At 40.8% G+C, this 72089-nt stretch overlaps 1 protein-coding gene across 2 annotated transcripts; it reads left to right on the plus strand.

Moving 5' to 3' along the window:
* Positions 1 to 18368: 18368 nt before the first annotated feature.
* Positions 18369 to 45932, plus strand: DIRAS2 (DIRAS family GTPase 2). Of its 2 annotated transcripts, none has more exons than XM_054986155.1 (2): positions 18369 to 18604; positions 40904 to 45932. In XM_054986155.1, the coding sequence occupies exon 2, from the start codon at positions 40944 to 40946 to the stop codon at positions 41541 to 41543; it is 600 nt and encodes a 199-aa protein (XP_054842130.1). In that variant the 5' UTR covers positions 18369 to 18604; positions 40904 to 40943; the 3' UTR covers positions 41544 to 45932. The 2 variants fall into 2 exon arrangements, with proteins under 2 accessions (XP_054842130.1, XP_054842131.1); XM_054986156.1 differs by lacking the exon at positions 18369 to 18604 and adding an exon at positions 22238 to 22373.
* Positions 45933 to 72089: the final 26157 nt, after the last annotated feature.

The following is a 72089-nucleotide window of genomic DNA, read 5'->3' on the forward strand; positions in this document are numbered from 1 at the left end:
GTACACACACCAGTGGAAGAGAGTGCGTGAGTCAATCACAAGCCATTGCTGCCAATTACCCGTGCTGTTCTAGCCGCCTTGTTGTTTCAAGCCAGCTGTTCCAAACTCTTTGGTGGGGAAAATATAATCAAAAATAAAACTGAAATCAAACTGTAAAGAAAAGCTGCAGTAGGACCTATTCATACTGACTGGGCATGATAAGATTCAGTGTTGCTAGTGGCACCCATTGTCAGGAGAGAGCATGTTAACTTATATTGACAGTACTTATAGAAAGTTCTTGTAGTCTCATGGGCTTTACCTGAAGCCCTACTTCTGTGCTGATTGTGTATATAGATTATTTGTTATTCACAAGAAAAACTTGCAAAGCCTGCACTTCCTTGGCTGCTTTAGCCAAGGAATCAGCCCTCATTCTGAAGGCATTTGTTCTTAAGGAGGTTCTACTGAAAGGCACACTGGGATGTGTCTTGGTTTCCTCTCTCTCTTTGCCCCTCATTTTACCTATATGTAATGCCCTTGCAAAATTAGTAATTCAGACTAAGATAGTGGGAGATGGAGATGTTCCGGAGTGCCATGATTTGGAACAGGAGATGGCCTCAAGAATGTTTGAATGCTGTGGCTTTGATTCCCCTGTACTCCTCTTATTGGCTCTTGAATGTACTTCTTGGTATGCAAAAAGATAACAAGAATTGCCATAAGGGTGTTAAGTATAAGCAGATCTTAGTGCCTGTCAAACTTTTACTGAATGGATGGGTTTGCATTCTTGTAGAAGGAACTTGATATTCTAAATATTCTTCTTGATGGCTTTTTTGTAAGAGGCTATATGTTAGTGGGCATGCCCTACATGGCATGCATGGTCAGAGATATCTGCTGTGCATCAGTTTATTTGGGTCTTTTTACTCTAATAAACTCTTTTGACTTTGCCTGCATTTCTGCCTTGGTTAATGGGATGCTGAATCCCGTTTTGGGGCCACCTTACATTAGGATACTGGTGATTCCCCTCACACTTGAATAAGGAGACAGAAAGGCCATGAAGGGACATTATGCTATTCTACGAAGTAGGCCTGGCTCTATACGTTGCTTATTTGGGAAACACTCTGGAAACCATCTATAAGCTTCTCTGAGGTCAGTGGTATGAAGTGTGTGTTCTTGAAAAGGAAAAAATAAACACAATAGAGCCAAAATGTTTGTGTAACTTCTTCAGAAATAAAGCTACCAAGTGGGTTCCATGGTTTGTATAGCTTATGCAAACTGAAACTTCCTAGCCTGATAACATCTGGCTGTCTGGGCAATGCCTTGATTCTCTCTTCATTTACTGCTAGTAAAGTGGCAAGTGACTTCCTTATTTTTGTACTGCTGGCAAACTTCCCCTCTCTGGCAGAGATTATATGAACATACATCTATATTGCTATGTTTAGCACCGTCTTTTAAGCCAGAGGAGAGTTTGTATAGTTACTGCTTATTTCAGTTTTTTGTTTGTTTTCATTATTTCCTTCCCTTCTCCTCTTACCCCTCCCCCACTTACTGTGGTAGCTGTTGCCTGGCATTGGATTGTGGCTCCCACTGCAGCTACCCTGGCTATAACAGATAGGGCAAGCTGGACAGGCTTTCAGATACTCTCTCTGTGTCCACCAGCATTGCAGATGTTCCTTCTGATGAATCTGAGGCATCATGTCACAGAAATATAGATATTATGGGAAATATAGATATTATTAATGTCAGGTGTCATTATTAATGTTAAGTGTGGCACTTTAGATATATCAGAAAGAGTGCCTAAGTTGTCGTGGACAGCAATGGTAAGAGAAAATGGTGGTAGTAGCCCCTGGAACTCTAGATAAGTAGAGAGGAGGAGGAAAGTTTTAACATGTATTAACTATTTTCCTCATGTATTGTCAAAGGCTTTCATGGCCGGAGAATGATGGTTGTTGTGGGTTTTCCGGGCTGTATTGCCGTGGTCTTGGCATTGTAGTTCCTGACGTTTCGCCAGCAGCTGTGGCTGGCATCTTCAGAGGTGTAGCACCAAAAGACAGAGATCTCTCAGTGTCACAGTGTGACACTCCTCAGGGGAGATCTCTGTCTTTTGGTGCTACACCTCTGAAGATGCCAGCCACAGCTGCTGGCGAAACATCAGGAACTACAATGCCAAGACCACAGCAATACAGCCTGGAAAACCCACAACAACCATACTTTCCTCATCTCCTATCTCTTTCCTCCCACTGATCTTTCTGAACTCTAAACCAGACAAAAAGGCACCAGAATGATAAAGAGATACAAATAATAAGAAACATTGGTTGTTGTGGGTTTTCCGGGCTGTATTGCCGTGGTCTTGGCATTGTAGTTCCTGACATTTCGCCAGCAGCTTTGGCTGGCATCTTCAGAGGTGTAGCACCAAAAGACAGAGATCTCTCAGTGTCACTGAGAGACAGTAACCTTACAAAGTGTCACTGAGAGATCTCTGTCTTTTGGTGCTACACCTCTGAAGATGCCAGCCACAGCTGCTGGCGAAACGTCAGGAACTACAATGCCAAGACCACGGCAATACAGCCCGGAAAACCCACAACAACCATCGTTCTCCGGCCGTGAAAGCCTTCGACAATACAATAAGAAACATTATTTTAAAAATTTGTTTTTGGTGTAGTTGATTAGTTAATATTCCTATTAGGCAGTATGAAACAAACCATTGGGTAAAATGGATACATTTGAGATCAGTCTTTCTTTGAACATGAAGAAATCAGATTTTCTTGCTTGGGCTTTCTAACCATTCACTGAAAACATCGTCCTTCAGAAATGCTCTGGTTCATTATACAGGAGTAATCATAGATAGCAGAGTTGTGTGGAGGTAGAAAACAACTGGATTAACCTTACAAAGTATACAGAGGTATTCAAGTAGAAATTTCACAAATATTAGGAAAGGAGGAATTTCCAGACTTTGGGTTGGATCTAGACTAGATTTTCCATCAGTGGAAGACACCATTTCCTGCTCTCTCTCTCCCGCTGCAGTCCATTAATCACCACAAAATGCTGCTCCTCGAGGATAGAGGCTCTGAAGCCACAACATGAGAGGGGTCTGCAACAGGAAGGGGCAATCAGTGGAAACTGCTAATTTAGTCCTGATTCAACCCAGAGCCTATTGTAAAACTTAGTTTCAAGTATGTTTTAGTTTTATTGTGTTTAATGATGGTCTGCACTAACATATAAATGGCATTTATTATTATAATTGCTTCAGTTAATGATTTCCCACTGCCAAAGTATAATGTACATGTAGATCTTGATCAAAAATAGCTGTCCTGCTTAGAGATGGGCACTAACCAAAATACGAACCAAAATTAAGCACGAACCAGGCTAGTTCATGGTTCGCGAACCGCGGTTTGTCAGATCCCATTTCTGATGAACCACCACAAACTTTAGGCTGGTTTTCTTGGTTCGTTTTTTGGTTCATGCCTGCAGACAGCCTGGTCCCAAACGGTTTCCTAGGCAACAGGGGATGGACTTCCTGCAGATTTTCTGCTGGCCTGGAAGTGACCTTCTGCTGACCTGGAAGTGACAATTTTCTGACCCGGATGTGACGTTTCCATGAACCAAACAAGCCAGTTCGCGAACCAGGGGCAGGTTTGTGAAAGTTTGTGGTTCATGGTTTGTGAAATTTGACGAACCACGAACCGCATGGTTCGTTTTTTTTCAGGTTTGTGCCCATCTCTAGTCCTGCTACCTGTGCATTCAAGTGATAACTGCAAGTTACAGAAATAGCATTTATAAAGAGAAACAGCTAACATACTGGCATGAGTTCAAGTATACAATTAAGTACAAAGAAAGCAAGTGAAGTATATCCATGCGAACTAGGCTGTGGAATCAAGAGGACTGATTCCTACATAGTATATTCATAGCCTGTGGGTACTTCTGGACTCCCCAACTGTATTTAGACTAACAGGTGGAAATTGCCAGCACTGCCTTTTACCAGCTATGGACCTTTCCTGTAGAAAAATGATCTTTCTGCAATCACACAAGCATCATTAATATCCAGGTTATATTATTGTAAATGGGGCTGTCCTTAAAGACAGTTTGGACATCAATAGGTACAAAAAGCTGTAGCAAAAGTCCTTGCAGGAAAATGCCATCACTGGCTCAATATAATGTTTTGAGCTCAATATAAGGTACTACTCTTGAACTTTAAAACCCTGCATGGATTAGGTCTGAAATAAGGACCACCCTGCTGGTATCAGCTTGCCTGGGCTCTGAAATCCATATTTGATGTCTTCTTGTAGAAGGCTTAGCAGAGGTGGGGGACACATGGGAGAATTTTTCAGCTACCACTTCTCAGTTGTGGAATTCCCTCCCCTGGAAGTGAGGTTAATGCCATGCCTATGAGCATTCTAAGTTCAGGTAAAGACCTTTCCCCTAAATTGGATGGATATTAGGTCAACACTTGTTGAGTTGTATTTCCCTGTGTTTTCAGATGGTTTAATGTTATTTTACATTGATTTGCATAATGCAGTTGTTTGTGTTTTAACTTTCTGTGAACTGCCTTGATGTAACACTAAGCAACAAAATAAATAAGTAACCAGTAAAGGTTAGGACAAGGATATTACTCATGGATGTTCCGCAGCATTTGCTTTTGTTTACAGTCCATGGACTCCACATACCTATCACAAAATTGCAAATATTAATAGCTTAGATTGGATCATACCCAAAAAATCCCCAAGGAAAGGAAAAGAATACTAACTGCCTGCCTGTGACATGTGCAGTAGAAGATAAATTTGATCTTATGAGAGCCAATTTGGTGTAGTAGTTAAGAGCACGGGACTCTAATCTGGAGAACCTGGTTTGATTCCCCACTCCTCCGCTTGAAGCCAGCTGGGTGACCTTGGGTCAGTCACAGCTTCTAGGAGCTCTCTCAGTCCCACCCTCCTCACAGGGTGTTTGTTGTTGTGGGGATAACATACTTTGTAAACTGCTCTGAGTGGGTGTTAAGTCATCCTGAAGGGTGGTATATAAATCGAATGTTATTCATTGTAGGCTTGTCAGCTTTTCAACTATCCTCTGTAGTTGTACCCTTAACAACAGCTTGATATTCAAACAGTGAAAACTTCATGTGCTTATTTGTATAGAGTAGGCTGCTATTACAAGCACAAGAGCAGGACAGGTTGTTTTTATATGCAATTAGAAACCCTACTTTCTTAGTACTGGGTGGCTTAGTCTTCAGTGGCACCTATTATGCCACTCTTGGAGCAAAGGTACATGGATGTAAGTCCTGCCACCTCCTCAATGGAGAATCAAGTCTAATTTTTTTTTTAAAAAATCACAATAGTTCAAACAACCTGCTTCCCGTTAATAATGAGATTACTATTATTAGTCTGGTGGTAGTATATTCCTAGCTTGCCCCTGACATATTGTGTAGGAGACAGAAAGGAGGAAAAAACTATTCATTAGGAGTCCCAGTGTTCCCCCATTCAATCTGAAGCCATGGTTAGCTTATTCATACACAGATATCACTAAATATGGAACCCAGCAATGTGTTTCTTTAAATGTGAGTTTTGCACAAACAAAGTAATTTATTTTGGAGGCCAATGTATAGATAACTATTATTTTTTAGATAACTGTTCTCATGTGTTCCCTTGATGTCTGTGGTACTTGCTTTTGTATTCGGTTACTTCCTATTTCCAGCAGATGGCGTGATGCATTAAAGGAACTCAGATTAGCAGCCTGATCCAAAATTTTATTTTATTTTTTGTGCTGCAGCATTAAGGTAGAATCTTTCTCTGCATTAAGGTACAAGCTGAAACAAATCTGGCAATACCTGCCTCCAGTAGTAAGATCCTACTCTATGCATACTTGCAAGTTACTCTTCTTCAACCTGTTTCTGTTGTCCTTGCATTTTCCCCTTTTCTTCTTTCATTTTTAGACTGATTTCCTGGTTGAGGCAATAATGAACAAAAAGGTTAATTATCAGCTCTTGGGGAGGGCAATACTGGTTTTCTACTCTATAGCAAGTCAACATCACCCATCATAACTATTGTAATAACATGACTGTGAAGAAATAATGATTAAAAAATGTAAAAAGATAATTGGTTTGCTCCAGTTCTTAAACCTTTCCCAGAGACTGACCTTTTGTTCATGAGCACTGAAGCAGAAAGGAGAAAACCCGCCTGCTGCCCATCAGAAGACCAGAAGTAACTTAGGCTGGGAAACATTTTGGCTGTCCACATGGTACATCCTAACACTGTAGTTGCAGTTTAATAAAAAAAACCTCATGATGACTACTCAGTTCTTTAAAAAACATGAGGAAACAATACCAAAAATATTTAAATGAAATGGGCTGACCGCAATGTTGTCTGGACTGGTAAATGAGTGAATAAACTGAGCATAGTTCTCCAAAGGTGCCATCCTGGAAATAGGTAAGATCAGCAACTGCCCGTCCACACTCATTCTTTGTGGTGGCTCCCATCTTATGGAACAGCCTGCCTGAGGAGGTTAGGTTAGGAGTCCCTGCTCCTGTTTAAACCCCCTGGCTGCTGGCCTAACCTTGCTCTGTGAATAAAAGCACACAGAAAGGGAGGGCTCGATGCTGGCTTTTTCCTTCATGGGAAGGGAAGTAGAGGGAGCATGGCCTACTTTTTTTATTTTTTACTGGTAAAAATGGAATACTGGACAGGGTGCTAGCTGCCAGTCTCCCTTTCTGATTAAAACCGTTAACCCAGAGTTAATTGAAGAAGATGACAAAATAATGGGAAAAGCTGAATGAAAGGGCTCATTGCTGTGCCAAAAAGTAAAAAAAAATCTGACAAGACCAGTCCTGATCTGCAAAGACTTGGGTATACATATGTTTGCGAGTGCATTTAATGCTGAGTTGTTTTAATCTGAAAAGCCCCCAAAGCCCCCATGGCCACTAAGCAAAGGACAGCAGCAGCAGAAGGCCACTGAATGGGCATCTACCAGCTCCACATGCCTGGGAGGTATCTCCTCAGTGCAGCTTTCCCTTAATAATTGCATTTTCTTTCCGATTTTCACCCTAATCTGCATAATGTGAGCCTTTACTGCAGTTAGGGGCTCAGAGGCTGCAGGAGACCTCTCACTCCTCAGCTTGGATGTTGCTGACCTTTCCTTGCATTATGCTTAAAAACGCACAGAAAGGGGAGGTGATGTAGTCAGAGTAGTAATTTGCTTTCCAAGTGCACCTCTTCTATTTTCTTCCTCTGTATCACAATAATCAGACACTGACATAAATAGTGGGTCACATGCTGAAAGAAAGTTTAAGCATCCTATATGGAAATACTTCAAGTTTCTGTCCATAGCATCTGTAATGGGAAGCTGAACGCTGCAGAAAAGTTGAAATTGTGCTGGCAGTTTGCCATTAGGAAGCCTATGCTTTAACATTTGGTTACCAGAATTTGCATTTCATTTCTCAAATCTGATACCTCTGTAATTTTCAGGAGCCTTGCTACTACTAAAAGTGTGTGTGTGTAGGAGGGGAGGCGAGGAATCGTAGGATTGCAGGGAGTTGAAGTTCATTAAGTCTAATCCTCTGCTACATTCTATACCTGAGTAATAGTCCAAGTATTTCCACCATTAATTAACTTTTTGAATGGCCTTCACATGGGAAGTGCAAGCCATCAAACATCCCGTTTACTTCACAGAGTAATGTGATGTAAATGGGATTTTTTTCCCCCAGAGTGTTTTGGATACAAATATATAAATAATGGTAAAACCACACGTAACGATTCACATAAACACAGTGACACTTTCAGTTATTTGTAATTTAGAAGCTGTCCATCAGTCAGTTTCTATTTAGGATGCCTTCCCTTTTAGTTTTCCTGCTTGTCAAACAACACTAGGGGTGGGACTGTGCAATCACTTCTAAATTGCAAGCCTCCTTTCTGCCATTTCCAAGCATGCACTTAATCATCATGCCGACCAGCTTTTTCCTCACGCTTCGAAGCTGATGACAATTGACCTTACTGTGAAAATAGCACAAAAAGTGTTTTGTTAATGAAAGACTGTGATACAAATGGCTATTAATATGGTTGAATATGAAACCTCGGCAACTTTCTGTCTTTTATATGTGTGTATACAAAAAGAGCTTTTTATAGAAGAGTTAATGTATCCTGTCCCAATTTTAGTTTTGTCATTCAGTTCAAGGATCTCTTCCTGTGCATTAGATTGAGTCTTACAGATACAGTCTAACAAAGGGCAAAAATCATTAAACTAAAGCATTTTTTTTTATAAATTGGGGAGGGGGGATCCATTTGGCTTTATGTGGTACAAAACTAGAAAGCCAATTAGCTGTTAAACCCATAACATGGAATTCATTTGTGAGCCTTTCTGTCCTTGTGCCACAAAACTGGCTATGACAAATTGATCTAACCAGCATGGAAAGATTGATTTAAAAGAAGATGGGAGGAGAGTCTGCCTATTTATCCTAGCTGAATAGTTTCTAATTATAGTCTATTTATAATAGATTCCCAAGTTTCTTTATAATTAATTTTAAAGTCTAATTCATGACTCATGCTGGAAACACTGATGCCATAAAATAGAGAGGTGTGAAGCATTTGATTTTATGCTAAAGAGAACAAGGTCTTGGCACCAAAACATCCTCTTATATCTCACTGATAGTGATGGGAGAAGAATAGTTGTCAGGGAACAAAATGTTGTTCCCTTAGCTTAGTACTGTCTACTTGGACTGGCAATGGTTCTACAGGATGTCTATCAGGAAAGGATCTTTCCCAGCCCTTGTTGCTTGAAAATCTTTTCACTGGGAATACCAGGAATGGGACCTAATCCGTTTGTTCACAAAGCAGATTTTCTGCCATTGAATTGCAGGAATGTCTCCTTTCCTAAAATTAGCCTTTTTGCTGTGTGGAGGCAGAAAATGGCCAGTTTTGATCTGACAGGCTTTGTGTAATCCATGAGAACCATTTCACAGGCAAGCAAGCCAGAAGTACAATTCTGACTGGACTTTTTCCTTGTCATTCAATGCAATAAAAATTGACTGCTTTCACTTCTTTGCAGACCAGCACCATTCTTACTGGCATCCATATTACAAGAAACCTGTTTTCTGAAAGGAAACATTTTAGCAGCTTACCAAAATGCATGGCTGCCATCAGATTTAGCTTTGAAACTCCAGCAAATTTGAAGAGGAAGAACATTTGCTATGGTTTGTAATATCATATTACTCACAAGGAGAGGAAGTGGCAGCAGTTAAAGAAAGTTCAATCTCTCTGTCTCTGCCAACACAATTGATTCAGGTAGCATATACCAACAGTTGTCCTTGTTACAGAATTTCAACAGTGTGACAGGATGGAAAATCTAATACTGAACCATTAATGTTGCACATACATGCCCAGAGTGTCTGCAGCACAGCTGATGACAGACAGAGAAGCCCACAAGAAAAGTGTTTGTTTGCATATTATCACCATAATAGGGACTGAGTGAAACATAAAGAAATGAATTAGGAAGATCGTCTGTTTGGAAGGTGTCAGTCATGGAGCCAGTGGTTGCTAGGGCAACCTCAGAGTATGATAATAACAGAGAAGAGGAAGAGGAACACAGGCTGCATCCATGGAGAGCCATTGCAAGGCAGGTTTCAGTATGGATGAAAAGGACATTGTTTCCAAATAATGAAACAATGGGAATTTTCAGGTTATTCTTCTAACAAGGACATGACTTCGAGTTATAATTTCATTCCAATGGATACACTGGATTTTATGGGTAACGTGCACATGAGTATGAAGATTTTTCCAAGCACTGCTTCCCTATGTATGTGAGTGCGTGCACACATACACAAACATCGCTTTTACTGTGAAACAGTGATCCATCTTTCTGTCTTGCCAAAGCACTTGATCAAAATGGGAGAGGATCATGCCATTGACTGCCTCATGTAAGGCACAACTTTAAACTTAAAGGATTCGCCACCACTTTAAACTTAAAGGATTTAACACTTAGCACAATATGAAGCAAGATCCTTCTCCTGTTTTTTGCAAACTACTTGCAAAGATAGAAGGAAGGCTCATGCTGTGCTTTGCACTATGGAGCCTCTCTTAAAGTGGCTGCAACAATCACTTTAATGGGGGCACTCAAAGCGCAACCCTCCCTTGGCAAAATACTGTAAGAACTATGCTGCAGATAGTCTCCTTTAAATTGGCCTTTTAAAAATGGCAACAAAGTTGTGTCAGTATTCTGGTGCCTCCCTAAAGATTGCTGAAATGGAGGGCACTTTTAAGGCTGTGAAATGTTTGTAAAATGGAAGATTCCATTTTGGCATACCCATAATAGCTGCAACCTACATGGCAAAAAGCAGGTCCCTGTCTCTGCATCTTGTTCTGCCATTTACATTTTCTTGGCAACAACAGGGTTTTTAACAAGTTTTTCCTCACAGGGAAGAAAAAAAGTGTTAATCCTTGACTATGCATATTAGTGCTTAAAATAGGCCCTGAGTGTTAAGAACATATAGCTGTAAAAATGCTAATAAAGAAGTAAGAAGAAAAGAAGTTGACTGTGAGGGTTGTGACATACATGCAGCTAAAAAACCATATCTTACTTCTTTAATCAGAAAAGACTTTAAATTATAAAAACTATAAAATTTATAAAGTCTTAAAATTATAAAAGACTTAGTCATTGTTATTTAAACAGTGAAAATCTACAACCAATTTCAGGAAGGGTAAGCAACTGGAAAATTTCCCTTTGACAAAATCTTCCCCTTGGGAACTTGAACAAGACAATTTCTCCATCTCCCTCCCTCCATGTAAGAGATTAAACTAGGTGTTTTCTGCACAGTCAGTTTATAGCGATTCAGATTCCATTCTGCTTCTCCAGAGTTCCACATGAGAAAAGGAGGCATGAGATGGAGAATCAAACTTTTTCCAGCTTTCCCCTGACTTTTTCCCTCTGCATATACAGCGTCTTTTATGAAGCCACTGTTAAGTTGCCCTTGATGGGTCTTATATGTGTATAGAATTCTTAGTCCTATACTCCTTCTCCCCCCACTCTTTCCTTTCCATAGGTGTGGATTTGTTGCCACCCAGTGGAAACCACTCCTTCCCCTCCTCAGCTCTCCACACCCTCACTCTTAATTATTTTTTTAAATGTGGGAAGGATCCGTGACATCATTTCTTCTATAGCTGTATTGCGAAATACTGTACATTCATAACCTTACAAACTGTGCCTACAAATTACATTTTTCTCATCTGACCAACTCTTTGCCTGACAACAAACCCCAAGCATCCAGGATTCATTCCCACCCACCCCCTTTTGAATTAAGGGAGAGTCACAATGCTGTGATAATTCTGCACTCTACTCCTTTAAGCAATATCTGTCCCATTCCCCAATTCCCATGTTTCCCACTGATTGTTTCTTGGATTTACTTTTTTTATTTCCCACACTTGCACTGTTCTTTTCAAGAGGGGATTGAGGGGGGGAAAGGCTCTGGGGCAGCTGTTTTTGTACTTAACGGCATGTACCATAGGCCTCCCTTTAAACCATCTATCCACCAAGTTTTTCCTCAAGTACACTACACACAACAACAACAACAAAACCTGAAGAAGGCAAGTGTCGGTGAGTGCGCACTATGGTGGGAAACAGGCAAAATGGAAGTGGGTTGGCTGCACCCGAGTAGGAGAGTGCTCTAACCAGTGCAGCGACATTTTAAAAAATCCTGATTTATATTCCGTTTTTTCTTTTTCTAAGTGAGTATAGTGCCAATAAATTATTACTTTTGCATCCTACTGTTGCCTGTTACTGCCGTGTTTCCTTGTGCTTTGCAATTTCATTCCCATGTGCCAGTTTGGTGTAGTGGTTGAAGCCAGCTGGGTGACCTTGAAGTCAGCTGGGTGACCTTGGGTCAGTCACAGCATCTAGGAGCTCTCTCAGCCCCACCCACTTCACAGGGTGTTTTGTTGGGGAAATAATAATGACATACTTTGTAAACCGCTCTGAGTGGGTGTTAAGTCGTCCTGAAGGGTGGTATATAAATTGAATGTTGTTGTTGTTGTTGTTATTATTAGGGAAGTCCTTCTTTTTGATGCTCAGCATTCTGCTACAAAATGGGGTCTATGTGTTCTTGCATTAATCACCACCAATCACCATCACCCAAGTGCAGGAAGGCAGGCAGGTAGGCAGGCAGAACTTTAATGTGGAAATTATCAAACAAGGAGAAGGATTCTTGGCCAGCCTTAACCTTGACAACTGGTTTCTATATGTGAGGAACTTTTTTTAAAAAACCGAGAAATATTCTGTAATGTGAGCTCCTATCTGCCATCTGATGTTGTATAGTCAAGACACATTTTTGCCACTTTATCTGCTGTTTGTGAGAACTTGGCCTTAGTGAGAAAACATATTGGAGCAACAGAAGCTTTGAGAAAGGAGAACTCCTACCCAACTCATATTTTATGCCATTGCCACATTGTCTACACAGCCTCCCAATCTTACCGGAGGAAATGACTCGTTCATGTTTGCTGGTCCCAGACAAAGGTTTTCAAAAGCCATAGGAAGGATCTGTGTGCTAGGATCATACGTGGTAAAAATATATTGGAAGTGACCTAGAGGCTGAAACACTCAACCAGTTTTAGTCTTAAGGCTGCTTTCACACATGTTGAATAATGCACTTTCAATGCACTTTAGCAATCATTTGCAAGTGGATTTTCCTGCTTCACATAGGAAAATCCACTTGCAAACAATTGCTAAAGTGCTTTGAAAGAGCATTATCCAATGTGTGTGAAAGTAGCGTCATCTCAGCAACCTGGTAAAAAGTAAAATAGAGACATTAAATAGATTTTACTTCATGAGCAGAAGACATCCCTATAAAATAGTAAATAAATGTTAGGAAATAGTATTATGAACTTTCAGGAAATTGTAAAGCAAAATTGTAGCCCTCTAGTGGCAGAAAATACTACCTGCAGAACAGACTGCACTGTGACTTACAGAACAGAGAGTTACTTAGTGAAAACCCACTGAAATCCGACAAAGTCTAGTAACGGTGGTAGGATTGAACCAACAATGATGAGTGGCTTTTACAATAAATACTCTTGGTCTGCAGTTCTTTGCACATTGAATAGGACTTTGTGTAAATATGTATTAGATTGTGCAGATAACACATGATGGACAGTTCTGTAATTGTTTCTCCTAATATTTTCTTCAGTGAAAAGCAGTGTGTGGAAATGAAATTAAAAATACAGCGCCGGTGAGATGGAGTGACTACTGTTTCTTTCTTACCCATGGAAGGAACTAGAAAGAAGGGGAAAATCCCAGGTTTGTGGAAAAATCTGAAATATAAAAAACAGGGGGTTGACCCCACCAAATGATAATAGGAGCATGTTTAACTTTCAGGGCCTTGGTTTCTGTCAATAAACGGCAGGGGGAGGAGGCAAAGCCCTATTTTGGCCTTTGACAGAAGGCATACTGAGACCATGCCTGCCAACAATCCCTGGGTGATTTGCTAACTTGACTTGTATGACTCGCCCAGGCTCAGCTGCTTGCAACTGTTCAAGAGCAGCTACTCCACAAAAGCCAGCATGGTGCAGTGGTTAGAATTTTAGAGTAGGATTTGGGAGTCCCAGGTCAGAATCACCAGTCTGCCATGGAAGCTTACTGGGTGTTCTTGGGTTGAGATTGTTATTCTCCAGGTGGGGCCTGGAAATCTCCCAGAATTACAACTGATCTCCAGACCATAGAGATCAGTTCCCTTGGAGAAAATGGATGATTTGGAGAGTAGACTTTATGGCATTAAGGTGAAGAGAAGGAAGCAAGAAAAGGGGAGAGGCTAGTGGGGCTTTCAGAAAAGGGGTCTTCTACTTACACATCTTGGGATCAGCATACCTTTGAGACCACTATAGCCCCACTCTCATAATCAGTGTCCATGGCTTAACCCCATGGTGGGGTTAAGGCTCCCCCTCCAGCCTTCTACTAGGGGTTGGCGCTTGTACCTTCTTCTCCCTCTTTTTCTCCCCTTTCTTTCCTCCCTTGGCACCTCCATTTTTATCCACAGGGTTTCTTCACCCATGCTGGCTGCTCAGCTCAGCCCCTCCGTTCTCTGCATCATGTTCCTCTCTTCATTAAGGAATTCCCTCCCCAGGAAGATTTGTCTGTCTGCACTGTATCATTGTCTTTTGCTAGTGAGTGAAAACTTTTCCGTTTTGTTTGATGTTCCCAAGCAATACTGATGCTTCTTTCAGTTTGTCTTTTGTTTAATTGTTAATAACTATAAGATCTATTATATAAAAGGCAAACTGTATTGCAGACAACTCACCTCTTATCTTGGTGCACCTCCAGAGAGTGCTGCCATGAAGGGAAGCCCAGGCAAGGCAGCCTGTCCCTCCACAGAGCAAGTTGTGGCGAGAAGCCCGGGTTGGAATCAGGAGGGAAGCAGGTGGCAATGCTAGCCTCCCTTCACCCAGCCGGGATCAGGAGCAGAGCAGGTGGCAATCCCTGCCCCCCTTCACTCAGTTGGGATTAGGCATGGAGTAGGCAGCAATTGCCTTCCCCCTTCACCAGGCTGGGATCAGGCATGGAACAGGTGTCAATGCCCGCCTCCTCTTCACTCTGCCAGGATCAAGTGTGGAGCATTTGGAAATACCCACCCCTCATTACTTGGCCAAGATTGGTCATTGAGCAGGCAGCAATCCCTGCCCCCTTTACCTGGCCAGGATCAGGGATCAGGAGCACAGCAGGTGGCAATTCCTACCCCTGCCTTAACCTGGCCAGCATCAGGAAACGAGCAGGTGGCAATGCCCCCCCCCCTTCACCATGCTGGGATCAAGCATGGAGGAGGTGGCAATGCCTGTCTCCTCTTCACTCAGCTGGGATCAGGAGCAGAGCAAGCGGCAATGTCTGTCCCCACCTTCACCCGGCCAGGATCAGGAGTGGAGCAGGAGGCAATGGCCGCCCCCTTCCTGCCTTCACCCGGCTGGGATCAAGTGCAGAGCAGGCAGCATGCCCACCTACCCACCCTCCCCTTTCTACAGCCCATTGTATTTTTCCTCACAACGGGCTTTGTTGCTAGTTGTTTATAAAGCAACTGTATAATATATATAGTTGTTTTCTATTGTTTTGATTGATCATTGCCTTGGGGTTGAAAGAAAGAAAGAAAGAAAGAAAGAAAGAAAGAAAGAAAGAAAGAAAGGAGCATCCCCTCTCCCTGTAAGTAAGTACTTTTTGAACTCAGCCTCTGACCATTACTTTTTATTTTTAAAAAATGAATAGGAAAAAGCCAGACATGATGTACTGGTTAGAATGTCATATTAGGTTCTGGGAAACCCCAGTTCAAACCCTTGTGTGAATTCAGGCTGCTCACATTCTCATTCTAACTTGCCTCATAGGGTTATTGTTAGAGATGTAAATTGTTGAAAATCCTAGGACTGGCATCATCTAGGGTACCTTTCACTCTGGTACTTTACATCGTATCCATACCTGTTTCGTGGCCCATGTTTGGAAAGGTTTTATACTTGCAAGCTAGTCATGAGAGACAGTGCTGTTCTGAGTCCACGGTATCCCTGATTTTTCCCCCTGCAGACATACCACAATTTTAATTTTGAAGCCGCTGCCAACTCACCGCGGACCCGATTAATGCCAGTGTGAACACTTTTGTACCCTTTTTGCTTCTCTCCCCCTTCTCCTTTTCCTAGGGAGCTGATTGGGCAGTGCAAATCTGACTACAAACACTCTCCTCAGCTCCCTGACCGCTTTGTCCATCCCCTTTTAAAATGTTTCAGCATTTGGTGGCAATGCGGCAAAGCATCCCCAGCACACCTGGCTGGCAGCAGGGAGCCGGGCAGCTGCCTGGCCTGGGGTCACAGGGTGCAAGTGTGCACACTCGCCCTCTATGCCCTGGTGCCTCCGTCCGAGCGACACTCCTGAAGAACTCAGGCTTGGCTTGGCGGGCTTGGCTTTGCAGGGGGGGAGGGCTTTGACTGTGCGGCACGTGAGGCGCTCAGTGCAAAGTCTGTGCCTGAGCCAACTTTAATCTTTGCTCAGCTGCCTCTTGCCCTTGCCAAATCCTAGTGAGTTTGTGTACCGGGGATTGTCTGCAGCCCGGAGCGAAGGAGAGTGGAAGGCTGGGAATGAGCAAGGGGTACGGGGGACTCTCCCTCTGGCAAGGTCTCTGAACAATCTCTCCTCTCTTCTGGCTCCCATCCTTGCATCCCCCTCTACTCCTGCATCCTGCTTCCTCTTAAGCTTCTTCATCACATTTGAGCTGTTTGCTTCTCTACGCCGCCCTCTCCTTTTCCTTGAGCTGATTAGTCTGTGTGGATCTAATCAAACCCACCCTCCTCAGCACCCCGTCAGCTTTTTCTGTAATTTTTTTGGTATTTCTAAAGGACAGTAACGTTTCAGCGTTGTGCATTTTTTAAAAATCAGTGGATAGGAAGCAATGCTCTTACATTACTGCTGTTTGGGAAAAAGATGCCATGGGAAATCACTACCAGTAGATATTCTTTCTGGCTCTGCAAATAACCACTTCTGTTCATTTGAATGTTGGACACATTTCCCTTTTGATTTTTAATGCTGAATATAAATGATAATGATGGCCTTAAAAATGGCATTTGAACAAACATGGGGAGTCTCCATTTTCTCCAAAAAGATCACCGCACCCCACCCATTCAGAGTTCGTGTGATCGTGTGAGACCAATGGTGGTCAGAAAATTTGCTGGGCAGGAACAATCAGTTCTCAATACCCCTTGGTACTATTTTCAAATGTGAAAAGTTAGGGTGCAAAAATGGCCACACAGAGGTGCAGTATTGATGTGCATAAGGAGGGGTGGGGGTGGGGTTTCATCACAACATTACAACACATGCACAAACTTTTTTTTTTTTTAAAGGGTGATGTGAATTCCAAAGCCCATAAAGCCCGCAACAAAACCAGGGCTTTGAAGCAAGTGTGAAACAAATGCAGGATGCCAATTCGAAACTTCTTGGACAGTGTGAAATGCATGCGTGTCGAGCCGAATCTGTTGCGATTGTGGCAACTCCTCAAAAATGACATGTTGACTCATGAGTGTGAAAGGTACCCAAAATTATTAGGCACATAGAGGAACAAAGCTTGCTAAGAGAAAATCAGAATAGCAAAGAGAATTTGTGCCTCTCTAACATTTAGAAGCTCTTTGAAGAAAGCAAATAAGCAGTAGATAATAGCAATCTGGTTGAATCTTGTTGGTCTTCCATGAGGGCACTACAATTAGAAGGGCATCTTCTTGCATCTAAAAGAAGAGGTAAAAGTGTCTTTCTAGGGAATGCAGCTCTCCAAAATGGAGAGCTGCATTCCCTGGAGCTCTCTGGAGGGATGAGCTGTCTTTTTTGGGCTTCCCTCTATGGTAGCACCCTCTGGAGGTGCACCAGGGTAGGAAGTGAGTTGTCAGGAATACAGTTAGCCTTTTATATAGTAGGATGGTAGGGTAAAAATAACCATAATAACATTTTTGGTTTTGATTTTGAACCTGAGTTCAGTTGTCAATCTGAGAGGCGTCACTATGAATGCATTTTGAATGCATTTTGGTGTGTGCAAAGTCATGGAAAAGAATGCAACATGCCTGAGTATCTTTTCCTCACAACTGAGCATGCAAAGATTATCACCACCAAAGGCAGCTCAAGGCATTCTGCCATTCTGAGCACCCTCCCCTCTGCCAGGTCAGATGAGCTCCAGAGAAATTGCTTCTCTAATAGGGCTCCAGCAGCTTCTTCCATGCTGCCTCACCAGGAGCAAGGTGGGGTGCAGCAGCACAGAAGCAGAGAGGATCAGCCTTCTGTGCTTTGCTTGCCACTGTGTTGCCTCAAGCTGCCACTTAGGTTGTGTAGGCATCAAAATGGCCGTGGTTTCCACACATCTGGGATTAAGCACCTGTCCCCTCCATTTTCAGATAGTAAGCACTTATCCTTTCAAATTTATTCTTTCTTTTGATCAGCTCCTTTAGCCAATCTTTGGAAGGAACATGTGAGGCAACAAGTAGCTTTCTGCAATAAAATTTCTTCAGCACCACGTTCATCACAATCACTTTTTCCATAATCCAGAGCCATAAAAGTGGTCCATTGATGAACTGTATGGACTCAAGGAGATCGTAGAATCAGAATTGTTGTATACTTAGAAATATGGATAGGATATATCTGATCAAAACAGAAATGTTGCTTTAAACTAGGCAGGGCTAACTGCATGGCAGAAATGGCTACCTTTGCTAAAGCAGCAGGGGATAAAAAAAAAATAGAAAACCTTGGATGTGCATTCCACATTTATTCAGTAGGTGGCAGTTACAAGCTTATATCAGATTTGTAGTCGCCATTTAGGTCTTAATAGCAGCAGAAGCAGCCTCAAGAACTACAGCCGGTCCACCACACACACACATGCACATAGATTGTGTTATTGAGGGCAGCTTACCACTCACTCAAGACTTAACCACAGCTCAGGCACCCTGAGAGGGAGAGAGCAGGCTTGCATCAACGTAACTGAAGCACAAACAGCACAAGAGGCATCAAAGATCAGTCTCAGACCGGACACAAAGGAGAAACAAGGAGCTGAGCTTGAGATCAGTATACAGTAAATCCAGTCAGCTACCGGCTACACTTGAAAGGCGCTTCCTTGGTGACTATGGCAGGCAAAAACTGAAGAATATTTATCAGATTTATTTATTCTCAGGTAACCCTCTTCAGTATTTTTTATACTCTGTCTATATCTGCATGTATCAGAATGAACAAAACACTGATTGGAGAATATAATTTCCATCTCAGTGAAGTGAATGATTGGTCCCATTGACATACTTGAAAAGGGATGTAAATAATAAACCATTTGATAAGAAGTGGGCAGTGTGTGTGGGGAAATTGGACAAGGGTGATATTTTGGAATGCATAAGGACGCTAGTGAGGGAGAACTTTATACCTTGGCATATCTCAAAATGGGTGAGATTCTGCCCCATATGACTTTCTGTATTTACAAAAAAAAAAAAAACATGCCAAATGTATTTGTACATATTCAAAGCAAAAGGTAACAATTTAGAGACGGGGGAGGGGGGGAACATGTCCGTTCTAAAATGTTTGGAGCTGTAAAACTTAGACATAGGCTGCTGTTTGTAGATCACTTTTTATATTTTAATGGTATACGTAATTTCTTGCCTTGAAATAAATTAAGTGTCTGATTGAAAAATCCAAAATGGTTTCCCAGGTTTCTGATTATTTAAAAAATTACCAGTGAGTAGACTATGCTGAGGATTTAAGCTTCATAAAGTTTTTTTCCCCATATCTTTGCATCTTTATACAGCACTTCTTATAATTTAAGTGCATGCCATCACTTGCACTCATGCCTGTTTCCCATATTTCACACGGCTTTCAAAGCCGTATTTCCCAGGATCTCCTGAGCCTCTGTTTTTCATTGCCTATGCTCTCAATAAGTGATGCTGTAGCTTATCTTACTCTATAGTGTACAGCGAATTACAAGTGGCGCTGAAATGTGTCTCTGCTTTTAATGATGGCTCAGGTACTATCATTCCTTAAATTCTGCATAATTTAATAGCCACCATTTGTAAATCGGATCATTAGTGATGGTCCAGGTGTCAAGTTATAGCCCAGTAAAACATGGATGTTGGAGGAAATGTTTGAATCCATTTATGCTAAAACATTGACTTGATAGCCTTACAGTTATTCAGTAGAATGTAGGATACTGGCACGTCTCTTCACATGGCTGCTTAAGAAAAAATTTTTACACACACACACACTCATAAATATAGCATGATTTAAAAAATTGATTTGCATGGGAAATGGTGTCTAGTGTGGTTTGAGAAACCCTAATGTTGGGTCTTCATACTACAAACTTCATCCCAGTTTTAAAAACAAATAAACTGTGGATGATCTAATACTAAAAACACAATTTTGTTTACTTCTTGATTCATTTTCCAAGCAGCTCATTGCAATTTCCAATGGTAAGAACGAATTCTGATTTTCACTGTGGTCACCAGCACATCTTAGATGAATTGCTTTAATGAATGGTAGAGTCATACTGAGTTTTCTAATAATGATGTCAGAAAGAAGAACAGGAAAGAGTTGTTCATCATAACTAGTGAAGGGCATACGTGAAGGCTTGGCTCAGAACTTCATTAGAGAAAATTTTAAAACTAAAATTCAGCAGAGGAATAAATGGCCTTCCTTGGCAAGTTTCAGGACAAGGACACAGCAATATAAAAATTGCACAACATGATCTGTCTAGTCCAGCATCCAGTTGCCAAGAGCAGCGTCAGTTAATAATCAATATGAAGTTCTTCTTTAATCCCCCCTCCCCATAATCTGGTATCCAGAAATATAAATGAATGGACAAGTATCTTTTGGGGATATCATGTATCGTTTGAGTTTAGACTAGATGACTATAGGAAAGACATTCAACTCTATACTTTTTATAAACTAAGACCACGGACCACAGACTACTAGTGGCCTCAGCTACATCTGAGCTCTTTCTGAGTTTTGCGGTCATACTGTAAAGTTTCACCACTTCATATGATCTTAACAAGGGATTTTCCTCCTTTCTCTTCACTGTTTGTTTTTCATATTCAAAGTTATTATGGAAGAATTATTATAGAATTATATTTCCTTTTTGAAAGTATTATTATTTCTTGTTTGCACTACAGAAAAGTAGTGATTTTCTCTGCTGTTAAAAGAGAAAATAAAAGAAAAACTTTTCTTTTTCTTTTTCTGTTTCTGCCCAGGGGATGCTGGGACAACAACTCAAAATATATGCATACAGATGGTATAATCTACCAGGCTCTCTGGCTGTGTAACTTCCATTGAATTTAGTGCAGTATGCATGGGTGACTTGTAAAAATCCACCTGAAAGCCGTGTAACTTCTATGGCAGAACTACTTTTGGCATGGAGTAGTCCCTCCCAGCAGCTTTTTTGATGTCACCTGAATGCCAAAAAAGTTCTTTCCCCAAGTTTCATAAATGTACCTTTTAGCACAAGTCACTGGGCCTATAGCAAAATCAACAGTTTCTGCAAATATAATATGATAAGCGTTTAGCTATATTCTAGCACCATAGCACAACTTCTCTTTGGACAAGGGTGACTAAAATAGTCTTATTCTGATTCAGAAACACTGAAAAAATACCGTATCTTTAAACTGAACCTGAGCCATTGCTGATTCGTTTGCTTTTATTTTTTAAATAAGAAATCTCTCTCAAACCCATTAATTCACACTGCGGTCTGTTGCGGAGGGGAAAGTAGTAAATATATAAAATCCTTAAATGGAAAAAAGGACCTTATAATTGGAACATGAGGTCTGATTTCTGTGTGCTTGTCTTATTGTACATCTGCAGCAATGCCTCAGAAGTCAATAGGGAATGAGAAGGCAGAATCTACCTCCTGAATTCCTTTGTCATGGGGCTTGTCAGCATATTCTTGACATACTTTTTACCTAATAGACGTTGCATTAAAGCTTCAGGAAAAGATTTTGTGTCAGAGGGGATATGGAGTATTGCAGAACTAGCTTCCTTCCCTCTTTTTAAGATGGATGTTCAGTAAAGAAGCATCATGAACAAAAGCACATTAATTTCCAGGCTGTAAAAGGTTCTTCCATTTAACACTCAGCAACTCTGACTAAAAATCAATGGCAAACAGTAATGAGGCACCCTGAATTACATGCTTGTTTCTTTATTTTCCCTTCTTACAGTAAATTTAGCCATTAGAAAAGAATAATAATTTCAGTAATAAATTGTTAGGTTACTGCAAAGCATAATAGAAAAATACTCTTCTCAAATGAAGAATTTGCTTTTCAATTGACAGGAATTTAAATTTATCGCATTCCAGATTTGTGTCCCATGTTTGTCTGCCTTTTACATTCCCAAGGTGGTCATGCGACACATTCCCAAGGTGGTCATGCTTTGTTAGGTTTTCCCTGAAGTATCTGGCTGTGAACATACTGCGACTTTTTTTTTGCTTCAGCTGCCAACTCATGCTTGGCCCAGTGTATGTCTGTGTGAACAGTTTTGCCTCCCTTAACCCCCCTCCCTTTCCTATCATAAGTTGATTGGCTGGAGCAGATTTAACCACACCCACCCTCGTCAGCTCCCCTAACGCTTCTTTCCCCACCAAAAAGTGAGGTTATTTTCTTGCGAGCATCCAGTTGGCTCCTGGCTACGTGGAGTAGTTCTCCCCGCCCCGCCCCCCTCCTGTCGCTTTCGCTGCGTGGAAATTGCAGGCTTTTATTACTCTTCTATGATTGCAGGGAAGAGTAATCAAAGCAGGGAGGAGAAGAGAGGAAGTTGGAGATCTTTCAGAAAATCAAGTTGGCAGTTGAGGGAGAAAGCATGGGTTGATGTTAATTTCACTGTAGCTGGTCTTGTCCTGGCAGTAGCCCATTCTCCTTGCAAGCAAAGAGGCTCAAGCTGTAATCCATTCTCAACACCACTCGGCACAACTTTCAAACGTGAGTAGTTTGGGTGTGAAATGGCTGCACAGAGAGGATGGGGTTTCTTAGTCTAACAAAGAAGTTATGTCACAACGTTACAACGCGTGCTCAAACTTAAAAAAAAGTGACATGTATTCAGAAGCCCACAAAGCCTGCGGCAAAATCGGTACCTGATATCAGGAATAAAATGAAGAAAAGAACGCAAAATCGAATTGAGAGCAGAGAGTGTAAGATGCGCAGGTGCAAAGCTGCAGCCACGGTGATAGAGGCAACTGCTCAAATCCAGTGGTTTTAAATATGAGTGAGAAAGGGGCCTAAGTCTAATGCATTTTAAGAAATATCACTTTTAAAATGACAAGTGAAAAGGTCTTAAATTGAAGGCATGGTACTTAAAGAATTATCAAGTAAATAAAGGTATAAATAGATTTTCTACAGAAAAATGTTTTGAAACATCTGAAACATCTTTAAAACTCCTGTATATGTAAAGTGCTGTCAAGTCACAGCTGATGTACAGCATCCCCTGCTGGGGTTTTCAAGGCAGGAGTCTAACAGAGGAGGTTTGCCATTGCCTGCCTCTGTGTAGCAACTGTAGCATTCCTGGGTAGTTTCCCATCCAAGTACTAACCAAGGCCATCCTTGCTTAGCTTCTGAAATCTGGCTAGTCTGGGCCATCCAGGTCAGGGAACCTCCCCCCCCCCCCCCACCACCACACACACACTAGTATTTAGAAACAAACTTTACTGAGCAAACAGTTAAGTGTGATAATACACCATAATCAGGTGTAGAGATAGACATCAAGTTAAGAGACCACAGAGAGACCTACACAAGCTATGAGCCCCGCAACTGAAGAGTGTAGTTCAAGCTAAATAAATAAAACAGAAGAGTGAACTAGAATAACCTGTATGTTAAAGTGAGAATTTCTGCAGGCACAACTTTACACATCACAGTGAGAACAGTGGTCCCTGTTGAAATTCCATCATGTTCTACATCAGGTATATTCATCCTTTTGAGCGTGTGACACTTTTGGAGGTTGAGAAGAGTAATGGATACCACCACAAAATGACAACCATGGTTGAGTGACCAACCACAAAATGGCTGGCTTGGGGAATGGAGCCTGTCACAAAATGCTGGGAGGTCCAAGCCAAGCATCCTCAGATGAAGGTTAACTGTTTCCATATGAGTGCTCCCTACAGAATATAGGTGATGCCTCCTGGTCTCTTCTAAAGCACCCCCGGCTCCATTTAGGTGGAGAAAAGCTGGGATTGCTCTAGGGAAGAGATGCTTTGCGAAAGAAGGTAACGAGCAGCAGGAAGCACATCTGGTCACCTTAAAGATTTTTCCTGCTCACTTTCACACATTTTTACTTTGAAAGAATCTTTCTGAATTCAATGCAAGTATGCTTAAGGTCTATATAATTATAATCTAAAATATTGCTCTGGCTGTCTGGGGTTACATTTAAATTAATTCAAGAAGGGCAAATCCAAGGGCATTTTGTGTCCCTAGGTGGACTTGCCTATGTACCCCCCATGCCAGCTCACTTAGACATGCCCTGAGCCACTGACAGGCTCTGCAGCTTGGGGCTCACACATTGGTGCGGCTGGAGAAAGTGAAAGGAATTGTGTTGAATCCAGAAATGACACCCCTTCCCAATGACACTGTAGGAATCAACAAATCTCTGGGGCAAAGACCATGGTAATTTTGGAAGTTCCTAGAACATCACCCAGAAGTTGCATCACTTCCAGGTTTGATGCAATTTCTTCCACTTTCTCCCATCACATCAGCAGGCAAGTGAGGGTGCAGCTGGGTGGTGGCCAGATGGCCAGCTGACTGAGGTGCACCCCAAGCCACCTGCCCTCTGGTGCCCTAGGCAGTAGCCTAGGTGAACCACCCCACAGTCCTTCTAGTCTAGTTCATTGCTGCAATGCAGAATCTTCTACTAGTTCACCTTTTACATATCCCTGGCCACCTCACAAGCAGCTATGAACAAGGTGCCATGTGCCAGAGGTATACACTGGGAAAGCATGGTAGCAAATCAACAAAGGCAGCACAAGGAAAGGAGCATATGGAGAAAATGAATTTTTGCCCCAAAATGGTTAGAACAAAAGCAAAGTACCATGTGTTTGATTTATCAGGCCACACAATTGCCAATTTGTGTAGTAAATCTTCACTTGAGTTATGGTGCTAGGCTTCGGAGCATTTTAATAATTTTAGAAAGGGGAGGAGTGAAGACTTCTCTGCAGCACAGTCAGCTTTGATTCTTCTGCCATCACTTCTCAATTGACAAAGCTTCTGGATAAACTTCTGAGGGCCTTTTCTTGTCTGCACCTTCTCTCATGTTTTTGCCAGGCTCTCTTCTTTTTGTTGTTGTTGTTGTTGTATTAATTTCAGATATATTTCATATTTGTCAGTTCAGATCTTTGTGTGATCCTTTATTTTAAAGGGTTTCTTTGCACTTATTTTATACTTTGTTACCAAACAGTAGAGGAGACTTGTGACTGATGTAAAGCCAGCCAATCAGCATAGCCCTGTGCCTTTTCCCAATGTTCACTTTTGTAGATATACCCGTTGATTCCTCTTATTCTCTTTTATAAAAGAGGGATTTCTCTTTGATTCCTCTTTGTAGAGAAATCAATGCATCCATTTGTATCTTTGTATCAATGCATCCATTTGTATCTTCAACTCTTGCAGCTGATTTACGTTCCACATCACCGGTGGGAGGGGTGGGGTCTAGCAAGAGGACAGGAAGGTGTGGACATTGCCCGCCTCTGAGCATCTGAAGTTTCATTAGCATGAGCAACAATCCATATGGAAGATGAGGATTAAGTAAGATTACCTTCCCTGTTGTCTTGGTTGTTACCAACTAGCTTTCTGATAAACCAATGCATAAGTAGTTGTATGTCCTGCCACTTGTGCTGATTGTTGGTGCTGAAAGACTTTCAGGGCAAAGGATTGCTGCACCTAGGGAACCTAGTCTGGCAGAAGCTCTTACAGCAGGAAGCAATTCTATTAAAAAAACACAAATGTTACAAACTATTCAATCTTCCTCCTTCCCTCTGCTAAGTTAGGGCCTAACTATGGGCCAGACTAGATGATTGTGTGGCAGGACAATCATGTTCCCTTGGACTTTGTAAAGGTGTGCAGGGTGAACAGGATCACTCGATCCTGCTGCACTATGGGCCTGTTCAGGATTGAGTCTTCACAGCTTTGTTTTTTTAAAAGTCTTCCCTGTTAGGCACTAAAACAGTGGTGGTGTCCCTGGGTCCAACCTGGAGATGCTGTGGGGTCTAGTTATGCCCCTAGACAGGGCTCTGAAATTCAGGGCTCTGTGTAAAGCCTTTACAAGAAATCATTTGCAGATCTGGAATTGGATGTCATCAACATGCAGATAACACCCAGCTCTATATCTCTTTATCCAAGGCCCTTGGTGATGTAATAGAGGTCTCAATTGTCTGGATCCACTGTGCTGCAGGATCAGGCCCTTGTGGCATTTTAAAATGGCTGACTTTAGCATTTAAATGGCATTGACATCCACAGGTTGGATGCCATAAAATCTAGTTTGGCCTTATGTGTGATATTTTCCTCATGTTGTTCCTGGGTCCTGGCAATCAGATGTATGCCATGAATGTCATGCTCAGGCTCAAAAAGGCAATTTGGATCGGGAGCATGGTCTAAGATTTTCCTGTGGAGTATTTTCCTGAACTGAAATACTCTGAGACTGAGCTATTTGCTGCACTGGGAAAACTTATGTGCAGCTCATCAGTATTTAGGGGTTTCCCAAGGAGGCAAATAGCATCTGTCCCCTTCCCCCAGATGCATCTCAGGTCAGGAAAACAGTGCAAGAGGGATGCCTTAAGCCCCTTCTCTCTGTGCACCATGGACCCTATCTGAATTGGCCCGTGTGCCTGCTAACCGAGTTTTATAATAATAACATATATAATAATAACATTCAACTTACATACTGCCCTTCAGGACAACTTAATGCCATACTAAGAGCAGTTTACAGAGTGTGTTATCCTCATGACAATCACCCTGTGAGGTGGTGGGGCTGAGAGAGCTCGAGAAGAGCTGTGACTGACCAAAGGTCACCCAGCTGGCTTCAGGCAGTAGAGTGGGGAATCAAACCCAGTTCTTCCGATTAGAGTCCTGCTGCTCTTAACCACTATACCAAACTGTCATTGTTTGGTGAATTGTGACGGCCTATGGCTATAGACAATAAACTCTTTTGACACTATACCAAACTGGCTGTTTTGAGCACAAAACTTGCAGCATACTTTGGACTTCCAGGACCCAAGGGATGAAAAATAAATGTAATATAGTTTTAAAAGAAACTATACAGTGGGTCAGAAGCTGTGGTCTTGGTTTGTTCAGTATTCTGCTTCTGATAAAAAATGGAATCAATCCTGACACAAATTGTTTAATCCCAGAAAACTGTAACCACAGTGGAGTTATTGATTTTAAAATGGTTGGAGCTTTCAACTCCCATATGCCTGTACAACCTTCCTCTGTGTGTCATATAAACTTTATTTAAAATATTTATATATCCAGCACTCTCAATAATAATATGTACATTATATATGTGTTTGTTCATTGAGATATGTGGAGCAGGAAATGCTATGTATCTAGCACAATGTACAGTACTTCTTTCATTTTCTCTTTTTAATTTTATATCTAATAATATGAGAAGAGTTCAACTAGATTTGCCAACCAGAAAAACAGAATGTCAGTAGCATACAAGAAAGTGACAACTCACTTAAAGCTTATAGTTGCCAACTTCCAGGTGGTGGCTGAAGATCTCATAGAATTACAACTGATCTCCAGGCCATAGAGATCAGCTCCCCTGGACAAAACAGCTGTTTTGGAGGGGGGGAATAGATGATATTATACCCTGCTGATGTTCCTCCCCTCCTCAAATCCTGCCCTCTCCAGGCTCCACCCCCCCAAATCTCCAGGAATTTTCCAGTTTGAAGCTGGCAACCCTATTTTAAATGCTAGTTCTTAGATAGATTTGAAATTTTGAGGTTTTTTTCCTTTGATCCATTAAGATCTCTGAGCTCTGCCCTCAGATCTGCCATGATTTTATTCTCAAATCAACCCTGTGAGACTTGTGGTAAGAGATAGTAACTGGTCTAAGTTCACCAAGTAAGCTACATGCTTGAGTGGGGAATTGAACCCAATTTCCCCACTCTTAGCCTGAGGCTTTCTTCGTTCCACCACATTAATACTGCATCAAATACAGTATTTCCTGTAATGCCAGGTAGAATTTTCTGAATATCTCCATAGTTAAGCTGATGTAAGTAGGACTTCCTTGGTGATTAAACTTAGCTCAGCAGAAATATAGTTCATAGGAACTGACTGTTCTCTGGCTGCTTTAAGACTTTGGAATGACAAAAATAATAATTACTCATTTAAAATATGCCAGTTACTTTGCTTAATCAGAAACATAATCTTATGATCAACGAATGATGGAGTGGCTGGGCTCTGGCTTCCTACCATTTATCACTGAAGTCACAATATAAAGTTCCTCTGACTTTAAAAAGCTACTCTAAGTGTTCATGTATTTCACAGAATGAGGGGGTGTCCGGGGTCAGCAGCCCAGCCCCCGGACTTGCTGACAGACAGCAGCAGGGGGCAGCCAAGAGACAACAGTTCAACTGCTCTGACTGGCAAACAGAGCCAGAACCTGCCTACTCCAGGGGGAAGGGGCGAAAGGCCAAAGCCTCAGAAGGCTGGAGGGAGCAGGGAGAAGCCAGCTAGTCCTACCCTCCAGGGGGAAGAGAGGGGGCTAAGCAGGCTAGAGGAAAAGGGCCAAGGCAGGGGGAATAGGGACCCAGCAACAGCCCAAACAGAGCCCTTACCTGCCAAGGAGGAGAAGCAGCCACTACAGCCCAGAGCCACACTCTGGCTAGAGGACAGCAGCCTGGCTCAGGAGTGGCGAGGAGCCAAGCCCCTCCAGGTGGAGCTGCCACAGGCATTCTGGGGGAGGAGATGGGTAGCCCCACCCAGCATCAAGGAGCAGGCAGCCCAGAAGCTGGCCAGGGCAGCTCCTCGTGAGCAAGGCCAGGCATACTCAGCAGCACAGAAGCCGGCTGGGGCAGCTCCTCATGAGCAAGGCCAAGGAGACCTCAGCTGGGGATGGCTCGGATTCAGCCCCACCCTGCCAGCAAGGCAAGGAAGCCAGGAAGGGATTAGTGGTAGGAGGGAAACACCTGAGGGAAGGCACAGCTGGGCCAAGTCAGGAGAGGGAACAAGCCTAGAAGGAGGGTGGGGCGGGGAAAGGAAACCCTATATAAGGTGGCTAGGAAGAGCTCTGGTGTGGTGGGTGTGAGTAAGGAGTGCTGATGTGGAGTGAGAGCAGTGTAATGTGAGAGTGGAGGCTTGGAGGAGAGTTCTGGAAGGAGGAGATGATGGAGGACACAGAGGGTAAGCAGGCCAGGTTGAGCAGGCCAGTGAGTGGACTGAGAGGGAGTCTGGGTGATGTATACTGCCCCTCCTTCCACAGAGCAGGGTCCTGCAGTATCCCTGGTGCCCCTCTGATGTCAGGGCTGGCCCAGCTGGGGGCCTGCCCAGTGGCGGCAGCGACCAGCCTTGACAGGGGGTACTTAGCAGATCATTGGGTCCACCCTGGCCCTGAAGTACCAGGCTATAGTCAGCTTTCTTCATGAGGTGTATCTGCCCCATTTCTAGGTGGTACTTCAAAAAACATAAATAGAAAAACAGTGATTTCCTCATAACCAGCAGCATTGCTTGTAGTCCTGTGGCCAAGCCCAATGTTTATGTCTATTTTAGTGTCTACAAATTATTACAAAGTCTTGTGAAAATATTGATGGGTGACTTAGGGTTAACACACCTGATTTGGGAAATTCCTGGAGATTTGGGGGGGGGGTGGATATTGGGAGTGCTAGGTTTGAGGAAGGGAGAGAACTCAGCAGCCACTTTCTCCATGTGAACTAATCTCTGTCATTTGGAGTTGTAATTCCAGGCGATCTCCAGCCTCCACCTGGCAACCCTAGGGTGACCCTGTTCCTAGACCAATGCACCCAATGGCATCTCCTTAACTACAGCCCTGATGCAGCAGCAGATGTCCTTTATTCCTAATTACCCCAACAAATATATAATGAGACTGCTTTTATAAAATCCTAAGAAATAATTCTCCAGTTTTCTCAGTGCCTCAGTGCCTGAACTGTTTTTATATATTTCAATATCTCTAATATATCAAAGGCAAGTCGTGTTGCCAATGACTCACTTTTTATCCCCGCACAGGCACACTCTGTGGGGATAAGATGTGAGTAGCTAGCCTTGGTGGCCCTGAGGACGCCACCACTGTGGTGGGAAGGCCTGGTGTGGCTGCGTGGCCCTCTGGAGGCCCTGAGGAGGCTGCCGCAGGGGCACGGCTCTCCAGAGGCCCCAAGGAGACTGCCACAGTGGTGGGAAGACCCACTGTGTCTTCACAGCCCTCCAGAGGTACATTTACTAACAGCTAAATGTGCAGATTGCCACCTTTTAGTAATAGTCCTGAAATGTAGTTTATGGCTCCTATTTAGGAACAGTCCCCCAATACAGCTTGTGGCTATGTTTCTCAATTTAAAAAAAATAAACTTCCACAAACTTTTCATATCAGCTTCATGACATACTACTTTCCATTGTCATCAGAGGCAATTCCAACTAACACAATGAAAAGAAAACCTTCTGATTAAACATCAAAAATGGTGCAATAGAGTAGCACTGCAAAAAAATTTTTTTTAAAAAAATAAAAAATAAAGAGTGCTCTCGGGCAATTTAATTCATCTGAGTAAATAATGTAGTAGTTTAGAGTAAAGTGAGAAAGAATGGGATGAAAGAATTGAAGATTTGGGTGACTTATTTATATGCAATCAGTTGACAGTCTTTAGGTGGTAACTAGAGATCTCCCAGAATTACAAGAGATCTCCATGCCATAGAGATCAGTTCCTCTGGAGAAAACTGCTACTATGGAGGGTGGACTCTCTGGCATTATACCCTACTGATCCCCCTACCCCTACCCCAAACCCTACCCTCTCTAGGAATTTCCCATCTGGGAGCTGGCAACCCTGCTCTGCCCTGACTTCAGTACAGTGCCCTTGAACCTGCCCTCACAAGGGCCCACAGTGTCTGTGAAGGTGGCGGGAAGGCCCAGTGTGGCAGTGCTGAGGCCCTCACAAGGCCCTGCAGTGGCCACGGAGGTGGTGGAGAAGCCCAGTGTGGTGGCATGGCCCTTACAAGGTCCAACAGCAGCTGCAGAAGTGGCAGAAAGGCCCAGTCCAGTGGCGCTGAGGCCCTCCACAGGCCCCGCACTGGCCGCAGAGGCAGCGGGGAGGTCCAGCTTTGTGGCGCGGCCCTCAGCAGGCCCCATGATGGCTGCTGGGGTGACAGCAGGACCTGGTCAAGAGCCACGGCCTGAGAGGCTACTTGCCACCGGGGTGGGGGGCTACCGAATCTGTTTTCTAGAGGTCGTTGTATTTTTTCACACAATGGGCTTTGTTGCTAGTTTCTTATAATTCTAAATCCACCTCCCAATAATTTACACCTTTTTGGTTTTTTGCTGTAGCCATATTGGAAATGGTGAGCAGTTCTTGTTCTAGGAGATTTAAAAAAAAATGATTGAAACAATCACCAGCCCCATTTTATTTTTCTGTCCTATATGGAATGCTTTACAATTGTGCTTGCTAAATCATTCTGCAGCTTTCTTACAGTTTTCCTAAAATCATTTTGAACAATAATCCTATTCTGAAAAGTATTTGCTTTGAACTTTTTCATCAACATCATCAATTAAGACGTTGAACAATAATACACCATAAAAGGGCCTCCATTTCCAATGAATGCCATTTCATTTTTCATTATTCCTTTCAAGTAACTGTCAGGAAATTTTCATGCCCACCTTACCATAATTACTAGAATACATTGCTTGAGTTTCCATAGAAGGAGTTTATTTCAAACAAGTTGGAAATCATTGTAGAAGTCCAGAAATACTGTATTAATTGCAATCCTCATCCAACAAATCTATTAGTTCATCAAAGAAGAACAGGTTGCATTCTGATGGTAAAGTCTTTGTGAAATAATGTTAACTGCTGGTAAGTGTTCCATATTCTTCTGTGGGTTTAAAAGTTAGCATTTTCATAGAATTCAAAAATTGTACTTACTTAAGCTCTACATTCTTTTATCATGCCCACCAAACACATATATTACCTGCCTTTTGTGAAGCACTGTCATTTCAATACACTAGTCTTACCACTTGATCTTGCAGCCATTGAGCAGTTATTATAATAAGTGGAGAAGCTCTGGATGATCTGCAAACAGATTTCTACTTGAATTATCCAGTTCTGCAAGCTCTTGCAGTTATGGCCTTGTTAATCTTGCCCAGAGAGCTTAATAGTTTCATGATCTTATCTGGTTATATATTTTAAAAGGACACTTGTGTACAAAAAATCTCTAACATATCACACTGCATTTAGAACCATGGTTATTCCATCAGAGAGCTCACAGTAACTGTCTTCAAACAGCTGTATTTAGGTAGAAATATGGAACATGAGATGATAGAGAGCATGGATTTATTTAGAAATCTAACTAGACCTAAAGAAGGATTATAGATTCTCACACTGTAACAGCAACATTGTTTCTGTACCCTTGGCTTCTCTATACATAACATTTATTGATTATGATGCTTTAAGAGTTGTTATGAAACCATTCCACCAATTCCCCCTAGCTTGCAGATAACATTGTTGATGGCATTTGAAAAAGTTAACAGCCAACAAAAGATCATGCTCTGGATTTTTTTTAAAGTTGAAGTTGCAACTGAATTTCTTTTATATTCTATTAATGACATTTCTGTACTAGTACTGACTCTTAGCAGCACTTTTCAGATACTTCTAATTTTGGAGATGAACCGAAACAATATGATACCCACCCAAAAGTGATGGAAGCTGCTGTCTGGACATAGCCTTAGGAGAACCAATACTCTGCATCACTTAAAAGTAGTTTTCAGAGAGTCTTCATCTTAATGTGCCTACTTAGTGAGGTTTATAAAAATCTAAAATAACAGCTGTCTTATCTTGCAACTCAAACAATAGTATCATTGATGAAATAAGACTCCAGGAAGATTTTTTTTTTTTTACAAAAAAAGACTGTTAGTTCAAAATCCATTGGATATTTCAAATAAACTAGCTGTTTAAGATATTGCGCTATTCAAGTACCAACATGGAATCATCCTAGATGTCTCTTCTGAGTATAATAAAACAGATATTGCTATATTCTCTGCATGAGATTATCTCTTCTGATGTACTGCATGAGCTTGAGCTGAAAAATTACTGTTCCTTAATTTGGAGTGACTTAAACTAGTTGGAGAAGACAGGTAGCATATAATGCTTGTTACAGAATTATTGGCTTACCTACCATTCATTCATTCATTCATTCATTCATTCACAGTCCGCCTTTCTCATTAAGACTCAAGGCAGATTACATAGTGTGAGATTAATACAATCAGTATCAAGGACATTTCCAAACAGTGTCAAGGACGGTTGTTGTGGGTTTTCCGGGCTGTATTGCCGTGGTCTTGGCATTGTAGTTCCTGACGTTTCGCCAGCAGCTGTGGCTGGCATCTTCAGAGGTGTACTACAATGCCAAGACCATGGCAATACAGCCCGGAAAACCCACAACAACCATCGTTCTCCGGCCGTGAAAGCCTTCGACAATACATCAGTGTCAAGGACATTTCCATAAACAATGTCATAGGATTTTACAAAGACATAGCATTAGCAAAGATCCAATACACAGTTGAAAAATTGCTGAAACAGAACATAATCAGTTCTAGGACTGACTTTAGATAACATGAAGCACAGATAGTATATAGAATACATATTCAAAGCAACAGATAATATGCAAGGCAACATAGTGGTGAAGTCTATGGTCCCTAACTCATTAGAAAAGCATCTGAGACCCCCTCCCTACAATACTTCTATCTGAGTAAAAAGCCTTTTTGAATAATTTGAGCGGGCGGTGGTGGTACAACTGCAGGAATTCCTGAATGATGCTCTAGTCCTGGACCCATTCCAGTCTGGCTTCTGTCCTGGCCATGGGACGGAGACAGCCTTGGTTGCCCTCACAGATGACCTCACAGAGGCGGGGTTCCCCAAGGGGCGATACTCTCCCCAATGTTATTTAACATCTATATGCGCCCCCTCGCCCAGTTGGTGCGGAGGTTTGGGCTGGGTTGTCATCAATATGCGGATGACACCCAACTTTTTCTGTTGATGGACGGCCGGCCAGACACGGCCCCAGACAATCTGGCCAGAGCTTTGGAGGCTGTGACGGCATGGTTGGAACAGAGCAGGCTGAAATTGAACCCAGTGAAGACGGAGGTCCTGCAGATGGGACGGGGGCTGCCAGATGTTGGGATCCAGCTCCCTGCCCTGGATGGGACACCACTGGCAACTTTGCCAGTGGTAAAGAGTCTGGGTGTGCTCCTGGATGCCTCCCTATCGATGGAGGCCCAGGTCACGGCGGTTGCCAAGTCTGCATTTTTCCATCTTCGTCAGATCAGGCAACTTGCCCCCTACCTGACGTCCCAGGACCTGGCTACAGTGATCCATGCAACAGTCACCTCCAGGCTAGATTACTGTAACTCACTCTACGCTGGGCTACCCCTGGGCCTGATCCGGAAACTACAACTGGTCCGGAATGCAGCGGCACGGGTCCTGACTGGTATACCTTACCAATCACACATCACACCTGTCCTGCACCAGCTGCACTGGCTTCCGGTTGAATTCTGAATCAGGTTCAAAGTGTTGGTTCTTACCTTTAAAGCCCTGAGTGGGTTGGGACCGGCATATCTTCGGGACCGCCTCTCCCTGTACGTTCCCCGGAGATCGCTTCGATCAGGGAATAAATATTTACTTGTGGTCCCCGGACCTAAGGAAGCCCACCTCGCTTCAACCAGGGCCAGGGCCTTTTCAGTCCTGGCCCCAGCCTGGTGGAACGCTCTGTCAATGGAAACCCGGGCCCAGCGGGACATATTATTGTTCTGCCAGGCCTGTAAGACAGAGCTGTTCCACCAGGCATTTGGTGATTGAAGGGGGCGGTGCCATGTCGGCCTCCCACCTTTGGGGTGGGGAAGGTTCTCCCCACCACTGCACCTTGTTAATTTGTTTTATTATTTGTATATTGATTTTAGTTTTTGTTTTTATCGATTTTAACTGTTCACCGCCCAGAGCCCCTGGGGATGGGCGGTATATAAATTGAAAAAATAAATAAATAAAAATAAATAAATAAATTTGGTTTTGCATTGTTTGCAGAAAACCAGGAGAATGGGGGCTCTCCTGATCTCCTCATGCAGGCCATTCCACAGGATAGCGGCCACCGCAGAGAAAGCCTGTGTGTGGGCTGCTGTTGATTTTGCCCATGTGCAGGCTGGCACCTGCAAGAGATCCTGTTCAGATGAGCGAAGCTGCCGTGGAGGGACATAGGGAGGGAGGCAGTCCATAGGTATGCTGGGCCAAGGCCGTGAAGAGCTTTGTATGTAGTAACCAATACCTTGAATTGAGCATGGTTGCTGATAGGTAGCCAATGGAGTGACTGTAGAATACAAATGATGTTCATGCTCCTGCTCACTCCTGCTAACAGTTGAGCTGCAGAATTTTGCACCAATTGGAGCCTCCTAGTTATGGCAGACCATTGTATAGTGCATTACAACAGTCAAGTTTTGATGTTACCATAGCATGAATCCAGGTGGCCAGGTGGGCCATGTTGAGGTAAGAAGCCATCCTCCAGGCTAGAGTGAGATTGTAGTAAGCATTTTTTTTTTGCTGCTGTCTTAACTTGTTTTTCTAGTAGTGGTGCCGGATCCAGTATAACCCCTAGGCTCTCAACTAAGTCTGCAAGGGTCAGATGAATTCCAGCGAAAGTGGGGAGTACAATGTATTTCAAGATCTTTGCCTTCTCAAAAAGCATCACTTCAGGCAATTGACAAAAATGGGGGGAGGGCACTAGTGATCAATGTCCTGTCAAGGAAGCTGCAGTTTTGAATATAAAAAGGGCAATAGTTTTTGTTTGCTTAAGGGAAAAATATCAAACAGAATTCTAATTACATTTCCTTAAATCTGGCATCTTTTGCCCCCTAGGTTATTCAGTGTGACTTGGCTAACTCTCTTGTATTGTGCTTAAAATGCTCCAGAAAGGCTTTTTGAATTATTAATCCTCCTCACTGAAATTCTGCCTGAACATTCAGCTCCTTTACTTTAAAACTGGCAAAGGGCCTACAAGCCAGATCCTCAATTCTTATATCTACTTACATTAGCTAAAAACAGTGCTTTGTTTATTGTTTTTTTAGCCCCACCCTCCACTACTCAGAATAGAAACATGATTTTTAAAATATCAATCATTTAAAAGTACACCAGAAGTACAAAATATACATTTGGATATATGCATGTCCCTGGTTCAAAGGCTCTGAAATTCTCCTAAGAAATGCCCAGGAGAGAGCTTAGGAGAAAACATGAACGTTCACTTCTCAAGTTACAGCAAAATATGGTTTCTGTGTTTCCACCATGAGTCAGTAGTGCCTATTCTGTAATGTATTCACATGGTTGAGAGACCATGTAATGACCATGACTTGGGTGGCAAGAATGATCAAAGCTACCAAACAGTTCTTTACTATGTGTTCAAATCTCTTAAACATTGCAGCGAAGCCATGGACAATCTTTGGTGGAAGTGTAGGGACTTGTCTTTTGCACAAAGAAATGAGAATACCTTACTTCATTTCCTCAGCATCCACACTTGATGTTTAGGAAGAAATTTCACAAGTCTGTACTTGGCTGACTGTAGAGATCCTAACTAGAGCTAAAAGGAATGTTTTGACATGAAAAGGGAAAAGATTTTCACAAGCATGGAGTGCAAAGCTGCTGCTTTGCACTCCATCCTGAGCCTAGCTAGCCAAGCTGGTTACCCTATACCAGAGGAATCCAGGCTAACCTGCAAAGTGCAGGACAGTTGTAGAAACAAGAAAGCTGATTGGAATAAAAAATGGTGCCATAGCTGAAACAAATTGAGTCTGTGAGAAGGTTCACAATGAAACAATCTATAAATACGAGATTTTCTAATCATGCCGAACTGGATTTGAGAATCTTACCTGGATTTCAGGGAACTCAGATGTTTATTTATTTATTTTTGGGGGTGCACACTCCTATTTGGCACCATAAAATTCTCTCATCCTATAGGAGAAATGTAGCTGTTCCTCTAAAATCAACCTGCTCAGATACTGTAATTAAACATTTCATTACAGAGAGAGATTATTTAATCAGTACTTGCGTTCATTATGAGCATTTTACAATAGAGTTTTTCATTGTTTGTCCTTGTCTATTTAACTATTAAAGCAGATTACATTCTTTTGTACAAGTGACAATGAAAGAAATTTACAAATTTATATACAGATTGTGATCTCCTCCTCATCTAATACACTCACTTAAAACTACAAATAAAACTTTTATGCAATGGGTCAAATGCCATCACCATTGTTATACAAAACTTTGCCAATTTTCATTAATAACTAGGAGATTTTATATGAGTTATAATATTTACTAATAAAGCAACAAGAACTGGTTTCTCTTTCTCTGCTCTCTCACAATAGAACAATGAATTGGATTTGTAATAGGTTCAGAACAAACAAAAAATCATGTGGAACATATTTAATGTATGCAGTAGGATGTGTTGATGGCATTTAACAGATTTTTAACAAAGAATTACACAAACTGTCAAAGAGTATAAGTCTGAAAACTGGCCATTATCGACAAGAGAGAGAGAGAGAGAGAGGAATGTCTATATTCACAGTCCGTGTACCTCTAACACAGATGCAGGAACAAATGTTTTCCTTAGATGTATGTGGGTAGCCGCTGATGAAGACAAAGTGTTTATTGAAAAACTGTGCACATTTCTATGAGCATCTTTGCCGGTGATTTCAATAATCATTTCAATAATCTTTTCAAAAGCGGGGGGGGGGGGAGATAACCAGGTTAAGCCCTGATGAGCATAAATCTTTTCTGCAAATTACTCTTCCAAAATTTCCCCAGCATGACTTCCTGCCAGGGGTCATGAGGTTTGTAGTTTTCTCAGTTTCTTGAACTGGAAGAAACTATAGATCCCATTAATCTTTGTGTGAGAACTTGTGAATAGTAATTGGCAGGAAAGACTGGTTCCTCTCATGACTTGTCCATTGTTTAACGAACTGGTCGCCTATAGCTAAGTGCTCTGTTCAGCCATAAGGCAGCTGAGGGAAACGGCTTCTTTTTAAAAAGGAGAGTTAAAAGGGAGCTCAGAGCCCCATGGCATAGAGTGGTAAACTGCAGTACTGCAGTCAAAGCTCTGCTCATGACCTGAGTTTGATCCCGGTGCAAGGTTCAGGTAGCTGGCTCAATGTTGACTCAGCCTTCTATCCTTCCGAGGTTGGTAAAATGAGTACCCAGTTTCCTGGGGGTAAAGTGTAGATGACTGGGGAAAGCAATGGCAAACCATCCCATAAAAAGTCTGCCAAGAAAATGTTGTGATGTGACATCCCCTTATGGGTCAGTAATGACTCAATGCTTGCACAGGTGACTACCTTTACCTTTATCTAAAAGGGAGCTCAGAATGGCTCAGGAGAAGAAAAGTCTCCTGCCCTCCCCCAATGCCATTTTTCTTGCAAGAAAACAACACATATTCTCCATGCGGAGCTGCAAAATCAGCAAAATACCACCCCCCAAAAAACACATACATGCTTCTTTTTGAGCTTGTTTGAGTTCTCCTTCTTTTAAAAAGCAGCAGTTCCTAACATCAGCTGTGTGACTGCACAAACCGTCTTAAAACAAGTGCATGCCTATGCAGAAATGTATCACCCTTAGCAAAATACATTTGTGGAGTGGAAGAGGGTTGTGTTAGCAGTAAAAATGTTGCAAACTACTTTAAGTTTGGAAGACATTCGAAACAGTCTGGGCCAGTCATAAAAAACTGCATGAGATTTTCAAGCAAGGGACATTCATTTTTGTGCTCTCCTGTTTGAAGTTAATCAGTATCAGTGAACACAATTATGGAAAACTAATGGGGTGTATAGTTCAAGTAAATTTTAACTAAAGATGGGCATGAATCAATTCGTGGTTCGTGAACCTGCAGTTCGTCAGAGCCCGTTTCTGATGAACTGCCATGAACATTAGGCTGCTTCATTTGGTTCATTCTTCAGTTTGTCACTGCAGACAGTCTGACACTGATCAACCAGTTTTCTAGGTAATGGGGGATGGGCTTTCTACAGACCTACTGCTGACCTGGAAGTGACCTTCTGATGACCCAGAAGTGACAACTTGCTGACCTGGTATTGATGTTTTCACGAACCAGATGAACCGGTTTGCGAACTGGGGCAAGTTTGTGAAAGTTTGTGGTTCATGGTTCGTGAAACACGACGAACCACAAACCACATGGTTCATTTTTTTCCCAGTTCGTGCCCATCTCTAATTTTAATACATTTTAAATATTCATTTCTGGAAAAAACTTGTTTTCTATTTGGAGCCTAAAATCCTTTAATAGGTCTAGCACTGAAATTGTGATATGTAAAAATACATTTTATTCCAAATAAAATAAAGTCACTTGTGCCTTAGATATATTTAAAAGTCTCATAGATTGTTACTGATACCTCCAAGGCTATGCATGAATATAGACTGTAAAACTACAGAAGCCAGCTAATGGTCCATTGAAGGAAAGGGGAAGTCAAATGATCAGAACTTTATCCAACTGCTAGTCAATGAAGCCACTCTACTGTTAGCATGGGGAAAAAACATAATTAAGATATTGCTTCCTTTAAGGAAGGACATACTATAGTCTTAAAAAGTGATAGTGAAATGGTCATTAAGTAGACCAAACATACAATCAAAGACTTCCCTTTTAACCTTGGATATAGTTAGCTGAACTTGAAGAAAATTAAAAACAACAACCCTGTATGCTCATTTCCAAGCTTCACATTCTAGTATATTATGGCCAAATGGTACTTCGTCTTGTGATATTTGCATCCAGTTTCTTGTTAAATCTGTAAATGAGCTGGCCACCCTATCTACTTTGTTCTTTTAGTTACAATTGTGAAGGTTACAGGTGGAGCATAATTAATATGAACCTCTGAGGCAACTGAATTTTAGTCTCAAAGCTGTATAATGTTTGGGATTATTTTACATTGAAATGCCTCAGGACCCTCTGTAGTTGCCTGGAATTCTTATAAAATGGCCCATCCCTCACACTAGCCTCTCTTTATAAATATAATTGTATAGATCAGAAGTAATTATACATATCAGAGTATATAAAACAAAAGACATTCTCCCCAGCATCCCCTTCTTTATACTTTTTAAGACACTGTCTATAAAATACAATAGTACTTACTTGTGTTGGGGTACATTTATAATCAGGTTTCAAATTTCATAGCTAATCTGTTTTGCTACTACATTATTGGTTTCATCATTACTACATAGTCAATATTACATATTTTCACCACTTCTACATGCCAGCTATAACTTTTAACAAATAACAAAATTTAACAGACTTTTAACAAATATTTTGATAGATAATATATCAAAATACAAAAGGAAAGGCTATTATATATCAATAAGAAAATAAAACATGTTTCAGCTCAAAATCTACTTCCTCGCACATTTATATTCATATATCCTTATTCTTTCCCCCAAAACAACCCTGGCAGGGTGAGCATTAGTGGATAGAATCTGACATCAGTTTCTCTTTCTCATCAGACTTCTACCATTTTACAAAATTTATTTACAACAATGCTGTGCAATCCTGACAAAATGGCCTTTTATCATTCCCACAAAGCTGCAAATGTGATCAAGTTTTGAAAAATGGCTCAGTTCTCCCAAAGTATTTATTTGATGTAATACTTAAGTAATACAAGTTTCACAGAACCAAGTGAAATTATTCCTCTCAGTGACAATAAAAAATGGGGAAGAATAGAAAAAATGTACAACTTGTATAATTTAGCCTACTAAATCTTATATTGCTATAATCAACTAGAAGGGCCTTGGTGGATCAAAAAAATGGGACATTTAGTCGAGCATCATGTTTCCAACTTAACAGGCCGTTTGCTTCCAGAAAACCAACAAGCAGTCTCTCTATGTATCTGGCATGTTAGGTGAATGAATGGAATCAGGTTTTTGCAAACCATGTGCTTTCTTTACAAAACATGAATATTACACCTGTTCAAATCCATGCAGGAGTTTTCAGTACGTGTTTGAGCAATGGACATATCATCTTTCACACTTGGAAGGAGACAACTCTCTGTAAAAACTGGTTGATAATTCTACTTCTATTTCACATAAGCCATGAATTTGTGCAATCAAAGTAATTTAAATTAATTTACTATTCTATTTCGGATTGGAACACGGAAATCTAAAATTAAAGGTGAAAAGGTCTCTCCAACTACAAGTTTCCAGTTTATGAATTAGCATAGCACATCTCTCTTACCTAAAATTTTGTTTGAACAGTGCTGTTACAAATTGTTGATTTGTGTTTTATATTTCTTTTCATAGGTTTTCTTTCTTCACCAAGCTTCACATATACTTTAAAAATATGCCTGAACAAAGCAATGATTACAGAGTGGTGGTATTTGGAGCGGGAGGAGTTGGCAAAAGTTCGCTGGTCTTGAGGTTTGTAAAAGGCACTTTCAGAGACAGTTATATCCCTACAATTGAAGATACCTACAGGCAGGTGATCAGCTGTGATAAGAGCATATGCACTTTGCAGATTACTGACACAACAGGGAGTCATCAATTTCCTGCCATGCAGCGTTTGTCTATTTCCAAAGGACATGCTTTCATTTTGGTCTATTCTATCACCAGCCGGCAGTCCCTGGAGGAACTCAAACCTATCTATGAACAGATTTGTCAGATTAAGGGGGATATAGACAGCATTCCAATAATGCTGGTGGGGAACAAGAGTGATGAGGACCACAACCGAGAGGTCCAAACTACTGCTGGAGAAGCCATGGCCAAAAAATGGAAGTGTGCCTTTATGGAGACTTCTGCCAAGACAAACCACAATGTGAAGGAATTGTTTCAAGAGCTGCTGAACTTGGAAAAACGCAGGACTGTGAGTTTACAGATTGATGGTAAAAAAAGCAAGCAGCAGAAAAGAAAAGAGAAGCTGAAAGGCAAGTGTGTTGTTATGTGAAACCGGCAATTGTTTCAATTCCTTCTGACTGTATCAAATTTCAGGCCTGTAGACAATGAGAAAACATGTAAGACTTATTTCATTAACAGCTGTTTTAAAAGAAATGTAGTAGATTTTAAAATGGTGTGGGGTAAAAGTACTATAGCCTTTTTATAAATTCACCATTTACAAAGAATATTCTGAACAACCAGTGATAGCTATTTCAAGATCATAGAAAACAGCACATCTGTAACTATGCTATGCTATGTATAGAATTATGAAATCTGTATTTATTTATAATAATAAATATTTGGAAAAACCATCACTATATTTAAGATTAAAGGAGCCATTCAGGATGACAAGTACCCCCTTTTACATTATCTTATGTTCTGGCTTCATTAGTGCCATTTATAATGCTTCTGAGCAATGTTTAAATTGTGAGATTCACACCACCTCACTTACAGACCTCAATAACATACAACTCCACTGAAGACATAATCTGATAAATGGTTGGCTGCTTGTTGGGGATCTCCCCAACAAGCAGCTGATCCGGAGGTTTAAGTGTCCATTTCCCTGCCACTGCTAAGTGGCCAGAAAGGGGCATTTAAAACCCATGAACCACGAACCGGTTCATGAACTTGCCCCAGTTCATGGGAGTTCGTGGTTCTTGGTTTGTGAAAACGCCATGAACCATGAACCACACTGTTTGGTCTTTTCGTGGTTCGTGCCCACGTCTAGTCAGGAGTCAGAAAGAAAAGTTTTTGACCAAAGTGGTACTTTTATAGGGCAAAGTGCCTATGATGAATATTTTACTATGTATTTATTGTTATCTTCTAATACAGAAATAAACTAATGACTGTATGTTGTCCAAAGGTTTTATGATTAGATTATGCCATCTTAATTACTGACATGAACTGAAAGATAAAGTTTTCCAGTCTTTATTCATGGGGAAATAGGGTTGGCTAGCTTAATGATGCAGGAACTTCCCATGTTGCCACTTAATCCCTTGTTGTGTTACCTGGGAATACAGGGAGTGTCTCCTAGGAAAAGGAAAAAAAACTGGTGTAGCATAGGGTTTCTTGTAACAAATTCCACCTTCTCATATAGTAAGGTACAGTCTGGGATTCTGTGCATGAACAGACAGTTTTGGCTTACAGTAGGCAATCCTTGGCTGGTTGGTCTTGGATGTACAGGATGAAACACTAAAGTAAATATATAATGCTATTTATGAGTCAGAATGAACGAACAGTTTGCAGGGGATCCACTAGGTTCCTTCCTTTAAATGAGGAATCTTTCATTGGAATAAAAACTGTTTATACTGGAGGAAGGAGTCCTCTAATTGGGACTCCTTTTTCAGAGGAAGGAGTCTTTCTCCTTCACTTACCAGAAGGGATTTCAATGATATGTTGAGGAAATTATAAAACTGATTGTCGAAACTTTTGTTGTAATTTCTTGTATCATCATGTAGACTTTTAGAAACAAATGTTAACCTTTACAAAGAGACCTGCTTGATAAAAACAAATATTTAAGATTCAAAAAGCATTATTCATTTTAAAAATGGTATGAATATTGTATAGGCTATATTTTGCATCAGAACAAGCTACTTTGAAAGAGAAGATATTAACATTTTGGCAAGACTGCGTATTTCAAAAGCTGGAGAATGCAGTTAAGTGTTTGTAAAAATAGCATGCTTGTTACATTTTAAATGTCAGCAAAGAGCTATTTAAATGCATCATTCATTTTTGAATACACATTGCTCATGAACACTTGAATGCTGTGCACCGTTTCATATCAATAACCTTTGGCATAAATACAGAGGACCACAGACAATCAAGCATCTTCAGAATAAGACCATGGGACATTTATATTTCCTTTCTGTTCTCCATGTAGACATAAAACTATTTCCAATTTACTGGACAGAAAACTGAATTGATCTACCAAGGGTGATATCAGACAGATATGGTGGAAGTTATTTCAACACAGTCACTATCTAATGAAAAACACTTGTTTTCAGGCCAAAAAACATGCTTCAAAATAAGCAGTCATTTCAACAGTGAAAGTGTATCCCATTTTCATTGCACCATGGTTTATCTAATGAACAGCCATTAAAAAAAAATTTATAAGTACATGCAAGACTTCCATATAATTTTAACTAGAGATGGGCAGGAACTGGGAAAATTCCAAAGCATGCTGTTCGTGGTTCATCGCATTTCATGAACTATGAACCATAAACTTTCACAAACTTGCCCTAGTTCATGAACCAGTTCGTTAGGTTTGTGAAGACCGTCACTTCTGGGTCAGAAGAATGTCTGTAGAGAGCCCCCCCCCCTTGTCTAGGAAACTGATTGATGGGCACCAGGCTGTCTGCAGTGACAAACTGAAATATGAACCAAATGGAGCGGGCTAGAATTCATCACGATTTGTGAGAAATGAGCTCCCATGAACTTCTGGTTCGTGAACCATGAATCAGCCCAGTTCATGATGAGCTTCGGTTTGTATTTTGGTTTATGCCCTCCTCTACTTTTAACCTCTAAGTGGCTTCTCTTTCCATCTGCCAAAATCCAGCAGTATTTAGCATGGCAATAATTCACTGTGTCATCATGTTAATGGCTTGTTTCATTTCTCAGCCAAAGAAAGATTTCTATCTTTTATGTTTGGGACTCCATTAAGAAAAAAAGGAAAACTGAAAGGAATGAATACTTTTCAGAACACTTTTTTTTAGCTATTTGGCTATATCCAGTATCTGCTTTATTTATTTTAAAGATTTCTTCCCACCTTTTGATCAAATAATTCTGGAAGATTACAAATAATATATTAAATAAAGAACTAAAAAAGAAACAGTCAGTGGATTTGTGCTTTTTGGCCAAATTACCTTTCCTTTCAAAGTCTGCAGTCCCTGGGCTACTGGCATTTGACTGGAATGTTATTCTTGGTAGGGGATGAATATGAACGCTTCTTGTGGCTGTTCTTTCTGGCCTTCCTTTTTCTAGACATAGTTTTTTTTTCTTGTGAGGGTGTAGTCAATGAACATCTTGAATATGAATTGGAATCTCAGGCCAATCTATAAAAGAAGTGGGCTATATGTGGCATTGTTTTTCTGCCTTCTGTGGCATTCGCTTCAGATAGGGTTGACAACCTCCAGGTGGTGCCTGGAGAGCTCTCAGAATTACAACTTATCTCCAGATATCAGTTCCCTTACAGAACATGGTGCTTTGGAGGGTGGACTCTATGGCATTATATACTGCTGGTTCTTCCTCTCTTCTGCCCTCCCCAAGCTCTGTCCTCCCCAGGCTCTACTCCAAAATCTCCAGGAATTTCCCAACCTGAAGTTAGCAATCCTACCCTCAGAGCTTCAGTCTTCCATGCATTTTACTAAATTCCTCCTACCGATCTATTTTCCACAGTCTGTGACAACTTACTGGGATGGTCGCAACTTATACGTGCAGCCTATCCTTGGAAATATTCACTCTCTACTCCCCAGACCATATATATGCATGAGAGCCAGACAGATAACAGTCAAGCCATCTGCTTCAATTCTGTGGCCTTTAGCTATTAAGAGCAACTTTGTAGTATATCTTTGAGCTGTAGCAACCATTTCCCTTTCTGCTGAAATGTGCAGAATCCCTAAAGAAATAGGAAAGGTCCTTCTTAATGTAATTCCAGTTTACATTATATAATAGGAAGAAAGGTTTTCTAATCCCCAAATGCTACCAGTGATTGCAGTTCTAATCCATCTGCACCAGTAAAATCAAAGGAATCAAAGTAAGAATCTAGCAGGGCTATTAAAGTCGATTTTCTTTTTTTGTAGTAGTTCCCCCATGTAAGACTGCCAAACCACTAGAAAATGTCTGTGAAATGTAAAGAAAATATCCCTTTGTTTCCCATTGCTCCAGCTCTTGTAACAATTTAATAAGCCATGGTTATGTTTCATGGTCCTGTATTGATCAACACAGGGCTAGTACAGAAGCAATATATATTCCTGGACCAGTAATTTGAAGAGAAATACATTTTATATTATGCCCTTCTGTGATCATTGTAATTTGTAATAGATTTTATGTGTCTGTGGATTTACCAAAATACTGGTTTTGCTCTTACTGATATAAGGAAGTAATTTCTTTTGATAGACAAAGAAAACTCATTAAAAAGGATGTGTTATACAGCTTTATTATATTTTGTGATTTGTTTACAAGTGCGTTATTAATAGACATGAATTGTTTAGAATATACACTCTCAACATTATAAAAATATATGACAGACAATTATGCTGTTCACAAAGCATGAATTTTACATACCTGTGTAATCAATTAAGATATATAGTTATCATTCAGATGTATTTATTGTTACAGTTTCACTATCAAATATTTTATTCAACAGATACCATGTAATCTGTGCCTACTGGTTTCTATGTTCCCTGTGATATTCTGTATATAAATTACACAAAATAAATGTTTTAAATTACAAAACCAGTTTGGGAATCTGTTTTGACTTAATGGAATTGTCCAAATGAAGAAAATCAGCTACAGCTATCCTTAAATAAATAGGCCTCAACCTCCTGACCTGCTCCATGCTTGGCCTGCCGATGCTACTTTCTGGCTTTTATTTAGCTGTGTCCATGGGCTAAAAGGACAGGGAGGCATATAGGTTGACCTACATCTGTCTGATGATATGTATTGGGGGGGGGGCACACATGATGTAACATCACAGCATTAACATTTCCCCTGTCCCCTGCAAGCTGCAGGGGATGGGAAGATGATAGCATGATACAAGTGACAGCCTGGCAAAAACTGGAGGGGGGCATCTCATCCTCTTCCCCACTATTCCTTCTTTATCTTTTCTGATACCCCCCATAAGTGTCTCATTTTTCTGCATTGTTCTCTCTTTCCCACCAGCCAGCCTATTTTAGAGTTGCCAAGTCTCCCGGGGCTAAAAAGTGAGGGATAGAGAGATTGTTGTGCAGCACACCGGTGGGGCCTTACCTTGAGCATGCATGTAGCTCTTTCCCTCCCGCCAACTATCCTACCATATATCTGTCCCACATCTTCAGCTGCACTTATTATTTATTAACTTAGACACTAAATTTCTCCTCAATGGGGACCAAAGCAGTTTACATCAATGTCCTCTCCTCCAAGTCTGAGAGGAAGGTTAGGCTGAGAATATATGGCTGGTGCCTCTCTAGTTTTATTTTAATGTATTTTTTAAAATCTTCCTATAATTTGGAGTTTGGGCCTAACAGTACAAATGAGCAGATCAGCAGCAGATGCACACATCAGACACCACTATACAACTGAGCCGTCTCTGGACATTAAACCAGGGCATTTCTGGTGTGAACACTGGGGCAGTATGCAACATATGGAGTGTCTCAATCATTCACACTTGATTATCTGTTTCTTATTTTAATATTTTAATATTTTTTAATACTCTGTGTAGTATTTTTTACATTTGCTAAATACGTTCTGATAATTTCAGTTTTTTAAATAATGCATCACTAACTAGAATTTGTCAACAAAAGACACATTGCATCTAGAAGCCTATGTATAGATTTGGCAGTAGTGTTTTTGTAGCCAGCATTGTTTTATTTTTTTATTTTTTAATTTTTGTTCTGTTTTGCACTAATAAATAAAATTTTTAAAAATTATGATTAAAAAGTTACATTGTGATCAGTTCCAAAAGCTCAGTCAACCATATGATATTACCATGCAAATAAATATCATTATGTTGGACATCACTGTTAAGAGCTTTAGAACTAAGATATATGAAAACTGAAAGAAAGATCCTGAGGGCTGCTGTGCTGGTGGCCAGCCATTATTGACATAATAACAGCAGTGCTAGTTGGATTCCTATGGACACTGTGGAGGGGTAAAAACAACATGTACCCATTCATAATGTGCAAACCACATAGTGAGTGCCCCTGAGTCCATAGCAAACCCAGCAACACCTACCTATCTGGCAGTGGATCCTGTTGACAACTCAAGGTGAAAGGGAGGATACATGGAAGAAATAATATGGAAGCTTGACGGCAACAATAGGATCCCTTGGGTGATAGATACAGCCTGATCATGTAATCCCCATTGGTTTGGAGATTCTTTTTTTAAAAAAACCCTTAAAATAAATATTTGTTTGCTATTGGAGCTCCATTGGAAGAACATCATCCAAATAAAAATAATGAATCGAAATACATGTCATAACAATATCAAAGAATACAAACAAAAATGTTAATGAGAAAAACAGATAAACTGAAACCAGATGTCTGTGCATTTACCTACTATATATTCAAAGCGACACTTAGAAAAGTGTATTTTAGTTTGTTGATATATAAACACTTTTTCCCAAATCCTAGATTTTCACCTCTGCAGATCTTCATCAGTAGAGAAGCTGTTCCTCATGACAAAACTTAACAGGTGGTGTTTTGAAAGCGAGCAGCAAGCGTTAACAGCTCTGTCTTAAAAACATTGTATGTGGCAGGAGCATGCTTACCTACACCTAAACCAGTTATTGCAGGAACAGAATAGCAAAATGGTGAAGAAGACTGTGCCCTTCTCTTTCACTGCCACCACAGATGACATCTGCTAATGCTACAATGTTAAAAATATTTGAAAAGGAGGGAAGAAAAGCTAATTTGCTTTGCCTTTGAAGTTCAAATGTTAGGAAACATGGATTAGGAGAGGGAAAGGGTATCCTGGCCATCTGACATTTGGAGTGATAGAAGCCCAAACAAAACCACGGTGTATCCTGACAGAAACTAATGGTTACAGAATTGCAAACTGTTTGCTTGGAACCACTTATTCAGCCCTGGGTACCAGGTGCAAAGCACATTCAATATGGATTGGTGCATCCAGAGTTTGTCCAGCACTACTAATAGAAGTCCAAGAGTACAATTCTAAGCACTGTAGTTTCACTCTTCTAAGTCCATTGAAGTTCACTGCACTGGAAGTCCACTTGCATTCTTAGACTGCTTTTGTAGGATTGGGACAGTCTGTTTATTGTTTGCAGAGAAAGTTTCTTTTAAAGGTTTGAAATACTGTTTGAAAGAGAATTGTCTTCACTATCTTGTTGCAAGTTATCCTTAATCAGTTGGATAACATGGCAGAAGGCAGAAAAGGCTACATTGCACAGCTATTACTACTGACTGGCAACTGAGAAGAGAAAAGCCTCAATTATATACCAACAATTCTGTTGGAGTGATAGAAAGTGTGGCTCAGGCTGTGAAGTAGTACTGCAATGTGGTGTACTTCCAGAACATTTGTAAAAAGACAGGGTAATCCAATGATACCATCCATCTGCAGCTGCAGAGATCTCTGAGCTCTGTTCCCTCTTTCCCCCATGAATGTTTTCATGCGTTCTTGTGTAGGTATCTATAATTTACCCAAAATAAATATTTAGATCTATTTTATTGTTTTATTGTTGCTTTATTGTTACTATATTTTTATCATTTATGATATATCATCATGAATGCATCATAGAAAACTGGTTAAATAGATGGATAGATAAATAAATGCCTCAGTACATTTAAATATTTACAGAACTCTTTGAATCCCAGAGGTTCCCAGGAAAATAGATTGCCTATTGAGCAGAAAAATTCTAGAAGAATTCTAGAATTCTTTCGTTTTTGATCCTTTTTGTGTCAAGATTACAATTAATTTGAAACCCACAACAAGCTTTATCATCAAAGATCAACTGTAGGTTAACTGCAACTATCCTTCTCTGTAATGACCAAAGGAACAAATGCAATTACTATGAGGGAAGGGGTCATAAAATAATCCAAGTAAGCGTTCGCCCACAAAGAAAACATTCTTCCCTCATAACAGCATTAAAAAGTTTTAGTTCAATATGTTAATTACTGTTGTATTTTTGTTTCTGATTGCAACAGGCTGATAATCCATAGAGTTAGTCTTTACAGAATGCAACTGTGATCAAATAAATGCCAAGGAATGCAGAAAGAAAGAAATGAAAACAAGGAAAACAGGTGTGTTAATCTGCATTTCTCTATAGTTTTTCTATTTATTTCTATATTATTCCTATTATATTTTTTGCCTTAGTTTCTAACTGCAGGTTACAAATTTCCTCAGGGACATCCTAGGGTTGAATGGAGTTCAAGTATTTCACACGTATTCCACACTCACCAGGCATGTGGGGCCCCTGATTTTGGTTGGGGGCATGGTGTGTTGAGAGAGGGGGCTGCACTGTTTTCCTGACCTGAAATAGCCCTGAGGGTTATTTGCCCTCCTGTAGAAACATAACATGTACACATCAGGCCCCAGTGGGGTAAATATCACTCCACAGGTCCATTTCAAGCTTGGAAAATAGTGTGGGGTAATGGTCTAAGCCACTTCTTTCTAAACTCCATGGTCCCAGTCTGAATTGGATCTGCACATGCCAGGGAAGTATGAAACTCAAGAACATACCGTTCTATTTGGGGAGAAACATAATACGTAATTAGATCCTTAAGAGACATAATATGTATTCTGGTAAGTTGACCTTTGGCTAAAATTCATTTCTTGTTGTTTCACAATGTGAGACAACAGAAACAATACGTTCTGTGACAGATTTAGTTGGGGGGTTGTGAGTGGGACGGCGAGTACTCTTGGCACATTCCCGTTGGTGGGGATATTAGGAACCTGTCAGTATCTGCTGGCATGCTTTACGGTGGCCAGTTGAGAGGGCAGGCTGCCTGGTGGGATCCCCTGGACAAGTCCTTCCCTCATGCTCCAAAGCGGGGATGCTTGGAGCTTTAAGGGGTAAACCATCTGCCAGGCCGGCCGGATCCCAGCCATGCATTTGGATGGCTCTCATCCAGGGCAGCAGGTCTCACCCAGACAGGTCAAGGTGGGATCTAGGAGTGATCCCAGGGCTTGACCTGTACCGCTGGTTAGGCCCTTGCCAGGTTTGAGTTGTTGCAGTTAATGTTGTTGCCAAATAAACAGGGGCCCTTCAGTACTCAAGCCTTTGTGTCTGCCTCTTTATTCCAACTTGGGGAGAGGGGCAAACAATACGTTCTGTGACACCTAAAAAGTACCATGCAGCATCATGGTCCACCTACTCTTAATTCTGTTTCACAAAGCAACCAACTAGTTGCTTTCTTCAAGTCATCTAGGTTAGTGGCCATCACTAACCTAGATTTAATTATCCTATTTCATATAGTAGTCAGTCTATGCAGCTTCAGGTTACCCTGCTCTATTCACAGCAAAAACTATTGGCTCTTTTATGAACATACCTGATAAATCATCCAAAGAGGGTTTTGCTTAACTGAATTAAAACTCTGTGGTTGAACAGTCAGGTATGAGTGACAGTTCAGGTGAATGAAAACACAGAGAAAGAAAATAATACTAGTATTATGTAAAAATGGTTGCTCACTATCGACAGGTCACTTTAATAAAGAACAAGCATGCTTAACATGTATAATTTTTTAAAATATTATTTATAGTCCAGCTTTCTCACTGAGACTCAAGGCAGACTGAGCATAAATGAATACAATCAATAGGATGGGACATCTAATAAACAATTAATAGGACTAGGGTTTAAGAAATTTGAATAAAAGCTGTTGCCAGAACAAAGCGTAAGTATTAAACATGATATGTTAAATAGTGCAGGACATAATTGCAAAATGTCAGGGGTGTGGAGGCCTTCCTGACCTTCTCAGGCAGGCCATTACACAGAAAAGGAACAGTTGTTGGTCTTGACCATTTATAGGGCAGCACTTCCTGAAGGCCCTAGTAAGACGAATTGTCATGGCAGGACATAACTGGAGAAGCAATCTTGCAGATATGAGAATCCAAGACCATGATAACTTGCATTAAGTTTGGTAACTGATGGGCAGTCAATGGAACGGCTGCAGAATTGGTATAATATGCAGGGCTGTCAAGAACGTGGGACAGATGATACAAAATTCTCAGGGCCCAAGTCAGTTCTTGAGGGCTCCTGAAGCTGGAATCATCCCACTTTGAGTGAATGCATTTTCATTTTTTCTTCACGTAGTTCTGCACTGCAACCACTAGAGGCATGGGGTAAGCAGAGGAAACTGCCAGGAGTGATGGCTTCTGCTGCCCTTTTTAGCAGTGATTTTTTAAAGAAAGGGTTGCCAGGTCCCCCACCACCCCCAGCGGGGGATCAGAGGCCTGGCACTTACCTTAAAGATTCCTCTGCCACGTGCGTGCTCCTGGCTTGCATGATGACATCACTTCTGGGAAGTGACATCATTGTGTGAGTCACAGGCTGCCCTGGAAGCACTTCTGCACTCCCCAGAGGGCCAAATCAGGGCCAATTTGGCCCAATTCAGACCCGATTCTGGCCTGAATTGGCCTGACTCCGACCGCTGCGAAGTGTAGGAGTGCTGCCGCTGCTCTACAACAGCCTGATTCAGGATGATTTGGGCCAAATTCTCTGGAAAAAATCAATAATGCTAGGAAAAGTGGAAGGCAATAGGAAAAGAAGACAAAAAATGAGATGGCTTGACTCAGTAAAAGAAGCCACATTCTCTAGTTTGCAGGATCTGAGCAAGTCTGTAAATGATAGGATATTTTGGAGGTCTTTCATTCATAGGGTCACCATAGGTTCGAGGCGACTTGACGGCACATAACAGTTTAAAAACACATCTTGTTTAGTCTTAGTTAAAACACATAGGAAATCTGAAATTAAATAGTAATTATAAGTGATTTAATTGCATATTATATTAGCCAGTTTTACTCTTTAAAACATTTTTTGGTCTTCTTCTGGTAAGAAGAAAGAGCAAACAACTATGTTGATAGGGGATCTGAGAAAGTTTGTTATAACTGCAGAAACCAAACTCTTGAGTCTTGTAAGATTTCATCAATGTCTCTAAATGAGCTGATTATTCCATCCACGGAACTTTCAAGACTCTTAATTATGTTAGATGGCCGGACCTTGTATAAGCAGACATAATCTTGGCATAGTCAATGCTTCTGCATTGCAGATAATGTTGCCTAAAATGCTTATTATTACAGAACATTAATATATTACTAATTCTTGGTTTTCTTTAGTGTTTGGGTTGTGCTGATAAAGCTCCTGGCAAGATATTTGTAATGCAAAAGTTGCCAGCTTACAAAACTTGCCTTCAGGAAAGAATGAAGTGATTGTACCGCTGACTGGCTTGCAGAGTTGCAGGACATCTCAATTGTCACAGAGACATAAGTAACTTTACAGAAATAGTATCCTCTTGATTTTGAAAATAACTCTTTACCTTCTTCCTCCCTCCTCCCCTGTTTTATAATTGTCTGCAGGTACAGAGCACAGAAGATCCCTGATAAAAGGGCTGTCAATGTAGTCTTTTCAAATTCATTTAAATGGAGTTTACACACAGAATCTGTATAATGTGACCAGAAACACTAGCCCAAAACACATTAAGCTGTAAGAGCTACATAAATGCAAACAAGGTGTCTATTCCTTTCCCCTGAGTCTGGGTTCGGACTCCATGTGGTTGTACCACTGGTGTGTTTACAAAAATTAGACTGGGAGTTGCCAACCTCCAGGTGGAGCCTAGAAATGTCCCAGAACTACAAGTGCTCTCCAGAGATTAGTTCCTCTGGAAAAAATCGATGCTTTGGAGGGTGGACTTTATGGCATTATACCCCACTGAGGTCCTTCCTCTCACCAAACTCTGTCCACCTCAGGCTCCACACTGAAATCTCCAGGAATTTTTGAAGCTGGAGTTGGCAAACCTAGCTAGACTTGGGTGAACAGGACACAGCATAACATAACCATCTTGGACTAAAGACCAAAACCTGCTTTTAAGAGTAAAACTGACTGACTAATATAATATGGAATTGACCCTTCAAGAAAATAAAATGGTTCTATTTCCCCACAATATACAAGCAAGGAATCTGAGAGACGGTGGAGCCTGGAGGTGCATGTCTCACTGAATACCCTCAAAATAAAGAATAGTCAAGGGCTGTTGGTGCCTGTTAGTTGATCAACTCCCATTCTTAAAAACACGATCTCGCAGTGGTATATTCATATTACTAAAAAAAGGACTAGATGAACAGAAATCACTTGTGACAATACAATTTAGAGTGCTATGGTAAGCCTCACTTCTTTATGCAGACTGCCTTTCAGGAAAAAAATGAAAAATCTTTTGCCTTTTCTTATTTCTTCCATATTACCGGAGTAGGATAACGCATACTAGAATGTAAACAGGTATATTCTATACCTTAATATGTAGCCTGAGTTATTTCCATGATGACTTTTTGTCTCCTAATGCACATTATGTTGAACTTTTCGTGTTTATGTGGCTTTTTGTATTTGCTGACAATGTTCTACAAAAGATATATCACACACCAAAGCAGCATTTTCACATCAGATATAAAATTGAAAAATCACAACAGCCAGAAAGTATGAGCTGCTTTCTAAGATCATTTTTTTCTCTCCCAATGGAAGATTTTCTTATGATTTCTAGGTTCAACTACTTTGGCAACAGCTCAGCAGATTCTTAGACATGGTTTTAAAATGTAGGCTATTACTGCTGTTCCATCAACTACAAATTGTAATGAATAGATTTTAACCACTTAAACTGCTTCAGGCATTGTGGAGATAATCTGCTGTTTTTCGTTATAATAATTAAACAAGCTCTCATTCTGGATGAATTATAATTGTTAAATAGGGCAGAAATATTCCTACTTATGGTAATTTATTCCAGCTTTATGGGATTTTTTTTTAAAAAAAGCACTAAAATGTCATTTATCTAGGGATAGTACAAGAGACATCTATAACAACTATTTTCAAATTTTCATAAAACTAGAGGGTTCCCCCCCCCCAAAGATGGATGTATATTTATACTGATACATTTGGATTCACTTTTGCTTTTCATAAACTGAAAGCACAAAGATCATCATTGGACTCTTGAAAAGGTAACTAATAATTGCTTAGAAGAGATATTCTTTTAAGATTTTGGCATTCCTATATACTGGGGGAGCTTGCAATGTTCAGTATGCCCAATTCAGACATTTAGTATATGTGGCAGAATTGTTCCCCCCCCCCAACCCTCAGGCCATATCTGCCCTCTGGGGTGTATAGGCACCAGAGACTGCCCAAGTCTTCACTAGGAAATGTGCTACTGTCTCAGTTTTCTCAACCCTTGGAGGTGTTCAATCTTCCTCTTTTAGTTCAGCAGCCACCAACTGGCCTTTGTAGGAATTACACGCTGAGAAGACCTGTTCCCAGCTTCCCTCAATTGCATTGCTGTACTAAGACCTCACCTTGTGCCTGTGTCGGCTGCTACTCAGCTCGTGGTTACCACAGGGACAGCTTATTGCACTTGTACAGCACTTGGGTAATTAGCAACCTGCCAAGTGACTTCCTCCTTTGGTATCTGATGAAGGGAGCTTTGACTCTTGGGAGCTTATAGCCAGGAAACCTTATTAGTCTTTACGATGCTGCTGGATTTGAATCATGCTCTGCTTTTGTCTGGAGCCCTTTTTCAATAATGTGGTCAAATGGTGGAGGCCTGTTTGGTATGGATAGCAACAACTAGCATTCAAAATTATTAAGAATTTATTAAAAAGGAAATGTCCACATGTGTACTGTCAGCACAGCAACAGATTGAACAAGGAATCCAAAGGAAAGGTAAAAACACACATTTCCTCTGACCCTCACTCGGTACATGCTCTAGCTGATTTTGTTCTAAGGCAGCTCTTACAGAGTTTTTAAAACTTTCTATTACCTTGGAGTTTTTGTTCAGATAGTAGAGTCCAGTAGCACCTTTAAGACTAACCAACTTTACTGTAGCATAAGCTTTCGAGAACTACAGTTCTCTTCGTCTGATGCATTTGTTCAGATAGTCAGCCCTCCACATGGCAATGGCAGCCTTCAGCCGGTTTTATTAAGTCTGTTTGCTTTTATTAACTGTTTGTTTTATTAACTCTGTATGCCCACCTCCCTGGGGGTCAAAGCAGCCTTTCCTGAAATGTCCAGGAAGAAACCTTCTAGCATCTTAAACCTCCCAAGTGTCTGCTTTTCTAGTGTCAGCTTCTAGCTGGAGGTGTGAGCTGCCATTTCTTTGTCCATAGAGGCCATTAGCATTTCTAAAACACTGCAGGGTAAGGCTGGAGAGTAATTGACTTCCTCTCCTGTTCCTACCTCTTCTCTGCTCAGAAAGAGAAAAACTTTTTAAACTAAAGGTGAAGGTTTTGTACAGCTCAAATCTCCTGATTGCAACCTATTTCTGCTCAGTGTGAATAAGGCAATGAATATATTTTTCATATTCAGGGCACACAGTTGGAAACTCGGACTATTAGTAGTGCACTTTCATGTACACGAAAGCTTGAAAATTTGCTCATTGCCCCATTCATACAAAATGGTATGCACATATTGAGATCACACAGTGGGTGTTCAGCTAGTATGCAAGGTAGTAGCACCAAAATTATGATTGAAAAGGACTTTAGAGAGTAGAGACAGAGTAACTTGGAGGGCTTGGCTTAGCTTTTAACTAGGGCCGCTTCCACACGTTCCATTTTTTTGGTGGGGGGGTTCCCTGTTCCAAAGCCACATCTTCCCAATCTGCTTTGAGAACTCACCTTTCACGTGCATTGTCCTCATGCGTGTTTTGTGGGTGTTTGTCGTGGGGGGGGGGGGGGAAGGTCCCAAAACAGAAAATGAGTTCTTTATCTGCACCTCGTCACAAATGATGTCGGTGCATTCCCGCCCAACTTTCTTTTTTTTCTTTTTGAGCTCATGTGGGATTGCACTATACCATTGTCCTGTCTTTCAGCTTCTGTAGAAACTGGGCATGTGTAGTACTCTGTTCTCTACCGTTGATTTCCTTGTCAAAGTTTTAAATGCAAAAATGTTTAATAAATTTGCGAACAGTAGAGTAGCACGATCACGAGAATTCATATTCTACTATATAAAAGGCAAATCATGTTCCCCACCATTCGTTCCTTATCCCCATAGAGGCACAGTATGCAGAGATAAGAAGTGAGTGAGGGGCAAAATGGTTTGCCTCCTTGTTGCCTCCTTGGGGCCTCCAGACGGAAAGCTCAGCACAGCAGCAAGGCCCTCCCAAGGTCCCACAGCAGTAGGGCAGGGCTCCCCACCACCTCCACAGGACCTTGAGAGGGCCACATCCAAGCCATATGGTGGCGGAGGGATTGAAGGAGGAGGGAGCCCCTGCTCTCTTCCCCAATCTCCCCTTGACTGATGCTGTGAGGGGAGGCACAAGGGAAGCACTGTAAGGGCCAGTTGTATTTTCCTAAACAATGGGCCTTATTGCTAGTTTAAAATACAATCAGAAAACGCATTCCATTCTCAATGTTGTTCCTAGACTGATAGTCTGATTGCTTTAAAAAAAGTTTTTAAAAGGGGAGTAATTATACGCTCACACATGAGAGCCAGATGCATGTGTGGGAGGGGTAATGGTGAGAGGAGGGGATGGAGATTTGTGGGAGGGCACTTCAAAAGTGCAAAAAAAGCCTCCACCTACATTGATACAGTAATCGCGCGGAAAAAGCAGCATCAAAAATAAAGACAGACCAAAACAGGTCTCACCAAAAAATGCTTAAAATCTGGGATCACCATGACCTGCTCGCTTATGGGAAATGATGACATGTGTAATGAGTGAGATAACCTACCAAAGTTCCGTTGGCAGGCTGTCCCATTAAGGACAAGTGGAAGCGACCTAAGTCTTTTCCCCACAGGGCTTTTTTATTGGTTCTGGACCCATACTGCATCACTTTCTCTCCAGAGCATGGTCAAAATACCCGTTTATTTATTTATTTGATTTATACCCCGCTGTGATGGACTCAGCTTCAGATGCTGAGATTTCCAGTCAGTGAGCTATGATTGACATGTTCCCCTCCACCATGGGGCTAGCCTGAAATGGCAGTTGGGGATGGAATGTTGCGGAAGCTGTCAGTTGGCGTTGGAGAGTAAACAAGAGAGTGGAAAGGAGAGTTGGAGCCTGGCTTTTGACCAGAGAGGGTCAGCCAGAGAATCCTCTGTGTGAGAAAGAAATGTTTGTGAAGCACTGTTAGTCCTCAGACTAAAGTGGGGAAAACCAGCATTAACTCCTACTTAGACTTGAGAGATCTGGGAATTATAGTGGGCCAAGGAAGTGGGTAGAAAGGAGTCTCCCCTTCAGTGCCAGGAACAGGGTTATAGCTCATTACTATAACGCCTGCCCAGTATCTAGGAAGGGTTTGTCTCAGTGGAGCACCCTTAAGTCTGGAGAGGAGGGAAAGTCGTGCTGTGTCTGTGCTTTAAAAGGGAAACATTTGTGAAGCAGTGTCAACCTCTGAAAGCAGCCAGCAACCTAATTGCAAGCCCCCCCCCCTTCGTTGGCATCACATAGCACCTTCATTTTTATTCTTGGTTTCTTCCCTGCCGACACAAATTTTGCAATTTTTCTCTGCCATTTATCAAACTGCTTTTTGTCTTTTACGATTGGAATCGTTTGTAATAAAAACATCACTCTAGGTAATACATTCATTTTAACTACTGAAATGCGACCTAACAGAGACAGATTTAGCTTATTCCATTTAATCATATCTTTTTCTATCTGAGCCCATAGTTTCTCATAGTTGTTCTTAAACAAATCTATGTTCTTAACTGTTAACTCAATTCCTAGGTATTTCGTTTTCTGAACCACTTCGCAATTTGTTATTCTCATCAAGTCCTGTTGTTTCTCCTTTCTCATATTTTTACAAAACAATTTGAACTTAGCTTTATTTATAAAAAATCCTGCCAAGTCTCCAAACTCCTTAATTTTGTCCAATAATATTGGTTCTTCTACTAAAATCATCACATCATCCGCAAAAGCTCTAAACTTATATGAGAAGCCTTTGATCTTTATTCCTTTAATGTCTTCATCCTCTCTTATTTGCCTCAATAGGACTTCCAACACCATCACAAATAATAAGGGCGAAAGTGGGCATCCTTGTCTCGTACCTTTTCTTACCTTGAATCTTGCTATTCCATCATTATTTAAATATAGTGTCGCTCTTTGGTTCTTGTAAATAGCCTTCACTGCCTCTATTAAGTCTTTCCTCAAGTCCATCTTTTCCATTGTTACAAACATAAAGTCCCAATTTAAGTTGTCAAAGGCTTTTTCTGCATCCACAAAGAAAAAGCCTATCTCCTTATCAGGGTGCTTGTCATAATATTCCACGACATCTAACACCACTCTCAAATTGTCTCTGATTTGTCTATTTGGTAAAAATCCGGCTTGCTCTTCTCCAATCCAATCCATTGGTAGTTTCTTGAGCCTTTCTGCTAATATCTTGGCAAAAATTTTATAGTCATTATTTAATAAAGATATTGGCCTGTAATTCTTTACATGCGTTAAATCTTGTGACTCCTTTGGTATCAATGAAATAGTGGCTTCGTTCCAGGTGTCTGGAAATCCTTCTCTTTTCAAAATACCATTCATCAAGGCTGAATCCATATTACCTCCGCGCGTCCCGGTGTTGCACTAAATGTTCGCGAAACACCTGGAAGTATAGCGTCTTTCAAGCACGATTTCTGAATTGCGCTAGAAAGATGCTATACTTCCAGGTGTTTAACGAACATTTAGTGCAACACCGGGACGCATGGAGGTAATGTGGATTCAGCCCATCTTTCGTAGGGATTGCACTAGGTCCATTTTCATTATTTTATAAAACTTTGCTGATATTCCATCTGGGCCCGGTGCTTTCCCCACTTTGGTTGACTCTATGGCATCCAAAATTTCCTGTTCCGTAACTTGGCAATTTAAGGCCTCTTTCATTTCCTTAGTAATCTTTGGTCATTTAGCTTTTTCCAAGTATTCATTGATTTCCCCTTGTTCTATTGTTCTTTTCTGAAATAATTTGGCATAATATTTATAAAAAGCTCTCCTTATGGCTTGATGGTCCATTACTTCTTTCCCATCTTCTATTATTTTATTAATTATTTTTTTCTCGTTCCTCTTTTTAAGTTGCCAAGCTAGATATTTCCCTGGCTTGTTTGCCCCTTCAAATGATTTCTGCTGTAACGTCCTCAGTTTCCATTCTAGTTCTTTATTAGCAAAAGCCTTTAACTATTCTTGCAATAACTTAATTTCTTGGATTATTACTTTCTTACCCGGTCTTTTCTTTAACTCTTGCTCTTTTTTTGAAATTTTCTCCTGAATTTCTTTAAATTTCTCATCTCTTTTCTTCTTTTCCTTATTGTTCAATATAATCAAAATTCCTCTCATCACTGCTTTATATGCATCCCACACCGTATGCATTGGCACCTCTTGGTCTACGTATTGGAAGAAGAATTTTGTTTCCTTTTGGATATATTCTAGATTTTCTTGCTTCAGTAACAGATCTTCATTCATTCTCCATCTTATTTTCCTGTGTCCACTCGAGGCCTTCCACGTTACAGGGTTGTGATCTGAACTCACTCTTGGCATTAACTCAATTTTCTTTGTCATACCACTCAACTCCTTTGTTGTCCAAATCATATCAGTTCTCGAAAACGATTGATGTCTTGCCGAATAAAATGTAAAATCTTTAACTTTAGGATTCCAGCTTCTCCAAACATCCACCAGCTTTTCCTATTCTATCAGTTCAAAAAACGATTTTGGTAACTTCCCCAATGTTTGCTTTGTCAGCTTAGTTTTCCTATCTACTTGCAGGTCTACTACCCCATTAAAATCTCCCATCAACATTATTTGATCATATGAATGTTGGTCTAAATTTTGTATAATCTCCTTGAAAAATTCATGTTTTGCTCCATTTGGTGCATATATTCCCAAAATCAAAGTCTTTTGAGAGTTCATCATTATTTCAACTGCCACATATCTTCCATTTGCATCTTTAAAGACTAATTTAGGATCCAATTGCTCTTTTATATATATCACAATTCCCCTTTTCTTTTGTTTTGCAGTCATCATAAACTCTTTCCCTAATTGGCCATTTTTCAAAAATTTTGCATGTTGCTCTTTTATATGTGTTTCCTGCAAGCATATTATATTGCAATTTTGTTTCTTTAGCCAATGAAATATTACTTTACATTTTTGTGGTGAGTTCAGTCCATTAACATTCCAAGATATTAATTTGTACTCTATCATGTTATTTTCTGTCTGTTCTGGGAAAGTCCTTGTCATTTTCTAATAAGAATAGATCCATCTCATACTTTGCCTTAATAGTGATTCTCTTTGCCTGAAATTGGAAGCTCAGTCCTTCTGGGAGTTCTCATCTGTACCTTATGCTCTTATCTCTCAACTTTTGCATCAATTCTCTATACTTCTTCCTTTCCTGTAGAATTCTTCTGGGAAGCTCTTTCATAATTCTCACTCTATTCCCTTCTATTGACAGAGGATTTTCAAAATGCTTTTTCAGGATTTCCTCTTTCACTCTTCTTGTTATCAATTGAACAGTAATATCTCTTGGTAGGTTCTTCTGTTGCGCATAGGTGGATCCAAATTTGTATGTTATCTCTTCTGGTTGCATATTTAAAAAATCTGCCAGAATTTCTGTTATTTGCTCCTGCGCCATCTGCATTGTAGTCTCAGGCACACCCCTAAATCTCAGCTGATTTTCCGTGATCTTACATTCCATTACAGCCATCCATTCCTGCAGCACTCGATTCTCTTCTTTCAGATTAGATGTCAGCTCTGTAGTTTTCTGTTCCATTTCTTGAACTGTCTGATTTGTTGTTTGCAGCTCTTTCTTAACTCCCTCTATATTCCTTGCCACATGCGGCCCGCTACAGAGTTTTTTGTGGCCCGCCAAGACAGTAGAAAAGTATGATAGGGTACATTTGTCTCATTAAACTGATTCTAAAATTAAATGTGCTTGCAGCTATAGATGATATGAAATTAGCACAATAAATAAATTGAATAAAACTACCACTATTTAATTTAATTTATATTTATTGATTTTTATGATACAATTTATACCTTTTCTGAAATGCAAAGTTAACTAATGAATCCAATCATTTTAAAAGTTGTGGCCCTCCGTTAACCTCCGCTCCCACAAAGTGGCCCCCGAGCCAAAACAATTGCCCACCCCTGCTTTAAACCAACCAACCAACCAACCAACCAACTTCTTGCAAGTTTCCTCAGCCCATCAGCTGACAAAGCTCATGTCAGCAAATCAACTGATGAAACTGATGTGTCCTTCCCCCCCACCCCCCAGAAAGCCTGCAGCAGAAACATTTTTCTAGTGCAGAAAAAAATGAACAGAACCACTTCAGTTTGACTCCCTCAAGTGTTGAACTGCAAAAGACCAAAGTGGATCTGATCCTCACAGATTGAATACCCAGAAAACCTGGTGTAAGTGAGCATGCAGAAAATACCCTATAGAGTCCACTTGTCATTGTCTTCATGATTCTTTTTCATTGGTCTGTGTGTCATATTTGCCTTTCTTTGTGTATTGTTTTGTTTACATGTACCTTTTTATTTGCATCTTATTTATATTTTGCTTAGTAAAATATTTTAATATTATATTATTTATTTTAGTATTTAATTATTAATATCAATAATGGTATTATTAATATTATTATATTATTTAATATTTATATTTTAATTGGCAGTCAAATACTGAGTTTGTGAGTGCTTTTTTTGTCAGTTTAGCCACAGGTTTTTATGATAAAGAAGCAAATAGACATTGGCTTCTCATTTTATATAAATACCTATAAAGTAATGTACACGCATGGAACTTTATAAGTTGGTGTGGTATTCTTTCATAATAATTCTAGTATTAATTTTCTACATTTATGTCAGCTTGCTGCAGACCATTTCCAAAATATTTGTATTTAAAAATGTCCAGCACTGTAGGTCATCATTCTCTAAAATACTCCTTTTCTCATGCAGTATATTTTGGAAAAATATGTAAGATCAAGTGTGTTTTTGCTTCCTAAACAACATATTTTATGTTGCGCATAGCTTTTTAAAAAGAAACAAATACCATCCGGATTACAACAAGGGTTATTCCAATGTATAAATTTTTCACATTGTAGGACTAGAAGCTTCAATTTAAAATGTAAACAAGATGACTGATGAAATGCATCTTTAAAAGCTCTCTGGCAAAAGCCTTCCTACAGAAATTGTTTAATCATCATGGCTGAAGTTGCCTACAGAAATGTTGATGAGAAATAGAAGATTAGAAATTCATTAGGAAGACATCAGTACTTGAATAACAACAAGAAAGTACCACCTGCACATAAATACATGACTTAATAATATTGGCTGAAATCTTACTGTGCCAGCAAATAAATGAGCCAAATCCAAGGTAGATATAAGTTAAGAAGAAATAGTGCATGAAAGTGAATACAAAAATCAATAGACAAACTCATTGCCAAGTGACTGCCTTTTCTAATGTATCTGCCAAGATGTAGGGGCGGGGGGGGGGGCAGAGAATTATTTGGAAAGGAAAATGAATCAAGGAAATGAAAGCCTTTTGTGCTTTCGCAAATATATTGCTACTGCCTTTGTACTTGAGATATGACATAGATCAGAAATAAATCAGAACTTAAGAACTAGAGACGGTTAAATAAATGTGATGGTATTCCATCGTCGCACCTCATCTAACCAAAGTTACTTCCTTTAAGCTTCCATTGACTTCAGTGGAAGAATTGAGTACAATGGTAATTAAATTAAATTGAATGGGCTTAAAGGTGCACAACTTTGGGTAAAAGAACCTATATGTTCTTTTATTCAGAATCCTTTTGTGTTCAGTTGGCTTTATATACAGTATAACCTTATAATGGGTAATAATCTGCATTTTGGTGCTTGAGTCAAGTGATAATAGAAAATCAGTATTCTGGCTGTCAGATGGGCAAAAGGCCCATTCTATGTTTGATCATAAAAACATCCACGTTAATTGGATGTAGTAAAGTCTTCAATAAATAAAAGACCTTTTCAAGAGGTTATTAAGAAAAATAAACAAATGTTTGATGGCAATAGGCTTTATTCATTCCAAATATTATTGTGAAATTGCTCATGGTTCAAAAAGCATCACAGACATTCATTACTTGCTTGGAGGAAAGTTTGTTCTAAGCAGATGAGTCAGATTTTTTACAGTGCCAATGAAAGGAAGCAGAAGAAGTGGATCTTCCCACTTTGGCTTCCTGCAGGAGTTGCTTGTAAGTAGAGATGGGCACGAACCGAAATACGACCCAAAAAACCCCATGAAACAGGCTGGTTTGGGGTTCCTGAACCAGGGTTCATGGAAATTAGCAAATGGCAAAAAATTACAAGTGTCTAATTCTGAGCCCCCTTTGAAGTTGAGGTCTAGCCCAAATGATATTCCTCCTCCCCACATGCCTGTTGGTCACTAAATATTAAATTGAATATGAGCAATTTGGGGGAAATGCTTAGCAAACTGGTTATAGGAAGCTGCTTTTTTCCTTCAAGTCTTTTACTACTCCAAACAACATCAGTAATAGTGGAAAAAACATGTTTTATTTGCTATCATCAATGGCACAGTATGGTTGGGAAATGCCTGAATATTTGGGGGTGGAGCCTGGGGAGGGTAGAGTTTGGGGAGGGGAGAGATCTCAGCAGAGTATAATGCTGTAGAGGCTGCCCTCAAAGGCAATGATTTTCTTCAGGGGAACTGATTTCTGTAGACTGTAGATCAGGTGTAATTCCTGGAGATTATCAATGCTAAATTTAATAACCTGTGACCTCTATTTCACTAACTAGTTCAACGTTATTTATATCTTGTTTTTGGTTCTGGGCACTGCTCAGCAGTAAGTCTACTATGTTCTCCTCTTTATACAATTCCATGACTAGTTTTCCGCAAATCATTTATGGTAGCTAGAAATGATTTTTTCTTTGTCATTACCTCCATAGACAATTGTTGGACCAATGTGACCATAGCAGACTTTTATTTTTGACATTTGTTTTATTTTGGTCTCTCTCTTGTTTTTTAAATCAATTTCATAATAAAAAGTGGAAGAAGATTATATGGTCCAGCAACAAGATAAATTAACTTGGCAAACAGTTAAGAATGGGCCCTTTCGCAACTCCTCCACTCCCAAATCTTGGGATCTCTCTCCCCTCTGGGGTAGTGTCCATGAGGGTGGCTGGGGAATTTAGAAAAATTCACCACTTATCCTTTCCAAAAGGGGACTCAGTCAGCAATGGGATTCTGGAGGAGCTTTTCTCTGGTCAGTATGCATGGTTCAACTGGGCAGTCAGCATAGTACAGTCCCAGGAAGAAGGTGCATGGTCGGGCAAGTGTGATATCAAGTTAGCCTTCAGGCTGTTGCCTGTGCATCCTGCTGATTTTGAGCTATTACTTTTTAGTTTTGAATGTCAGTTCTATTTGGCAAGGCCTTGCCCATGGGTTGTTCCATCTCCTGCTCAGTTTTTGAGATGTTTAGCACTTCATTAGAGTGGGATTTTAGGCAGCCTCCACAGGGAAGCCTTCTGTGTTGTGTGACTCATTATTGAGATAATTTTTTGTTTGCCAGCCCCAATGACTCTAGGGAGTGTTTATGATTTATGGCAGTTTTTGAAGAGGTTGCAGCAGAGTTTGCTGTTCCTTTAGCCTTGAAGAAGACTGAAGGCTCAGAAAGACATCTAGTATATTTGGGAATAGAGATAGACACTGTAGCTGAGGCCTTCAGGCTCCCTGGCAATAAATTGGAGAAGTGTGCATCATTCTTACAGGGTGTGTACACCAGCAGGAAGACCACTTTGAGGTACATGCAGTCCTTGTTGAGACACCTGAACTTTGCTTGCAGTGTGGTAGCACCTGGGAGGGCCTTTCTACAGTGCTTGGTGGGTACTACTAAGTGTGCCAGGGAGCCACACCACAGGATTAGGGTTACAGGCTACGTGAAGGCTGATGCCTCCATATGGCTGCAGTTCTTGCAAGATTTTAATGGAGTTTCCTTTTGGAAGCAGAAGCTTTTGTTGGGACATGACTTCCAGGTCCATTCAGATGCAGCTGGGAGGCAAGGTTTTGGGGTGCACTTTCAAGGACAATGGTGTTCCCTGCACTGGCCACAAGACTGGGAGTCTGAGGGCAATTTGAGGGATATGACTTTCTTGGAATTTTTCCCTATTGGTTGCAGTGTGCAATTGGGGAGACCAGCTTAGGAACATGGCAGTCCTTTTTTGGTATGAGAATGCTGCAGTGGTGTATGTGGTTAACCCCCATCTTCCCGTAACCCAAGGGTAATGTGGCTGGTCAGGGCTTAATATTATGTTTAAGGCACAACATGTACTAGGCGCTGACAACACCACCGTGGATGACATATTTTGTTCCCCGGAAACTGGCGAAACGTCAGGAACTACAATGCCAAGACCACGGCAATACAGCCCGGAAAACCCACAACAACCATCGTTCTCTGGCCGTGAAAGCCTTCGACAATACATTGTAGACAATTCTGATCGAAATAAGATGATTTCTCTGTTATACATTTCTGGGTAAGGTGATTGAGCAGGCGGCGGAGAAACCGCTGCAGAGTTTCCTGAAGGAGATCTCAGCCCTGGATCCCTTCTAGTCTGGCTTCTGCCCAGGCCATGGGGCTGAGACATTGCTGGTCGCCCTCATGGACGATCTTCGCAGACATCTGGATCGAGGTGGAACGGCGCTGCTGATTTTACTAGATCTTTCGGCAGTGTTCAATATGGTCAATTATGACCTTCTGACCCACTGCCTAGCCAACGTGGGGATACAAGGGACAGCAATACAGTGGCTTGTCTCCTTTCTCCATGGTCAGGGACAGAGGGTGGCGCTAGGGGAGAAGCTGTCATCCTGCCATCCATTAGTGTGTGGTGTGCCGCAGGAGGCAATACTCTCCCCGTTATTGTTTAACATCTATGTGCGCCCCCTCGCCCAGCTGGTGCAAAGTTTTAGGCTTGGTTGTCATCAGTACGTTGATGACACCCAGCTATATCTGTTGATGGACGGCTGGCCTGGATTGGCCACGGATGTCCTGGAGCATGCTTTTGAAGCCATGGCTGGATGGTTGAGGCAGAGTCGGCTGAAGTTAAACCCCTCAAAGATGGAGATCCTGCATTTGAGTTGCGGGAGTGTAGATTCAGGGCCCTGGCTTCCGACACTCAATTGGGCGGTGCTTACACTGACTCTGAGGGTTAGGAACCTCCTTGAAAATGGAGGCTCAGGTCACGGCGGTTGCCAGGATGTTGTTCTTCCATCTCCAACAAACCAGACAGCTCGCCCCCTATCTTTCGACCTGCGACTTAATTACAGTGGTCCAAGCAATAGTCACCTATAGGCTAGACTACTGTAATGCGCTCTACGCAGGGCTCCCCTTAAACTTGATCCAGCGGTTACAACTGGTTCAAAATGTGGCGGCGCATGTCATCACCAGAGTGCCTTCTAATGCACACATAATACCGGTACTGTGCCAGCTGCACTGGTTACCGGTGGAGTACCGGATCAGGTTTAAGGTCTTGATATTAACCTACAAAGCCCTATGTGGACTGGGACTGGCATATCTGCGGGACCGCCTCTCCCTGTATGAGCCCCGGAGGATGCTTCAATCCAGCAATAAACAGCTATTAATGGTCCCTGGCCCCAGGGAGGCCCACCTAGCGTCAACTAGAGCCAGGGTCTTTTTGGTCCTGGCTCCAACCTGGTGGAATGCTCTGTCTAAAGAGACCAGGGCCTGGCCGGATTTGCTATCCTTCCACCAGGCCTGCAAGACAGAGCTGTTCTACCAGGTGGTACGGTTGGTACTGGCTGGACCTCCCCACTGGCCAAATAGAGGAGAACATGCCCCCCTACCGGAAGCACTTACTGCCCAGCCTTGTTAAATACTTTTGGAGATGGTTGGGTGGTGGTCTTTGGAGAAGTCTGCTGCTGTATTTTTTTAAAAAAATATTTATATGGTTTTATTGGTTTTGAAGCTATTTGTATTTTTAATTATTATACCAGTTGTAATCCGCCCTGAGCCTGCTGATGCAGGGAGGGTGGAATATAAATTGAATTAAATAAATAAATAAATAAATAAATAAATTGATTGGTTCATAGATTTGCTCAGTCATGAGGTCTACTGCTTCAGAATTCCACTTTAACTAGGAAAAAAATAATAATGGGATGGGGGCATGGGTTCATTTGTATCTTCCTACCCTCCTCTACATTATCTATTTGATCTAATTAAAATGTATCACTAACGCTTGGAATACTTAATGATTTTTGCTTAATTGCAGCCACCAACATGAATGATCCAGCAGTGTTTTGACATATACATGATTTAGCAAAGAACTATAGTAATGGCACTTTCCCACCTTCTTAGTGGTTTGTATTTTACCTCATTTCACAACCTCTGACATGGTAAGCTTGACGGTTGAACTCACTCAAGCCAAATATATGGCATTTCTATTTTTAGATACATGGCATGTGCCTCCCTTTCCCAAGCGGGGAATGCTTCCCTGAGATTATTCCCATGGAAGAAAGACCACTGAAGGTTTATAGTGCTTTTGTAGTGTTTTCTTTGTTTACAAATAAACAGGTAGAATACAAGTAGAGGCACACAGGCAGGCCAGCAGATCTACTAACCCATATTAGCTCCCCACAAAAGATTGATCCTGTACCCCAGGGTGTGTTAACTAGCCTCCAGCAGAGTCTGACTACTTGACTCTCTGTGTCTTCCAGCATCCAAGCTGATCTTACTTTTCACATAGATAAACATCCACCCACTCCCTTTAACCAAAGGGAGGGTTCTCTCTCCCAAACCCCAATAGGCTGGTTGAACAGAGCTGTTAAGACCCTGTGAGTCATTCAGAAAAATAACCATTCATTTTGTCATGCAGGATGGACTAAGCTACAGTGATCTGGATTCAACCTCGTTATACTATTATTTTCAATGCTTAGTACAATCGGACATCTGCCTGGATCTAAAATATGCTTTTAATACATATGTGAGAGAATGTATTTCATCTTTTGCAACTATGAATATGGTACTGCAATTTTATATGCAAAATGGACATATAAACTATTGTGTATATCATCGTCCTAATAACTGAATTAACCACTTCTAAAATGCAACCAGTATTTATTAAAATATTTGTGCCACCTCAAGAGGCCCAAATCAGATTACATAAAATAGATCATAAAGCATATAACAAATAATAATGAACATTGAAAACAAATAGCTAGTACCAACTCAGAAGAAGAATTACCAATAAATCAGATTCCAGATCTCTTCAATAACAACCCCTCCTAAATAATTGTATCTAACAAAGGGGGCTTTGAATGCTTATACCCTGAAAATCTTGTTAATCTTTAAGGTGCCACTGGACTCAAATCTTTCCTTCCTAATAAAATGGCCTTGCAGGCTTTCTTAAAAACTGGTCAAAATGATATCCTCTAAAGTCCATTTCAAAGAGTTGGGCCTGTAACTGAAAAGGCTTGTGTCTGGGCTGAAACAGTCATAGCATGGTATGACATTCCCTTGTCCTTAAACAGCAGAAATGGCACCAGAGGCATTTTTAAATTAAAAAATAACTAACTAGTTTATTTATTTTAGAGGAAAAGGGTCAGATTAAATCAGGGGTTGAACATTTCTGAGGTAATTCAACATCATATTATATTAACTTTTATTCTTGTGCTCTTTGTAGGTACTTAAAAGCTTCTGTTTTGAGGCTTTGGTTCCTTTGTATTTCTCCAAACACTCTAGTATATGTTCTTTTAGTATTCTCTTCCTCTTCTGGAGTTAAGAATGCTGGTACCCACTTTCTAGTACCACAGTTTCCTTCTCTTCACACACTAGTGCTTTCCTTCAGTTGTTAACTGAATCTGAAGGAATCCACAAGCAGTTTCCCAGCACACCCAACCAGGGATTTCTTCACTCTCCAGAGCTACCTCCCTGTTTGACTGGGTAGGGAAAATCTCCTCTCCTTAGAAGATCTATCCCCTTTCTTTGGCCTGTTCGGGAGTCTGCACCTACTTCCTAAATCTCCTTGCCAACTTTCCCCAGTTCTGCCAGTGTTAAAACTGCTTTTCATTAGGACTCCATCTCCCAACTCTTCACACTGGCTTCCTCTCTCAGCTAGGATTGAGAACAGACCCTCCTCTTTCCAGTTCATGCTACTCAATCAGATCCCTTGGATCTTCCACTCAAAGCTCTCTGATTCTGTGAAGGATTAACCCTCAATAGTTCTGCAACTGTATGTGTACAGCCCTTCCAGGTTTTTTAAAACTTGCTATCTGTCACACATGGTGAGCAAAAACTATTGAAATCCTTTCAAATGTCTGAACAAATGAACAAAGGAAACTAAAAGGTAAGTTTTGAATGCACAAATGATGCATTCCATGGTCAGCAAAACAGGTTTCACTTTATGTCTCATGTCTATGAACATTTTTTAATACCCAACCATAGGGAGGCTGTTAAAAGGCAGAAAATTATATGAATAAATATCCCAGCTGCTAGAAAAATTACCCAAGACCCCTGCTGTGTTACAATCTGTTAACTCTACAGGTTTATTATTGCTTGATGTTTGCTTATTCTGGCTTTCATTCAATATGTGAAAAATAAGAACTTTATTATGTTCAGCATTCCTTCCATCTTTCCATATAAATATAGTAAAAGCGCTAGATTTAGAATTTTATTTTATGCTGGCTAATTGTAAGGTACCAGTGGCAACGTTTACTAGGGACAGGAGAATATGGGTATCAGTCTGTAGTCATCTCAAATTAATAAATTACAGATTCAGAATTCAGATATACTTGTGACAGAGGATATTATACTGGTTATGGCAAGTCTCAATTCACTAATGAAAAATGTGATCTGTAGTGAAGCTGCTTGTAGATTTTTTAAAAAAAATTGTTAAAATTGATTTGTAGATGTAATAGCTGACCAGTATAATCGTGTATTTAAAGCTACAGATTTTTATTTTTAATTTTTCTAATTTAAGACTATTTCATCTGTCTTTCTTGATTAAGGAAACATTGGTGAAATGTTAATTTGCATCATTGCATAATAGTCCCTTTATATCATGCTTTGAGGTGTTCTCCAAGCACCACTGAATCTCATAGACTATTTCATATGGTTTTCCTCTCACTTTTCCTATCCAACATTATACAAAAAAATGTTACCAGTTTTACATTTGTGGTTCTATGCTAAGGGCTTGTCCTAAAGGGTCATATCTTGGGAAGGTTGGCAGAGCTTATGACAAAACAACTGTAGCATCCTTTAATGAGACATATCCTAGACATATCCTTTCAGTGGGCCTTAAAGAGCCAGGAAATGGCTCTTTTCAGGTTCTCTCCCTTCAGTAGTAAGGAGGAGGGGGCAGTAGGGTTGCCATCTGGTCATAGACTGGGGAAGACAGAGCTTGGGGAGCGAAGGGAACTCAGGAGGGGTGTGAGGCCACAGAGTCCATCGAAGTTGCCATTTTATCCAGGGAATTTATCTGCCTGGTTTGGAGAGCGGTCATAATTCCAGGAGAATCCCAGACCCTACCTGGAGGCTAGCCTCTGTAGCAGGGTGAAAAGGAAATGAAGTTTAGATGCTGGAAAAGACTGAGGGAGAAAGACCGCTGGTGTTGGCACACTGTGAGTGCATAGTCTCTCTCTCTCTCTCTCTCTCTCTGGACAGTACTTCTTTACCTCCACCTGTGCTCTACTCATATTTGTAAATAAAGTAAATCCTACAAAAGTACCATTAAGTCTACAGCATTCTCTCCTTCAAAGGGAACTAAACCAGGAAAGCACTACTCCAGGAAATTCTCATTACTTGGGAAGTGAGGTGTTGCAGGTGTTTTCCTTGGTGGTATCTTGGGGCTTGCTTGATGCCTGTCTTACTTTTCTGTAGGCACCAAACCAAACCATTTCCTTATATTCAGGTTTTTAATTGAAGGGGTTTAATGTTTTTTTAAGCAGTTTTGTGATCTGCTTCTATCCTGAGGACGATCGAATATCATTTTAGGCTATTCAGTGTTTGTTGAACGCTGTTTTAAGGTCATGGATTGTTTTTAATGGTATGCTTGGTTTTACTGTATTGATGTAGTTCTGAACTGCTGTAGTTGAGACCTGGAGTGGGGTGGTGGGGGCTCACCAGCAACATTCTGGTGAGTCAAAATGCTAGTGTGTCTCTAGTGACACACTGAAGTCCCTTCTGGGTGCATGGGGGGGTGACCTCAGTGCATCAGGACGCTGCCCATATCCATCCCCCTTTTGCCACCGTTGTCCTCCCACTGGCAAGCTGAGTGGGCCTGCCAGCAACAGGGGATCCTCCACCACCAGCAGGACCCTGGGAAGCATAGAACTGCCTCAAACAAGTCTCTAGAGAGGTGGTTGTACATTTTCTAAATAAATAAAATTAGAAGAAATAAATTTGTGCCAGTTAATTTCAGGCATTCTGATCTTCTTTGCCAAAGAGTATTTAAGAGACAGAAAAGTAGGTAACATGACAAAGACTAATGACAAAGCTTTGTGATAGTCATGTTTACTTAAATGAGACCTCATTGCGATCAATGAGACTTATTCCCAAAGAAATAATCAGATTATAGCCTAAATTGTCTGTAGCAAGAATGTAGGAAATCACTGCAGACAGTGATTAAAGAGGAATAAGAAAATAGAAGTTCAGCTAGATCTCATTAAGCTGAGCAATTCTCAGCTTCTCTTTGAAAGCAGTGGAATTTATGATAGTAAAATCTACAATACCTTTCACTGTACTCTGAAAATCGGTGCA

Source organism: Eublepharis macularius, chromosome 8 (genome assembly GCF_028583425.1).
Source record: "Eublepharis macularius isolate TG4126 chromosome 8, MPM_Emac_v1.0, whole genome shotgun sequence".
NCBI lineage: Eukaryota > Metazoa > Chordata > Lepidosauria > Squamata > Eublepharidae > Eublepharis > Eublepharis macularius.

Coding starts and splice junctions, on each gene's coding strand:
- DIRAS2 (XM_054986155.1), top strand. CDS start 40,944: ATGCCTGAACAAAGCAATGATTACAGAGTGGTGGTATTTGGAGCGGGA.